The sequence below is a fragment of the Strongylocentrotus purpuratus genome, unplaced genomic scaffold (assembly GCF_000002235.5).
Source record: "Strongylocentrotus purpuratus isolate Spur 01 unplaced genomic scaffold, Spur_5.0 spur5_scaffold_13, whole genome shotgun sequence".
NCBI lineage: Eukaryota > Metazoa > Echinodermata > Echinoidea > Camarodonta > Strongylocentrotidae > Strongylocentrotus > Strongylocentrotus purpuratus.
Genome location: NW_022145598.1, coordinates 14685911 through 14757999, shown reverse-complemented (window position 1 = coordinate 14757999; position 72089 = coordinate 14685911). Strand labels below are relative to the sequence as shown.

Genomic DNA, 72089 nt, shown 5'->3' with positions numbered 1-72089 from the left:
TCAGTCAATATAAAAATGTCTGTCTCTAAAGACAGACCTACCCGTACGATTATAGGAGTATGAATTTCGCCTTGGTTACAGCCATACTTTCACTGCCCTCTACCTAATCGAAGGACTTGTCACGGTTAATACACCGAACTTGGCATTTTTCCCAATTAAAATTAGAGCCTCGTCCAAAAGGGGAAAGTAGGTCACCGACTGGTCTATATTATTATTAAATATTTCCTAATTTAGGGATCCCTGATTTTGTCAGGGGGGTTTGAGGAAAAGGATAGGAAATTGGTTTCCTTGGGATATGTAGATGTAAGCGTGCATCGCGATATATTTTCTGATTGTACGGGATAGTATATATGGGAACGTGCTAACACACGCAATAACTTACTACGTTATTGAAATCGTATGTACTTTGTACACGGTACGTTCATGCAATAGTAAATATATTCGGGGTCGCAAAATGGATATATGTTAACAAAATAAATTGGAAAACATCTTGTACTGTTATAGTAAAAATGGTAAATGTCTAAAGATCTGTGGGATTTTTGAGTTATTTCAAATAGCACTTTTTACAGGCAACAAGGGTTATGTTGCTACTAATGGTCGTGGGGGTAAAATAACTGATTAACTAAGTTATCATTTTAAAACGTTAAACACAACATTAGTGGCCTAAAACACAACATCAAATACTTTTGAAAATCAACTTTAGGCAGGTGCAATAAACCAGTTCGAAGTTGCAGTCCGAGCATGAGCAGGTAAAGGTCATTGCAGACCAAACTGTGAAATACACGGAGACAAAATACTGGATACGTGCTCATGAAATATATGTGATAATTATTCATTTATGCACAAGCAGTGCACTCCATGATACACAGGTGGAGTATGCTTTGAAAAGGGGCAAACATAGCACCGTAGCACCTCCATCGCTGTAGGAGTGATTATTTCAAAATGTACATAGTGGAACCTCTTCATGTTTTGAAGATCTGCGCAAATTCGGGGTCATTTGGGACATGTGCTAACCGTGAACTGGTATATTGATTTGACGTTTGAAAATGAGCTAACATAACTGTGAATTACTTCGAATTCTATGGGATGTACAATAGGGGAATTGAAATTGACCGTGAGTTGATTTCTCGAAAGTCTATGTTATCGAAGAAGATCTAGGCAAAAATCTTACCGATAGCACGAGCAGTAGCTCCGACAATAGTCAGTATTCCAAAGATAAATAAAACCATGATGAAACTTCCTCAGGTGATCTTTTTCCCAACAATCAAGTATAAATTAAATACCAAACTTAGTTGAAGTAGTTCTCATATGTCCCCTGAGAAAGAATCCAACATGATAATCACTTTAATTTAGACTATCAACGAGGCATCACTGAGTCTCTTGTTACCCGTCGACGGCTCGGCCATGGAACACTTGATGATGTATGCTAGCCTCTGAAGAGTGCCTGAAACGACCGTCCAAGAATCCCACCAACTCTCACTTTCAATCAATCTGCGTCATTCCGATCAAAACGGAGCCACATAATCTCCACATAAGTATTACTCCCAAGAGGGACGCACCACGCTCATCCGACACATGAGCTTTAATGTTCTCCAAAAACTTTCGAACTTTTAAACTTGCTTGCGTGTCAAACCAAGAAAGGAAAGGAACGACTTGGAAATCCTCCTCGAAGTGTTTCGGACGCTTATCGGAATTAAGCAGTGGAGTGTTTCCGCCCAACGGCCTTCACCAGGCATTGACTCGGCTGAGTATGGACTAAATCCTTAATACCCTGTGGATCCTATGAGCATCGACAGCAGGATGCTGTTTATATATCTGTGAGTTCTCATACTGAGGAATATATCATTTCTCTTTCATATGTATTGTAATTTGTAGGTTTATTTGTAATTTTTAGTTATATAAATATGTGATTGTTTATCATTGTATTTTTGTATAGCGCTTAAAGACTGCGGTGGTATAGAGTACCGAAGCTGTAACATCATAACAATCTTCTTTTTTTTTTTAGAATTTCTTAATTTTCCGAAAGAGCATGGAAAATAATATCAAAATGTCGAAATCCAATTGAATATGTTAAGTATTGGCTGAGATATGACCATCTGAATAAAAAGATGTCCTATAGGAGCTCAGTGTTATAATGCTCTGGCTCGTAAAGTTATGAACCAGAGCAAAATGAAAAGAAAATGGAGAAATTCTAGGAATAGATTTTTTGATGACGTCACACTTCACCACTCTATATAAGCACTCTATAGGTACCGTTTTTGTAATCATTATCATGTTGTTTATTGTCATGGGTGTCAACCGAAAGGAAACTATAGAAAAAAAAGTCTGCATAATTTGGTTTACATATTTGATAGTTGACGTAAAATGACAATCAATTTATAAATATGTACACTTACATATATCTCTCAGTGATTTGATAAATGATTAAGCGGAATTATAGTACACTACAAATAAAACAAAATTAGAGTATACAAACATATCAAGGGACAGAGCAGATTCTTTGCAATTCTTTGATGACAAATCATCGCAAGACTTGATGGAAGAGAAAGGTTATTTGCATTTTGTCTGAAAGAGAGACACAGTCGTCTGTCCCGTAGGAAATGATCGGAACTTGATACATAATGAGTAAAACCATTGGTGACAGTTACGGGCAAGGTTGAACACCGTCAGGGGTAATAGACTTGACCCTCTTTTCGAAGAGAACATTACAATTACCGCTCGCAAGCTTATGACACAAGCATTCATGTTAAGAAATTTGAGAGCGAGGGAGGGAGGGAGGGAGGAAGAGAGGTAGAGAGAGAGAGAGAGAGAGAGAAATAGAGAGAGAGAGAAAGAGGGAGGGAGATAGAAAAGCAGATAAACAGACAGAGAGAGAGAGAGAGAGAAAGAGAGACAGAGAGAGAGCGAGATGGAGAGAGAGAGAGAGAGAAGCAGAGAAAGGGACAGAGACAGAGAGGAAAATGGAGGAAGGCAGAGAGAGAGAGAGAGAGAGAGAGAGAGGCATATATAGAGAGAGAGAAAGAGAGAGAGAGAGAGAGAGAGAGAGAGAGATAGGGGGGTGAAGATAAAAATAATGAGGGGCGGGAAAGGGAAAAAATGAAGATAGACTATAAACAAAAAGATAAATTTTAGAGATGGAAATCTTAGATTAAACTGAAAGAGAAAGTTTAACGGGCATTTCAGGACTCACACATACCACACACATACACACACGCGCATCCACATGGAAGGAAGGAATGAGGAAAATGTATAAAAGAAAATACTATGAGGAATGGGTTAAAAATAAAGATCACTAGTTTGATAAAATGCATTAAATATTTTATAAATTTAAATAATTTGAAATAAATGAAATCTTTGCTACATACAGTCTATTTTCCTCATTAATGTGGAAATACGTAAAAACTGACCGAATGAAAATGCTACACACATTATAAGTAGTTTTTTTGGCAAATAAGACTTTATTATTTAATATCCTTAATTGATAAATCGAACCAAATTAACATTTAATATGGTGATCACAAAACTGTTTATTTTGACGAATGAAAGCATGAATATAAAACTTATAGAGCAAAATAATGAAATGAAAAGAAGTAAAGAGGTAGCAACAAAATATTTCTTTATACGATCAGTGGAAATGATCATTGGAATTTTTTCTACATATACACATGATTTCGACATTAAACAACGGATAAGTAGTGGTTTTATTGCGTCTTTATACATGATACCAAATTTAAAGATAGATATGAATAAAACATATTTTCAATAATGCCTGTAGATATCCCTTATACGAAACGTGCAGTTGGAAATTGTCCAGGTTTAATACAATGGTATAGTGTATTTTTGTATTAAAACGAAATTTATATAGCATGAATTAAAATTCAAATTATAGAGACTTAAACGAATAATTAGGCACGAAAAGCTCAGAGCTACACGTTTCCGATTTGGTAAACTCAACGTTAAAACATTTTATTTTGCAGTCCTTGCCCTACAGCGTATTTTTATTTTTAAAAAATCACCCCATTTGAAATTGTACAGTTTTCTATAATTCAAGGTTTCAATGTTTCTTTATTTAGAAATATTTATCATAATCAAATTAATATGCAATATATATAAATTAAATAACATAATATTAACCAAAGATACGACAAATTATTATACCATTATGCAAATGAATCATTTAAGATTGGCGCAGTGGTGAAACATAGTGAAGGAGTCTATTAAAAAAGCATGGCTTCTATCTTATAGACCCTTGAGAACTAAAAAGTTACAAGTGCTTTAATCCTCCACCCTCCCTTATAATTAGCGTAATTGTTTGAGCGACTACTACCTTACATTTTGCATTATTTGCTTCGATGCAATATCGTATCAAACACGTAAAATGTGAGAAAAATATTAGTCTCAAAACTCCAAATACAGTATAAATGGACTTATAGAAACTAGAACCATTTAATCAAACCATCATCATCAATACAAACGAGGCTCATGAACATGGATTTTCCGAAAAAGGGAAAAGAAATATACACTGTATATCAGACAATTCTGTACTCGTTTTATGAATACATCATAATTAATTGTCCCCACATAGTAGGTACGTTATAGTTGTCATTATCAAACTTGATATATTTTTTTTGTAAACGTGGCCTTATGAAGGCTAAATATCGTTTGATTATCATATCTAATCATTTCATGTTATATCATACCATATCGTAGCATATTTATTACCATATAAAACAAAATCAATAAACTTTATTTTTAAGATTCACTTACTGCTTAAAATAACAATATGGAATACAAAAATCGTAGTCTAAAACGGATAGCACATATATATTTCTTTTTAAGCTATCAAGAGTTTTAACATTGTATACAACGGTCATACCACAATTCTGACTCCAAACCGATTCCACTGTAATATCAAGATCCGTCTTTTGTCGTTGTGCCTGGGGAAGGTCTTTGTTCGAAACATCTTCGGAATTCTAGGATCAGTCCCGATTAGGCCACTCTCTGTCGCATGCAGGCACATGCCACTGGGACGGCAATATTCTGTTCCTCGTACTTGTACATCCCTCCTGCGCACTGGGTCTTCTTCAACACCTTGATGTTCCTCTTGACAGGGGTGCACTGAAGGTTCGGATTCGGGGTGTGGGTGTAGGGGTCAAGGCACCCGCTGCACTGACACTGCGCCACCTGTAGACCCATCGGGATGCGATCCGCATCGAAGCACTCCACGTAGGTCCAAGGACACAGGCCATTCTCGTTGACTACCAACGTGCTACCAGGAGCTGTACCCGATGGGCAGGTGGCGTTACTTGAGATCCCGCTGAAGGTGGTGTTGGAGCACGTAGAGGTCTGACTCCTACCGATGTCAATGGGTGACAGAGTGAAGGATTGGACGGCAAAAGCAGCTTTGTTAGGATACAGGTCAGCCCGAGCGAGAGATTGGTTAGGGATGCATGTCAGTGGCACGGGATTACAGCTACTTGCAGCAATTAGAGCCAAGAAAAGGACGACCGTCTTGGTGTTCTGGAAGCGAATGTAAAGGAAAGTGAAAATAGATTAATTGTCAAACAAAACACAACCTATGAAGTAATTTTACTTGTAACAATACAAGGTTAGAATATGTAGAACGTGATAGTAATATATACATCAATCGTCTTCAAAAAGGTAAACACAATTGTATTTTTTTTTATCAGTGACTGGAACTGTGCAAGGTACTTGACAAATTTATTACCATTGGGCAAGCAATTCTTAGTTAAGGAATACAACATTTTACCGAACCATTTTATTTAAATTAGTGATACAGTTCATTTAAAAGAGAAATAATTTTGATGCTTTTAACATAACATAGCCGGAATCATAATGAGAAAAACTGTATATCATAAACAAATTCTTTAAAAAAAGTTTAAATCTAACCATCGAAGAACAAAGCACGTGAACCTTTGTAGATATTCTTAAATCAGTCAAACTGTTAAACAGTATCCAACGCATCGCATAGTTACAACTAATATCATTAGAAGGTTGGAGCCCATATGATAATTACCTTTGTACTTTTCATTTTGTAGTTGTATCGTGAGAATCACAGTAAAGGTATTCCTTCTGTTGTAAAGTTTGTTCTGCTAGTAAACTTCGATGTGAGATTACAACTCTGAGTCCAACGAGTGATTGTTGGTTTTTCTGTCCAATTTTGGTCGTTTTATACCCTTTTTTGACGGATCTGGAAATATTAAAAATAATAATTTTTGTTCTCTAAATCCAACCAAAGCATTCATTCTATTTGCGTTCATGAACTTAATAAAAATAAATAGGCTTACGAGTAAGTCTCGGGACATTTTTTCAGAAAAGAAAGAGCATAATTATTTATATTTAGTTTTCAAATCCCTTTTCAATACTAGATTTGCTGTCCCAAAGGTGTGCAAACGTGAATAATTCTTTTAGAAAGACACATCGATGATTGCCAATTCCATTCATGAATTAAAAGCATACCACATTTATTGAAATATATTGTTTCGTTGCAAGAATCGTTTTAATTAGTTTTGTTTCTTTATGTATTTTTTTTTGTAATGAATAGAAGCAATTACGGCCATTCTTTTTGTCATCCCTACCTAATGATAAAACCTCTTTTCAATGAATGAAAACAAAAATAAATCTCTGAATTCCCCTTTAACTCAAACGTGCTCTGCTAGCCCCCTCTATTTAAAATCTGCTCTCCTATTGTGTACATGTTTCCGAAATATCTCATTCAATTTTCCTCATATTTTCCCGATTCTCGTTCTGTCAAAAACCATGGGGTCAATAGGAAACGGCATTGTTAAAAAAACCCACCGCACTAGTTTGGCCAGGAGGGATTACACCTCCCTGCATGCATGGTTACCTCATCAAATCAGCTCTCAAGTAACATAAGAAAAGGGGGATCATGGGGGACCAATAGTCACCAATTAGACATTATTTACTATACAGAGGGCGTAAGTAGCTATAGGTAGTGCAGTAGGGCTTCAATGTGTAGATTACAACCATCATCTCTTTCTCGGATTTAAGACTTGTGTTGCATGTTACTCATGTTAAGGCCAAGTGGCCGGGGTGACGCATTTCTTTGAGCAACGGCTGTTTTTTGGATGACGATAAAGACAGAGAGAGAGAGAGAGAGAGAGAGAGAAATAACTTTTAATAACCTTTTTTATCTTTAAAAATATCCCTTGTGGGAACGGACAGGGATAGATGTGTAATCCTTCCACCACTATTATGTGCGTAGAGAATGTGGCCTATAATGCACTAAAAATGTGACGGAGGAATGAAAATATCATTGAAGGTAGTCCCCCACATTTCATAAATAACGTTTTTTTTTTCTTTTTTATTCATTATTAGTTCGAAAAAAACTTATGATGATATTTTTCAGTTAATAGTTAACACCTTTATTTTTTCTCGGATGGGAGACTCGTGTATCATGTTATTTATGTATAGACCAACTGGCCGGGGTGACGCATTTCTTTGAGCAACGGCTGTTTTTTTGGATGACGATAAAGAGAGAGAGAGAGAGAGAGAGAGAGTAAGAACGATATGAAGAGAAAGAGAGATATGAAGAGAAAGAGAGATATTAAGAGAAAGAGAAAGAGAGAGAGTTCTTTTTATATCGTTTTATACCTTTAAAAAAAAATCCTTGTAGCGAGCGGACAGGGATGGATAACGTGACGTGAAATACTTCCACCGCTATGTGCGTGTATGCGTGTGTGTGTGTGCGCGTGCGTGTGTGTATGACGTCGCGCACTCCGCGCCAATATACGCGCACTATACGTGTAGTGGCCTATACTGCGCTAAAATGTGACGGATAAATGATGATATTATTGAAGTTATCCCCCACATTTCATAAATATTTAGTGTATGACGTCGCGTACTCCGCGCCAATATACGCGCACTCTACGTGTAGTGGCCTATAATGCGCTAAAATGTGACGGAGAAAATGATGATATTATTGAAGTTATCCCCTACATTTCATAAATATTTAGTGTATGACGTCGCGTACTCCACGCCAATAAACGCGCACTCTACGTGTAGTGGCCTATAATGCGCTAACATGTGACGGAGGAATGAATTAATCATTGAAGTTATCCCCCACATTTCATAAACAGTGGAATGTTGTTTTTTCTTGTCGTTATTAGTTCGGACAAAAATTGGTTGTATGATGATATTTTCAGCTTTATAAATAGTTTATACGTTCATTTCTTTAAAAACAAGAAGGATATCGAACAAAAGATACCATGCACTGCGCAACTCAGAAACTAGTGCAAAGCCGGTCACCTCAGAGAGTTCATATAGCCGGAGCCTCTGAATGCATGGTTCATTTAATTACTATATACCGGGATCTTATAAGCCGCTATTGAGCAGCCGTTTATTGATATGATTGCATATAGTCGGACTGTAGATGGCGTTTTGAGCCTTTGTGTGCAACCCTCTTGGAGTATTTTTGGAGCATACCATTTATATGGCTTGGAGTAGCTTGGAACTGATTCAATATAATGTCACTGCTCAATAAGATTTTCGAAAGCGCACTCTAGCAGCTAGATAACACTAAATGCCTCTGACAAAACTTCAGATGGAACATTTTTGTATTATTTTGATTTTTCTGCTGATGCTACTCACGTCTGATTAAGCAACTCCTATGTTGGTATTGTATGGTCTATGGTAAACAGGTGGTCAGCTATGGTGAAGCTACACACCACTGTCTGGTGCATTATGTTAGGGTGGAGGTTTGCGGGTCTGAGAAATTTATTGTGAAAAATATTTAAAAATCTATTATATATATTTAGATGTTTGAATAACCAAATATGAGCCCTGTTCATTAACAGGAATCAACCTATATTTCGATGTCACCCGACCATTAAACCCCCTTTAAAGTTTTGGGATCCCCACAAATTTGATGGCAAAATTTTACTCATTAAAATCGTATCATAATGTGAAAGAGGATGTTATACATGCTAATTTTCAATACGCCCCTGGTCCCCGAACCAGTACCCGTTACGGAGATCGTACTTTTGCCATTGCAGCCCCTAAATTATGGAACAGTTTACCAATTATTATTCGTCAATCCCCATCTGTAGAGTCTTTTAAGACAAGTTTGAAGTATTTTTTGTTTACCAGTAATAGTAATTTATAGGACAGTTTTAATTATCTGTAATGTTATTATTAGAATTATGTATTATTATTGCTGTATGTTTATTTTACGTTGTACTTTACTCGTATGTGTTAGCGCTTAGAAACATTGTATTAAGCGCTTTATAAATGCTTCTGCGTACAACAGAGAGTCCAAATTATGCATTCTTTTTATCAATATTTGTCTTCAAACACATTTTTTGAGCAGAATCTTTGCATAAGTGTGCCTTAAATGACATCCTCTTTCATATTATGATACAATTTAAGTATAATTTTGCGATAAAATTTCAGCAAATTAGGGACTCCCGACACTTTAGAGGGACTCTAACCTTAATAACCCTAGCCAAACATGTGTAAAATCCTATTTAAACAAAATTCATATCAATATGGAAGTGAAAACAAATACCGGTAGTGCAAGCGTGCATGATAGAAACAAGTTAATCTTAAGAATTTTAAACAAAAGAAGCCCAGGTTTATTTGCAAATACGGCTGAATGGTTTGTGTTCTTGTACAAACATGTATCAATAAAACATGTTCATTTACGACTGAGGATACACATTAAACATCACCATACGAACACCTGTCCAAAGACACGACTCAATTTCGAGGGCTGACCTACCTCAAATATCATTAAACACTGACAAAAAGTGTGCTATTGTGACTATTCTGTACTTAAAAGAATGTTTTTAGAGAAGCATTGGGTACGATATGGCATTTCTCCCATTCTCATTACTTTTAATACTCATAAACGCTTTCTCATAAATGTTCTTTAATACAAAATCAGTTGTGTACAAACAACATTTACCAGACATTGGCTCTAATTCTGTTACAAGACTAAATTTTAGGTTCGATTTAAACAAAAATAATAATTTCGATTACACTTAATAATTTGAAGCCAGTATTAAATCTGCACCTCGGGAAATCTATTTGTGCCATATTTACCTGTTCCTAATGGCACGTGCAGCTTTTTGTTATCTTTATTTGTTTACATTAAGGTCATAACTGGGTTTTAGGAAGGATCTACTTGAATCTGAATGGTTCCGAAGATCGTATCCTAATACAGTTAATCATTTCTGTCAGGATGAGTTTAACGTCATATGCTGGGAGATGTACAAGAACAAAAGAAACGTAATGGGAGTCATAACCGGTTGTTGATTAAAAAAGAATACCCACAAATTATTTCGGGGACTTAACGCCACCGTAATATCTATACCTCTTTAGAAGTTATAATGCTCATACAAGTCATGAAACACGCCCAATATAGATAAAGTACTGAGGGAAATCAAAGGGACATACTTTTTGTTTGTATTGTATAGGAAATAGCATTCACCTAAAACATTAAATAATTCCACGAATGACATCAATTTAATCATTAATTAAATCATTATTATTAAAACTCATTTTATTTGTATAATAGGCGGGGGGACCGAGCCGGGGTGTTAAACCCTATCATGAATCTCTGTAGCTGGCTATTTTATTGCCTCTTTTTTTTCGATAATAAACATTTTCGTTTTTCGGGCGGACGAACTGAGTATTTTATCAATACATTTTTGGTGAACTGACTAAAGATGATTTAAAATGATTTAAAGGACATTGCAGGGATTTGCAGAAGAAGAAAAAAATCTCTAAGCTTGTAAAAGGGCAAATTGTTTTCAATGGAATAAATGGAAACTGTCCTAATAGTATGGTTGCAAAATATGTTACCGAAATTGTACTCGTTTTTTTCCTTCAAATTCGAATTTTTGCCACTGGCAGTGTTATATTCACCTCCAAAATGAGGGTTTCAATTGTCCCGTAGTTGAAAATAATACATGTATTTTGAGAATGGGGACTAAGTTGTAACAATAATTACTACATTTTCATTAGATATTCTGTTATAAAACGGTAAACACTATCAAATTGGAATACTAATTTCGAACATCTTAAGAAAGAAAGAAAGAATGAAGAAGGGAATCAAGAAAGAAGGAATGAAAGAAAGAAAGAAATAGATAAATAGGATGACGAAGAAAAAAAAAGAAGAAATATGAATTCTTAAGAAGTTGTAGAACATGAGGAAAAGGTTTATGAAGAACCTTTTTTCGTGAGACTAAAAGCATTTTATTTTCGTCTCCTGAAACATAAATATCCAAATATAATCTGAGCTATTGGTAGATTAACATAGGGAAATTCCCGATGTTTAGTTAAACTTTAAATAGAAACACAAACCATCCAACATTTTGTTTACCTCGGTCCTTTATCAGAAACATCGGTCCGTCGTTTATGACCTGTTTAGGGATGTGTTCCTTTTCAGATTAAAAAGAGACTTAATCGAGTTTTGATAACAAACTGCCTATTGTTAGTTATTCCAAAGTTCACTAAAGCCGGTCATTTTAGAAGTAGTTATCGTATCTTATTTGACGTCATAGTTTTTGATGGAAATGTAAGGGGGACATTTTATACATTTTGATTGATTCACGATGCCTGATCCAGTTTATGAATTATCAGCACATTATATAACAAATACTAGAAATGACTGCTATAACAAATTACCTGATAGGATCTTTTGGTACTTTGCAAAATAAATTGAAAAGAGGAAAAAAAGAAAGGTAAAAAAGAAAGAACTAATGGGGGATCAAAGAAAATAAAAAAGCAAACAAAATAAAAAAGGCCAACAAAAAAAAAAGAAGGAAGAGAAAAACAGAAAAAAGGAAGACTGGGGTCCAGAAACAAAAACCATACCATATACCCTCGTCGATTGCATGCAATATCTTACGAAAAGAAAAGAGAAAAACAAATATCAAAAGGGAAGGAAGCTGTGGTCCTCAGAAAGGCACAGTCCATGTTAAAACTGCACAGTGAAATAACCCTTTATTTAAAATTTCATTTATCCTTGTGTCGGCACAGAAAATACTTTCATAATCGAATATATCTGGAATTTACATTAATTAAAAAAAAAAAATAATGAAAAAGGTTGTCTCCTATGGAAAATAAAAGAATTGTCTGAAGAAAGACTTAATTTAATTTGTTTGAAGGAGATTCCCAAGATATTGGTGCAAGCCTGAACATCTTAACACCTTTTTTGTATTAGTGTAAGTATGGAAAATTTCCCCGTGGTCCAAAAAATTTGACATTATTAACGTCTTACACTGCAACACTTTAGAAGCGGTAAGACGACAAAATTAGCGAACCCGCTCACCAAACGTCTTATGGGGAAGTATAGTTCCGTTAAATTCGGGAAACTGTTCCGAAATCGCCACACATTTTCCGCGGAACAGAACGCTACTTTGGCAAATAAGGATTCTCATAAACGGAAGGAAAACTAGGTCTAAATAGAGTATATAAGGTCCAATTCTAGCACTGGCTGATCATTCCCATTCGACTCGAGCCTTGGAAAAGCTGAGCAAAGAGCAGACATTACAAAAAGAGAGCACTTTGAGGTTGCCAAAAAGACGATTCAATTATTAGGTTTACAACGAAATCTTGACGTTTAGATAAAAATGGAGGTTCGTACAATTATTTATTCATATATTCAGTTATTACAGTGATATTGTTACCATGAAGTACTCATACTCAAGATAAACTAAACACTAACAAATATGGTTGCAAAGAGTGTTAAAGAGAAGGTTGAGTTCTGGGAAGAGGTGAAAAATAATTTGTGAGCGTTACCATTCTTATATAAGTGTGGAAGAACATCAGATAAGACATGTTCCCTAAAAAGCATGGCTCTTCAAAAGCCTTTATATTCTAAATATGTCATGTAACTCGAAAAACTCGGGGGTAGGTTTTTTACGCCACGCGTTCGTGCAGTCCCATATACATCTTTCTGTGTACAGTGTTTGTAACTTTACCAAGACTTGGCCAAATTTCTTATCATTTTGATGATTCCAGAACCTTACAATACACACAAATTCTTATATGCTAGATGATCAACCTTTTCTGGTCGATTTCACACCGTTTCTTTCACAATGCAATCGCATGACCAGAACTCAACTTCATCTTTAAGAGGACGAGAACATAATTCTAAATGGTTATTTAACTCATCAAATTCTATCCATTGATTCAGAAGTAATACTCCTTTTTATGCAAAAGTAAATTCTAATCATTTTCATGACGCGACTTTCATAGTCACTGTTCTCGTGCACGCTGTCACGTGGTCATTTGTTGTTGAAGTCGGTTTTCATGGTACACACCGTAACTCTCAACCATATTCATTTAATTCTTTTAGGTCTACAATATTGCAATTTTGATGATCATCGTCGTCGTTCACGCTGTCACATCTTCGCCGGTAAAGTCATCATCGCAGTATTGCCTTCCCATGAACCAAGCCGACTACGAATCACGAGAGAGGAATGGACATCTTTTCTATCCAAAGCAAGGTGCATTTGCCGTCCAGAGCTTCAACGTTTCAGATGCTGATATGGGTAGAATAGAGACATCAAGCTGCCCATACGATGGTTTCTCCAGCCCCCAGAGCTGCCCGGCCGGTGTCAAGCCAAGTGCCTCTGAACCAGTCAACTCCAACGAGGATGGCATGTGCCCTTGGACCTATGTTGAGTGTTTCGACCCCGACCGTATCCCGATGTCGATCAGCATGGCACAGTGTCAATGTTCAGCGTGTCTGGATCCTTACTCTCACGAAGCTGATCCTAACCTACGATGTCAACCCATCTTTCATAACATGAAGGTCCTGAGAAAAACCCAGTGTGTGGATGGTCTGTACCGATTCGAGGAGGAGACTGTTAAAGTACCGGTAGCATGTGGATGCATGAGACAACGAGTATCATATTAAACATCGTAATCTATCGACAACATTATCCAAAGAAGAAACCCTACATCTTTTATATTCTGGTGTATTACTTTGGTATTGATCTGTAGTCCTGTTTTACAGGAATGTCAACTTATCATCTTCTATCTTATTTATCGAAATTGTACATTTTTGGTTATAATGCTATACGACTTTTTTTTAATGTTTTACTTCTAGACCAAAGTGCTAGTAACGTTAATATTATTGCTGTGCTCCCAATTGTATTCATTGTATTTTAACATGTTTTATATTCTTTATAACTTATTTATATTTAACTTATTGTTATACAAACCGGTACGGTATTCATGAAATTATTCTAAAGCTGAAGACATTGTATAAATTGTATTCACATCGAATGTTTATATAATCCATGTGGTCGTTCGTATAAATTACTGAATTGGACATTGTCTTCATTGTGGCTAAGCAAGTTTTTTCTTAAACGAATGTAAGTAGGTGTAAGTAACTTTGTAAAACGTCTATCAAAAATAGCAATTTTTACCTGCAATTGTAGAAATCAGCGATTTTTGTTGGTTCTAAATTCTGTGTAAGTTATTTTAAATATGTGTATTACTATCATATTATATTTAATATCTATATGTCCAAGTGGTATGTGCGTTTTAGCATTTAGGTTATAATACTATGTCGAGTATTATTTATTATTTCTGACTTTCGGGTCACACTAAAACTATGTCAGGTTTGACAATATACCGTATCCACTGAGTGGATAACATGTTCCTTATATTATAGGACAGTTATGTAACTTATTAGGCTATTGATGTCATGACTCAATGCATTTTATTTAAAAAATAAACAAAGAGATTTGAAATACAAAACAAACAAAAATCGGATTATCCGTCTTTATACAGTAAGAAGAGAGAAAGGATTAGAGAAAAGATAGAAGTGAGTGTTTATACGATGGATAAAACTAGCGAACCCGAGAGTAAAAAGATAAAGTCGATAGCGTGAAATGGCGAAGATATACATGTTAAAAAAGCCAACTTAGACCGAGCGGAAGAGAAAGATAGAGAGAGAGAAAGAGAGAGAGAGAGAGAGAGAGAGAGAAAGAGGAGAAAAAGAAAGATGGAAAACACGCGTACTCAAGAGCAGTTCTAAATGAGTTGGGGTTCAAGCCTCCCTAAAAAAAACTGCCAGACTCATGTATAAAAAAAATACACATACTCACTACCCCCAAATATAAAAAAACACAACAACAATACAAATGAAGAAATACAAGAACAAATGCAAATATCACTCAATCAAGATATATACATTATACTGGATATGCATATTTCATTATCCACCTTAAATAGCTATGTACTAAAAGAAATCTTTATTTTTTTACCCACGGAAAGAAAACCACAGGGTCTTTGGATCCGTTTTCTTGCACATACATGTACTTTCTTAAACTCATCCTGCTTTGAGATAAGTTTTTGAGGGCTTGCAAATCCTTGATAGGGGCTTTAAATGGCATCGAAACAGGACATTTTCTGCTTCAGAGATTTGGTATAGAGACCGACACGGGATCGATATGGAGGAGTAATATATAAATATTACCTAATCCTGGCAGGGAATCTAACAAATTGCAATATTATATGTATTTAAAAATTGTGATATTTTTTTGGTCTGAACTACAGAGTATTAGCAAGTTAACAAGTTTAAGAAATGGTTATCAAAGTCTGTCCCGCAGTTGAAAATAATACATGTATTTTGAGAATGGGGACCAAACTATAAAATTATCAGTACATTTTCACTGGATATTCGGTTATAAAATGGTACCCACTTTGATATGGAATATTAATTGCGAACATCTAAAGAAAGAAAGAAAAAAAGAGGGAATACAGAAATAAGGAAGAAAAGAATGAAAAAGATAATTAGGATGACGAAGGAGAAGAAGACGAAATGTGATTACTTAAGGAGATGCAGAACCTGATAAAAAGGTTAAAGGGATAGTTGAGTTCTTCTTTCAGACCGCAAATGCCTTCCAAGTGCATGGTTATTGCTCTTATTCTTATTTATGACATTTCTAGTGCCCTTATATGACCTAAACAAATCTTATGAAGGTAATTTTAGACCCCAAAATGTGTAAAATTTAGCCAATACGATCATACCAATTCAGCTCCACTTTCAAAAAATATGGTGACCGTTAATTAATTAGTTAATAATAACAATTCACGGGCCGGCTGGTTGGGCGTATTGAAACCAACACGAAAAAGCCAACAAAAAGCCAACATCTGCATTGGCTGGAATAAAATGTATAAGGCGCTATATATTTTTTCCACGTCTGGGACAGATAATCGAATATTTGTGGTGGTACACAAATCTTAGAAATGGTTATAATTATGGATATTCCAGCCGTCTCTGAACCGATTTTGATCAAACAAAGATGATTTTGTTATTTAAATTGTATGTTCTTTCAATTTTGACACTCAGTTTTTCAATATCTCACAAATAAATATTTTGTGTAGCAACCTCTGCCACAGAACTTAATTATAACTTTAAAGAAGAACCCTCTTCGTGAGACTAAAAACATTTGTTTCTTTCATTTTTTCCTTTTCTTCTGAAACAATAATCTGAGCTATAAATAGATTAACATAGGGAAATTCCCGTTAGGAAGTTAAAATTGAATTAGAATCACAAAAAATCCAACATTTTATAAACTTAGTCCTATATCAGAGACATCGGACCGTCTTTTATTACCTGTTTAGGGATGTGATCATATTTAGATTAAATTGATACTTAATTGAGTTTTGATAAGAAACTGCCTATTGTTAGTTGTTCCAAAGTTCATGAAGCCGGTCATTTTGAAGTAGTTGTCAAATCTTAATTGACTTTATAGTTCTTGATGGGAATATTAGAGGGGAGACCTTATATATTTTGATTCATTTAGGATGCCTGATCTGGCTAATGAATAATAACACAGGTCATATCATTATTTGCAAATTACACAACAAATACTAGTAATGACTGCTATTACGAATTACCCAATAAGATCTTTCGGTAATTTTCTGTAAAGTGTGTGTAGAGTTTATCTCAATTAGGTTTGATGTCATTATTGACCTATCGATCCACCAGTTTCGTAGCTACATGGGGAAGGGTTGGGGTAAAAAATAAATGAAGAAAGAACACTAAATAACGAAATAAAGAAACACATTCTTGGGAGAAGAGAAAAGACGGATGCAAACAAAGAAATACAAAGAAAAGAGAAAAAGAAAAAAGGAAGATTAGGATCGGAATTGTAAACAAAATATATCATACCCTTATTTGAGTGCAACCTTTTCTCACAAGTATCTCCTACAAAAATTAATTTTTACCCCGCTCAAAAAAGAAAAGAAAAAAAAAATAACACCTACGCGATAATTTATGAATCTTCGCTACGCCATGGACAATTATGTTTTCATTAATTTTTACTTTAGAAAAATGATATCTTAGGATAAGAATAGAGAAAAAGAATATATCAAAATATGATGGGGTAGGATATTCGGAAACGCACAGTTGATGTTAGTGTGTGTGTGTGCGTGTGTGCGCACACGCGCGCGTGTGTGTGTTTGTCTGTCTGATTGTCTTTGTTCAATGCACTGTTTTATTCCTCACCCAGTAACTTGGCGGAGGCAGTATTGTAAAGATTTTCTCATGTTCAGTCATGCATGCAGATATTCAAAGGGAAATGGTGCCTAAATGTACTGGGAGGATAACTCTAGCAAGACATATCATGAAACCCATGATTAAATAATCATACTTCAAACTATACAACTTTTAAAAAGTTGGACATTTTTTCTGACTCACTCTGTAGTAGAGAGTGGACTAGAACATGTATTTGAATCATCTATTTTTGTGTCAGCGCATAAATTACTATCATAATCCAATATATCTAGCATTTACATCAAAACAATTTACAAACAATAATGACAAAGGTTGTCTCGTATAGAAACATCAAAGAGTTTTAAGAAAGACGTAATTAATTTTGTTTTATTTTCAAGAGGAGACTGTCGATATATTGGGGCTAGCATGAACATCTTCACAACTTTTTTTGTATTACTGCTCAGATGGAAATTCCCCATGGTCCACCAAAACAATGTCTTACACTGCAACACTTTAGAAGCGGTAAGACGACAAAATTAGCGAACCCGCTCATCAACCGGTAATGGGGAAATATAGTTCCGTTAAATTCGGGAAGCCGTTCCGAAATTTCTTACACCTTTTCCGCGCAACAAAATGATACTTGGGCAAATAAGGATGCTCATAAACGGAAGGGAAAATAGGTCCAAATATAGTATATAAGGTTCAATTCTAGCACTGGCTGATCATTCCCATTCGACTCGAGCCTTGGAGGAGCTGAGCAAAGAGCAGAAATTACAAAAAGAGAGCACTTTGAGGTTGCCAAAAAGACGATTCATTTATTAGGTTTACAACGAAATCTTGACGTTAAGATAAAAATGGAGGTTCGTACAATTATTAATTCATTTATTCAGTTATTACATTCATATTGTTACCATGAAGTACTCATACTCAAGATAAACTAAACACTAACAAATATGGTTGTAAAGAGTGTTAAGAGGACGAGAACATAATTCTAAATGGTTATTTGACTCATCAAATTCTATCCATTGATTCAGAAGTAATATTCCTTTTTATGCAAAAGTAAATTCTAATCATGACGCGAATTTCATAGTCATTGTTCTCGTGCTCGCTGTCACGTGGTCATTTGATGTTGAAGTCGGTTTTCATGGTACACACCGTAACTCTCAACTATATTCATTTAATTCTTTTAGGTCTACAATATTGCACTTTTGATGATCATCGTCGTCGTTCACGCTGTCACATCTTCGCCGGTAAAGTCATCATCGCAGTATTGCCTTCCCATGAACCAAGCCGACTACGAATCACGAGAGAGGAATGGACATCTTTTCTATCCAAAGCAAGGTGCATTTGCCGTCCAGAGCTTCAACGTTTCAGATGCTGATATGGGTAGAAAAGAGACATCAAGCTGCCCATACGATGGTTTCTCCAGCCCCCAGAGCTGCCCGGCCGGTGTCAAGCCAAGTGCCTCTGAACCAGTCAACTCCAACCAGGATGGCATGTGCCCTTGGACCTATGTTGAGTGTTTCGACCCCGACCGTATCCCGATGTCGATCAGCATGGCACAGTGTCAATGTTCCGCGTGTCTGGATCCTTACTCTCACGAAGCTGATCCTAACCTACGATGTCAACCCATCTTTCATAACATGAAGGTCCTGAGAAAAACCCAGTGTGTGGATGGTCTGTACCGATTCGAGGAGGAGACTGTCAAAGTACCGGTAGCATGTGGATGCATGAGACAACGAGTATCATATTAAACATCGTAATCTATCGACAACATTATCCAAAGAAGAAACCCTACATCTTTTATATTCTGGTGTATTACTTTGGTACTGATCTGCAGTCCTGTTTTACAGGAATGTCAACTTATCATCTTCTATCTTATTTATCGAAATTGTACATTTTTGGGTTATATGCTATACGATTTTTTAAAATTGTTTTTACTTCTAGACCAAAGTGCTAGTAACGTTAATATTATTGTTGTGCTCCCAATTGTATTCATTGTTTTTGAACATGTTTTATATTATTTATAACTTATTTATATTTAACTTATTGTTATACAAACCGGTACGGTATTCATGAAATTATTCTAAAGCTCAAGACATTGAATAAATTGTATTCACATCGAATGTTTATATAATCCATGTGGCCGTTCGTATAAATTGCTGAATTGGACATTGTCTTCATTGTGGCTAAGCAAGTTTTTTCTTAAACGAATGTAGGTGGGTGTAAGTAACTTCGTTAAACGTCTATCAAAAATAGCAATTTTTACCTGCAATTGTAGAAATCAGCGATTTTTGTTGGTTCTAAATTCTGGGTAAGTTATTTCAAATATGTGTATTACTATCATATTATATTTTATATCTATATGTCCAAGTGGTATGTGCGTTTTAGCATTTAGGTTATAATACTATGTCAAGTATTATCTATTATTTCTGACTTTCGCGTCACACTAAAACCATGTCAGGTTTGACAATATACCGTATCCACTGAGTGGATAACATGTTCCTTATATTATAGGACAGTTATGTAACTTATTAAGCTATTGTTGTCATGACTCAATGCATTTTATTTAAAAAATAAACAAAGAGATTTGAAATACATAACAAACAAAAATCGGGTTATCTGTCTTTATACAGTAGGAAGAGAGAAAGGATTAGAGAAAAGATAGAAGTGAGTGTTTATACGATGGATAAAACTAGCGAACCCGAGAGTAAAAAGATAAAGTCGATAGCGTGAAATGGCGAAGATATACATGTTAAAAAAGCCAACTTAGACCGAGCGGGAGAGATAGATAGAGAGGGAGAAAGAAAGAGAGAGAGAGAGAGAGAGAGAGAGAGAGAAGAGGAGAAAAAGAAAGAGTGAAACCACGCGTACTCAAGAGCAGTTCTAAATGAGTTGGGGTTCAAGCCTCCCTAAAAAAAACTGCCAGACTCATGTATAAAAAAATACACATACTCACTACCCCCAAATATAAAAAACACAACAACAATACAAATGAAGAAATACAAGAACAAATGCAAATATTACGCAATCAATTTATATACATTATACTGGATATGCATATTTCATTATCCACCTTAAATAGCTATGTACTAAAATAAATCTTCATTTTTTTTCCCACGGAAAGAAAACCACAGGGTCTTTGGATCCGTTTTCTTGCACATACATGTACTTTCTTAAGCTCATCCTGCTTTGAGATAAGTTTTTGAGGGCTTGCAAATCCTTGATAGGTGCTTTAAATGGCATTGAAACAGGACATTTCTGCTTCAAAAATTTGGTATAGAGACCGACACGGGATCGATATGGAGGAGTAATATATAAATATTAACTAATCCTGGCAGGGAATCTAACAAATTGCATTATTATATGTGTTTAAAAATTGTGATATTTTTTTTGGTCTGAACTACAAAGTATAAGCAAGTTAAAGAGTTTAAGAAATAGTTATCAAAGTCTGTCCCGCAGTTGAAAATAATACATGTATTTTGAGAATGGGGACCAACTATAAAAATAATCAGTACATTTTCACTGGATATTCGGTTATAAAATGGTACCCACTTTGATATGGAATATTAATTGCGAACATCTAAAGAAAGAAAGAAAAAAAGAGGGAATACAGAAAGAAGGAAGAAAAGAATGAAAGAGATAATTAGGATGACGAAGGAGAAGAAGACGAAATGTGAATACTTAAGGAGATGCAGAACCTGATAAAAAGGTTAAAGGGATAGTTGAGTTCTTCTTTCAGACCGCAAATGCCTTTCAAGTGCATGGTTATTGCTCTTATTCTTTAATTTATGACATTTGCTAGTGCCCTTATAAGACCTAAACAAATCTTATGAAGGTAATTTTAGACCCCAAAATGTGTAAAATTTAGCCAATACGATCATACCAATTCAGCTCTACTTTAAAAAAATATGGTGACCGTTCATAGTTAATAATAACAATTCACGGGCCGGCTGGTTAGGCGTATTGAAACCAACGCAAACAAGCCAACAAAAAGCCAACATCTGCATTGGCTGGAATAAAATGTATAAGGCGCTATATAGTTTTTTCAACGTCTGGTTCAGATAATCGAATATATGTGGTGGTACACAAATCTTAGAAATGGTTATAATTATGGATATTCCAGCCGTCTCTGAACCGATTTTGATCAAACAAAGATGATTTTGTCATTTAAATTGTATGTTCTTTCAATTTTGACACTCAGTTTTTCAATATCTCACAAATAAATATTTTGTGTAGCAACCTCTGCAACAGAGCTTAATTAGAGCTTTAATGAAGAACCCTCTTCGTGAGACTAAAAACATTTGCTTCTTTTGTATTCTTTTCTTCTGAAACAATAATCTTAGTTATAAATAGATTAACATTGGGAAATACCCGATAGGAATTTAAACTTGAATTAGAATCACAAAAAATCCAACATTTCATAAACTTAGTCCTATATCAGAGACATCGGACCGTCTTTTATTACCTGTTAAGAGATGTGATCATATTAAGATTAAATTGATACTTAATTGAGTTTTGATAAGAAACTGCTTATCGTTAGTTGTTCCAAAGTTCATGAAGCCGGTCATTTTGAAGTAGTTGTCAAATCGCAATTGACTTTAAAGTTCTTGATGGGAATATTAGAGGGGAGACCTTATATATTTTGATTAATTTAGGATGCCTGATCTGGCTAAGGAATAATAACATAGGTCATATCATTATTTACAAATTATATAACAAATACTAGTAACTTTGACTGCTATTTCAAATTACCCAATATGATATTTCGGTACTTTGTATGTATGTGTAGAGCTTTTCTTAATAAGTTTTGATGTCATTATTCACCTATCCATCCACCAGTTTTGTAGCTACAGGGGGAAGGGTTGGGGTAAAACAAAAATGAAAACAGAACACTAAATAACGAAATAAAGAAACACATTATTGGGGGAAGAGAAAAGACGGATGCCAAAAAAAAAAAAAAATACAAAGAAAAGATTAAAAAAAAAAAAAGAGTAGGGTCGGAATTGTAAACAAAATATATCATACCCTAATTTGATTGCTACCTTTTCTCACAATTATCTGCTACAAAAATTAATTTTTACCCCGCTCAAAAAAAAATGAAAAAAATAATAACATCTACGCGATATTTTATGAATCTTCGCTACGCCATTAAAAATTATGTTTTCATTAATGTTTACTTTAGAAAAATGATATCTTAGGATAAGAATAGAGAAAAAGAATATATCAAAATATGATGGGGTAGGATATTCGGAAACGCACAGTTTACGTTTGTTTATGTGTGTGTGTGTGTGTGTGTGTGTGGGTGTGTGTGTGTGTCTGATTGTCTTTGTTCAATGCACTGTTCTATTCTCACCCAGTAACTTGCCGCAAGTTAGATCCGGCAGTCTTGTAAAGATTATCTGATGTTCAGTCATGCATGGAGAGATTCAAATGAAAATGGTACCTAAATGTCCTGGGAGGATAACTCTATCAAAACATATCAATAATTCCATGATTACATAATTATACTTCAAACTATACAACTTTTAAAAAGTGGGACATTTTTTCTGACTCACTCTGTAGTAGAGAGTGGACTAGAACATGTATTTGAATCATCTATTCTTGTGTCAGCACATAAATTACTATCATAATCCAATATATCTAGCATTTACATCAAAACAATTTAAAAACAATAATGACAAAGGTTGTCTCGTATAAAAAAACATCAAAGAGTTTTAAGAAAGACGTAATTAATTTTGTTTAATTTTCAAGAGGAGACTGTCGATATATTGGGGCTAGCATGAACATCTTCACAACTTTTTTTGTATTACTGTTCAGATGGAAATTCCCCATGGTCCTTCAAAACAATGTCTTACACTGCAACACTCTAGAAGCGGTAAAACGACAAAATTAGCGAACCCGCTCATCAACCGGTAATGGGGAAGTATAGTTCCGTTAAATTCGGGAAGCCGTTCCGAAATTTCTCACACCTTTTCCGCGGGACAAAATTATACTTGGGCAAATAAGGATGCTCATAAACAGTAGGGAAAACAGCTCCAAATAGAGTATTTAAAGTCAAATTCTAGCATTGGCTGATCATTTCCATTCGACTCGAGCCTTGGAGGAGCTGAGCAAAGAGCAGAAATTACAAAAAGAGAGCATTTTGAGGTTGCCAAAAGACGATTCAATTATTAGGTTTACAACGAAATCTTGACGTTTAGATAAAAATGGAGGTTCGTATAAATATTAATTCATTTATTCAGTTATTACATTGATATTGTTACCATGGAGTACTCATACTCAAGATAAACTAAACATTATTAAATATGGTTGTAAAGAGTGTTTAGAGGATGAGAACATAATTCTAAATGACTATTAGTAACTCATCAAATTCTATTCATTGATTCACAAGTAATACTTTTTATATGCAAAAGTAAATTCTAATCATTTTCATGACGCGACTTTCATAGTCATTGTTCTCGTGCACGTTGTCACGTGGTCTCATCTGTTGTTGAAGTCGGTTTTCATGGTACCCACCGTAAATCTCAACCATATTCATTTAATTCTTTTAGGTCTACAATATTGCAACTTTGATGATCATCGTCGTCGTTCACGCTGTCACATCTTCGCCGGTAAAGTCTTCATCACAGTATTGCCTTCCCATGAACCAAGCCGACTACGAATCACGAGAGAGGAACGGTCATCTTTTCTATCCCAGTCAAGATGCCTTTGCCGTCCAGAGCTTCAACGTTTCAGATGCTGATATGGGTAGAATAGAGACATCAAGCTGCCCATACGATGGTTTCTCCAGCCCCCAGAGCTGCCCGGCCGGTGTCAAGCCAAGTGCCTCTGAACCAGTCAACTCCAACCAGGATGGCATGTGCCCTTGGACCTATGTTGAGTGTTTCGACCCCGACCGTATCCCGATGTCGATCAGCATGGCACAGTGTCAATGTTCCGCGTGTCTAGATCCTTACTCTCACCAAGCTGATCCTAACCTACGATGTCAACCCATCTTTCATAATATGAAGGTCCTGAGAAAAACCCAGTGTGTGGATGGTCTGTACCGATACGAGGAGGAGACTGTCAAAGTACCTGTAGCATGTGGATGCATGAGACAACGAGTAGCATCTTAAACATCGTGACTCTCCGACAACATTAACCAAAGAAGAAACCCGACATCTGTTTATGTTCTATTGTATTACTTCGATATTGATCTGTATTCCTGTTTAATAAGAATGTTAGCTTATCATCTTTTGTATTATTTATCAAAAGTAAATATTTTGTATTATATACTATACATACAACTTCTACTTTCCTTGACTATGTAAACCAAAGAAGAGGGCTGGTAACTTTAATATTATTGCTGTGCTCCCAATTGTATTCATTGTATTTAAACATGTTTAATATAACGTATTTAATGTAAGGTATTGTTATAGAAACCGTTACGGTATTCATGAAATTATTGTAAAGCTCAAGACATCGAGGAGATTTGTATTCACATCAAATGTTTTCAGAATCCATATAGTCATTCGTATCATTTGCTGATTTAGAAGTTGTCTCGATTGTGGCTAAGCAAGTTTCTTTAACGAATGTAGGTGGGTGTGTCTTACATGGTAAAACATGTATCAAATATAACGATTGTTACCCGCAAGTGTAGAAATCAGCGATTCTTTTTGGTTTCGATATTCAGTGTAAGTTTTTTATTTTGAATATGTGTTTTACCAGCATATTGTATTTTATGTCTATATGTCCAAGTGTTATGTGCGTTTTAGCACTTTTAGGTTATAATACTATGTTGATTATTATCTATTATCTCTAACCTTCGAGTCACACAAAAACCATGTCAGTTTGACAATATAACGTATCCACTAAGTGGATAGTATTATTTGTTTTTAACCTGTGTTATACAGTTTCCTTATATTATAGGACAGTTATGTAACTTATTTGCTATGGATGCCATGACTCATTGTATTTAATATACGAAATAAAGTAAAGAGCTTTGAAAGCTATCAAAATGAATCGAATTATCTGTCTATACTGTATAAGAAGAGAGAAAAGATTAGAGAAAAGATAGAAGTAAGTGTTTGTGCGATGGATAAAACTAGAGAACCCGAGAGTAGAAAGATAAAGTCGATAGCGTAAAACGGCGAATATATACACGTTAAAGGAGCCAAATTAGACCGAGCGGGAGAGAGCGAGAGAGAGAGAGAGAGGGGGGGGGGGGGGGGAGAGAGAGAAAAAGAGAGGAGAAAAACAAAGAGAGTAGAAAAGGAAAGAGAGAAGACACGAGTACTCATGAGCAGTTCTAAATGAGTTGGGGTTCAAGCCTCCCTAAAAAAACTGCCAGGCTCGTGTAAAAAATAACACACATGCTCTCTAATGCTCCCTAAGGAAAAACAACAACAACATCAATACAAATGAATAAATAAAAAAACGAATAAAATATCGATCAATCAATGTATATACATTGTATGGATGTGCATAATTCATTACCCACCTTCAATGGCTATATATGTACAAAAGAGGGATTTATTTGTTCACCCACAGAAAGAAAACCACAGGGTCTTTGGATCTGATTTTGTTGCTCATACATGTACTTTCATAAACTCATCCTGCTTTTGATAGGTATTTGAGGACTTTAAAGGTTCTACAACCCATTTGCTGGCCGAACAAATAAAAAGGTGAAATTCCCACTGCATTTAAAAGATAATACTAATTTAGAACTTCCCTCCAAGCATTAGTTGTCAAATCGATTTTAGTGATTGCAATAAAGTAAGTACTAGTTTGATTTTCAGACCCTTGTACCGAATGATCGTACGTTTTGTGCTGCGCAAAGATTCAATCAGCTTAGTTTTGGCCATTACAAGAAGTGGATTATTGATGAAGATAAATGCCCATGTACCGTCACAGCTCATTTTATGTATGTCATTACCAAACAAAAACAAATTCAGTCAGTCACTCAATAGTGTCTGACAGTGAAGTCTAAAAAGTAAACGGGTTTTCTTGCATAAGTTGAATACTAGGACACTGCTAACGTTTAAATTTCACAGATATGACATACGTGCAAGTTTATAATTCCTGCAAAGTTCTACATAATTTGATGTAGGTTGCAAATGAGACGTAGTACCTTTAAATATCATTAAACGAGACGTTTCTGTTTACAATGTTTGATATTAAAAGAGGACAATACGGGAGGGCGACATGGATGAGTAATATATAAATAATATCTAATCCTGGCAGGAATGTAACATCTTGCATTATTATATCTGTTTAAAAAAGGGGGATATTTTGTTTGTCGTCTGAACTACTGAATATTAGCAAGTTAAATATTTAAAGAAATGGTTATCAAATTGTGTCCCGTAGTTGAAAATAACATGTTTTTTGAGAATGGTGACTTAAATGTAAAACAAAATCATTACATTTTGTGTTATAACATTCTGTTCTAAAACGGTACCCACTTTCAAATAAATATTAATTTCGAACAACTTAAGAAAGAAAGAAAGAGAGAAATTAAGAAAGAAAGGAAATAAGAGAAAGATTAAGAAAGACAGACATAAGGAAAGAGAGAAAGAAAAATGAAGAAAAAAGAGAGAAATAGTATGACGAAGAAGAAAAAGAAGAAATATCAATTCTGAAGGAGCTGCAGAACCTGAAGAAAAGGTTAAAGACGAAATCTCTTTATTAGACTAAAAGTATTTGTTTCTTTCATTTTTTCCTTTTCTTCTGAAACAATAATCTGAGCTATAAATAGAGTAACATAGGGAAATTCCCGTTAGGAAGTTAAAATTGAATTAGAATCACAAAAAATCCAACATTTCATAAACTTAGTCCTATATCAGAGACATCGGACCGTCTTTTATTACCTGTTTAGGGATGTGATCATATTTAGATTAAATTGATACTTAATTGAGTTTTGATAAGAAACTGCCTATTGTTAGTTGTTCCAAAGTTCATGAAGCCGGTCATTTTGAAGTAGTTGTCAAATCGCAATTGACTTTATAGTTCTTGATGGGAATATTAGAGGGGAGACCTTATATATTTTGATTCATTTAGGATGCCTGATCTGGCTAATGAATAATAACACAGGTCATATCATTATTTGCAAATTACACAACAAATACTAGTAATGACTGCTATTACGAATTACCCAATAAGATATTTCGGTAATTTTCTGTAAAGTGTGTGTAGAGTTTATCTCAATTAGGTTTGATGCCTTGACCTATCCATCCACCAGTTTCATAGCTACAGGGGGAAGGGTTGGGGTAAAAAAACAAAAATGAAAACAGAACACTAAATAACGAAATAAAGAAACACATGCTTGGGGGAAAAGAAAAGACGGAGGCAAAAAAAGAAATACAAAGAAAAGAGTAAAAGAAAAAAGGAAGATTAGGGTCGGAATTGTAAACAAAATATATCATACCCTCATTTGATTGCAACCTTTTCTCACAATTATTTCCTACAAAAAATAATTTTTACCCCGCTCAAAAAAGAAAAGAAATGAAAAATAACATCTACGCAATAATTTATGAATCTTCGCTACGCCATGGACAATTATGTTTTCATTAATTTTTACTTTAGAAAAATGATATCTTAGGATAATAATAGAGAAAAAGAATATATCAGAAGGGAAGGAGGCTGGGATGGGGTAGGATATTCGGAAACGCACAGTTTACGTTTGTTTGTGTGTGTTTGTGTGTGTGCGTGTGTGGGTGTGCGTGTGTGTGTCTGATTGTCTTTGTTCAATGCACTGTTTTATTCCTCACCCAGTAACTGGGCGGAGGTGAGATCTGGCAGTCTTGTAAAGATTGTCTGATGTTCAGTCATGCATGCAGAGATTCAAAGGGAAATGGTACCTAAATGTCCTGGGAGGATAACTCTATCAAAACATATCATTAAAAAATCCATGATTAAATAATTATACTTCAAACTATACAACTTTTAAAAAGTGGGACATTTTTTCTGACTCACTCTGTAGTAGAGAGTGGACTAGGAACATGTATTTGAATCATCTATTCTTGTGTCAGCACATAAATTACTATCATAATCCAATATATCTAGCATTTACATCAAAACAATTTAAAAACAATAATGACAAAGGTTGTCTCGTTTAGAAACATCAAAGAGTTTTAAGAAAGACGTAATTAATTTTGTTTAATTTTCAAGAGGAGACTGTCGATATATTGGGGCTAGCATGAACATCTTCACAACTTTTTTGTATTACTGTTCAGATGGAAATTCCCCATGGTCCACCAAAACAATGTCTTACACTGCAACACTGTAGAAGCGGTAAGACGACAAAATTAGCGAACCCGCTCATCAACCGGTAATGGGGAAGTATATTTCCGTTAAATTCGGGAAGCCGTTCTGAAATTTCTCACACCTTTTCCGCGGGACAAAATTATACTTGGGCAAATAAGGATGCTCATAAACAGAAGGGAAAACAGCTCCAAATAGAGTATTTAAGGTCAAATTCTAGCATTGGCTGATCATTCCCATTCGACTCGAGCCTTGGAGGAGCTGAGCAAAGAGCAGAAATTACAAAAAGAGAGCATTTTGAGGTTGCCAAAAGACGATTCAATTATAACGTTTACAACGAAATCCTGACGTTTAGATAAAAATGGAGGTTCGTATGAATATTTATTAATTTATTCAGTTATCATATTGATATTGTTACTCAAGATACACTCAAGATAAACTAAACACTAAAAAACATGGTAGTAAAGAGTGTTTAGAGGATGATAATATAATTCTAAACGGTTATTTAACTCATCGAGTTCTATCCATTGATTCAGAAGTAATACACTTTATATACAAAAGTAAATTCTAATTATTTTCATGACACGGCTTTCATAGTCATTGTTCTCGTACACACTGTCACTTGGACATTTTTGGTTGAAGTCCATTTTCATGATACATACCGTAACTCTCCATCAAATTTATGTTATTCTTTCAGGTCTACAAGAATGCGATTTTGATGATCATCGTCATCGTTCACGCTGTCACATCTTTGCCGGTAAAGTCATCATCACAGTATTGCCTTCCAATGAACCAAGCCGACTACGAATCACGAGAGAGGAACGGTCATCTTTTCTATCCCAATCAAGATGCCTTTGCCGTTCAGAGCTTCAACGTTTCAGATGCTGATATGGGTAGGATAGAGACATCAAGCTGCCCATACGATGGTCTCTCCAGCATCCAGGGCTGCCCAGCCGGTGTCAAGCCAAGTGCCTCTGATCCAGTCAACTCGAACCAGGATGGCATGTGCCCTTGGACCTATGTTGAGTGTTTCGACTCCGACCGTATCCCGATGTCGATCAGCATGGCGCAGTGTCAATGTTCAGCGTGTCTGGATCCTTACTCTCACCAAGCTGATCCTAACCTACGATGTCAACCCATCTTTCATAACATGAAGGTCTTAAGAAAAACCCAGTGTGTGGATGGTCTGTACCGATACGAGGAGGAGACTGTCAAAGTACCGGTAGCATGTGGATGCATGAGACAACGAGTTGCATAGTAAACATCGTAATTTATCGACTGCATTAACCAAAGAAGAAACCCGACATAGTTCATGTTTACTGTATTACTCTGGTATTGATATATATTCCTGTTGCAATAGAAATGTCAACTCATCATCTTCTATCTTATTTATCGAAAGTAAATATTTGTTATCATATACTATACAACCAACTTCGATTTTTTTGTTTACTACGTAGGCCAAAGAAGAGGGCTGGTAACTTTAATATTATTGTTGTGCTCCCACAAATGTATTTATTGTATTTAAACATGTTTTACATTTTGTTATAACTTATTTATGTGTAAATTATTTCCATACAAACCGCTATATGTATTCATGAAATGATTGTAAAGCTCAAGACATTGAATAAATTTGTATTCACATCGAATGTTTAAATAATCCATATAGTCATTCGTAGCATTTGCTGTATTACACATTGTCTTGGTCGTGGCTATAAGCAAGTATTTTTAAACGTGGGTAGGTAGGTGTAAGTAACTTGTAAAAGGTCTATCAAAAATAGTAATTTTTACCTGCCAAGTGTACAACATTAGCGGATTTTGTTGGTTCTAAATTCTTGTTAAGTTATTTCATTGCAAATATGTGCATTACTAGCATATTATATTTGTTATCTATATGTCCAAGTGGTATGTGCGTTTTAGCACATTTTGATTATAATACTATGTCGATTATTACCCATTATTTCTGACTTTTGCGTCACACTAAAACCATGTCAAGTTTGACAGTTTACCGTATCCACTGAGTGGACAACATGTATAATTTGTTTAACCTGTGTTTTACAATTTCCTTATATTTCAGGATTATTATGTAACTCATGATATTATTGATGCCATGACTAAATGTATTTAATATGAAGAATAAACCAAATAGCTTTGAAAGCCAACATCAAGAATAGACATATCTGTCTATGTAAGAAAAGAGAAAAGATTAGAAAAAGATAGAAGTGCTTACGCAATGAATAAAACAAAAGCCCAAAGAGTAGAAAGATAAAGTCGATAGATGTACACGTTAAAAGAACTAACTTAGACCGAGCGGAAGAGAGAGAGACAGAGAAGGAGAGAGAAAAAAAGAGAAAAAGAGAGAGAGAGAGAGAGAGGGAGAGAAAGAGAGAGAGAGAGAAAGAGAGAGAGAGAGAGAGAGAGAGAGAGAGGAGAAACACAGGAGAGTAAACGGGAGTACTCCTAAAGGAGTTGAAGGTTCAAACCTTTCCTAAAATACCTACCACGCACATGTAGAAAATAAAACACGCTCCCTTAACCCCTCCGCAAGGAAAAATAACAACAACAACAATACAAATGAATACATACAAAATCAAATACAAATATATATATTCTTTTAGCAGATGTTTTTGGATTTATTGATAAATCAAAGATAAAACATTCAAGTAACAATACCAGTATATACTTTTATTGATTTTACATAGATAGTGACAACTTGAATACACACACATACATATGCATATACATAGCTTTAAAGTATGGAGGTATGTAAAATAATCAAGATAAATGCAGAGGCCAACTATCATAAGCAAGAATGCTTGAGTCGATAGCAACCGGAATGGGGTGGGTACACAGCGCTGTTATAAGAGTATGTAGGAGAATAGAGTGTAACGTATAGAGATTTTGTTCAGAAAGTATCTAAATAAAAAGTGGAAAGAAAGTAAAGACAAAAAATGCAAGTGAGTGCAAATGTGTGCGTGTGCAGATGGAGTTAGTGTTCGATTCGTATTGTTAATGAACTGGTCATCCAAAAATAATTTACATAAACAAGCAATCAAAATCTCTGAGACCCTAATAATGTTTGTGAATATTTAGATATTAAATATTTGTTCATGGAAGCTTTGAATGAATAAAGAGATGCAGAGTGTTTTAAATTATCAGGTAAAGCATTCAAATTATCTTGACCATGGTGTCTTATCGATTTATAGGCCATAACAATTTTGAGGTTGGTTAAATGGAAATCGGATGAGTGTCGTGTAGGATAAAAATGTATATCACTATTGTAAACAAAAATATTTCGAAATGCCAAAGGTATAGTATCTATCCAAGATGTATACATAAAGATTGCAGTTTGAAATCTGAATATCAGCGATTTTTAATGTTTTTAGTTTACAAAATATTGGATCAGTATGGGCTAAATAATGTGAATGTGTACAACGACGTAGTGCTTTCTTTTGGAGACGATACATTAACATAATATCCATCTTACTACTATTATCCCCCGCATTATGTTACAATAAGATATGTAAGACAAATTGAAGGAATTGTAAAGCATAGATGGTGAATTTTATGATAGATAATATTTTAATTTATATAAAACGCCTCTCGAGACTAGCATGCACATTTTGTTAATTTGACTATTTTATGTTAAATTTGAATCAACCATTACACCTAAGAATTTTGTAACTTATTTTTCAATTTTGGGCATGTCATCTACACAAAAATCATAATGAAGTACATGTTTAGAGTTTATGTCTTTGAAATAAATACAATTAGTCTTATTAATATTTAGAGAGAGTTTATTGGATTTGAACCAAGATGATCATTTATTTAATTTTACATTGAGGGTTGCAATAAGAATGCTTAATTCTTTATGTGAATAAAGTACGTTGGTATTGTCTGCAAACAAAACGTATCTTAGGAATGGTGATGCATTAACAATATCATTAATATATACTAAAAACAGTAGGCGATCTAAGAAAGAGCCTTGTGGTACTCCGCATTCTACGGTGGTAATATTAGACGTTGTAGTTTTAAAAATAACATATTTATGTTTATTACGCAAAAAGTCTTCAAACCAAGAAAGTACAATCCCTCTAACTCCATACGCTTTTAATTTACGTATTAATATACGATGGTCCATGACGTATGCCTTTGATAAGTCCCCCAAAACACCTACAGTGTGTTCTTTTTTAGAAAGGGAATCTGTTATTTCGTCACATAGTTGTAGAATAGCATACTCAGTAGAGCGATTCTTTCTATTAAAATCCATATTGATTAGGAATTAATAAGTTATTGATATGTAAGAAACAATATAATTGTTTGTATACTATCATTTCTCTAATAATCTTTGAAATGCTTGATATTAAAGAAATTGGTCGGTAGTTTGAAACTTTATAGTGTTCATCCTTTTTAAATATCGGAAATATTTGCAACTACCTGATACTGATAGGGCCTTTGAATGTCATTAAAACAAGATATTTCTGCTAAAGAGATTTAGTAAAGAGGGCGACACGGTAGGGCGATATGGAGGAGTGATATATAAACAATAATTAATCCTGGCAGGAATCTAACAAATGGCAATATAATGATATTTTGTTGTCGTCTAAACTACAGCATATTTATAGCAAGTTAAATATTTTAAGAAATGGTTATCAAACTTTGTCCCGTAGTTGAAAATTATACATTTATTTTGAGAATGGGGAATAAACTGTTCAAATAATCAGTACATTTTCACTGGATATTCTGTTATAAAACGGTACCCACTTTGAATGGAATATTAATTTCGAGTATCTAAGAAAGAAAAAAAGAAAGAGGGATGTTAGGAAAGACAGATATAAGGAGGGAAAGAAAAAAAGAAAGAAAGAAAGCGAGAATAATAGGATTACGAAGAAGAAGAAAAAGAAATTCAAATTGTGAAGGAGCTGCAGAACCTAAATAACCCTCTTCGTGAGACTAAAAGCAATTGTTTCTTAATTTTGTTCCTTTTCTTCTGAAACATTAATCTGAGTTATAAATAGGTTATTATGGGGACATTCCCGATATAAAGTTAAACTTGAATTAGAATCACAACAAATCCAACATTTCATAAACTTTGTCCTATATCAGAGACATTAGACCGTCATTTATAACCCGTTTAGGGATGTGATCATTTTAGATTAAAACGAGACTTAATTGAGTTTTGATAAGAAACTGTCTATTATTAGTTGTTCCAAAGTTCATGAAGCCGGTCATTTTGAAGTAGTTTCCAAATCTGAATTGAAGTCATAGTTCTTGATGGGAATGTAAAAGGGGAGACCTTATATATTATGATTCATTTAGGATGCCTGATCTGGCTAATGAATAATAACACAGGTCATATCATTATTTGCAAATTATATAAAATATACTAGTAATGACTGCTATTACAAATTACCCAATAAGATCTTTGGGTATTTTTCTGTAAAGTATGTGTAGAGTTTATCTCAATAAGGTTTGATGTCATTATTCACCTATCCATCCAACAGTTTCGTAGCTACAGGGGGAAGGGTTGGGGTAAAAAATAAATGAAGAAAGAACACTAAATAACGAAATAAAGAAACACATTCTTGGGGAAAGAGAAAAGACGGATGCAAAAAAAGAAATACAAAGAAAAGAGTAAAAGAAAAAAAGGAAGTGTAGGGTCGGAATTGTAAACAAAATATATCATACCCTCATTTGATTGCAAACTTTTCTCACAATTATCTCCTATAAAAACTAATTTTTACCCCGCTCAAAAAAGAAAAGAAAGAGAAAAAAACATCTACGCGATAATTTATGAATCTTCGCTACGCCATGGACAATTATGTTTTCATTAATTTTTACTTTAGAAAAATGATATCTTAGGATAAGAATAGAGAAAAAGAATATATCAGAAGGGAAGGAGGTTGGGAAAGGGTAGGATATTCGGAAACGCACAGTTTACGTTTGTTTGTGTGTGTGCGTTCGTGTGTGTGTGTAAAGATTGTCTGATGTTCAGTCATGCATGCAGAGATTCAAAGGGAAATGTTGCCTAAATGTACTGGGAGGATAACTCTAGCAAGACACATCATGAAACCCATGATTAAATAATCATACTTTAAACTATACAACTTTTAAAAAGTTGGACATTTTTCTGACTCACTCTCTAGTACAGAGTGGACTATAACATGTATTTGAATCATCTATCTATATTTAAAGCCCATGTTTATTTGCAAATTTGGCTGAATGGTTTGTGTGTAATTGTGTTCTTGTACAAAGTAACGTGTATCAATGAGATATGTTAATTTACGTTTGAGGATACCGATTACACATCATCATCCGAACACCTGCCCAAAGACACGACTTAATTTCGGGAGCTGACCTACAATGTACCTCAAATATCATTCAACACCGACAAAGAGTGTGATACTGTGACTATTCTATATTAAAAAGAATGTTTCGAGAGCAGCATTGGGTACGATATCTATGGCATTTACCCCATTCCCATTTCTTTACTCATAAACGCCATCTCATAAGTGCTCTTTCTTTTTTTAAAACAAAATCAGAAATGTACAAAAAACATTAACCAGACATTAGCTCTAATTCTGTATTAAAGCCTAAAACTTAGGTTCGATTTAAACAAAGAATTAAATAATCATATAATTTAAAGCCAGTATTAAATCTGCACCTCAAGAAATCTATCTGTGCCATATTTACCTGTTCCCAATGACACGTGCAGCTCGTTGTTATCTTTATTTGTTTACATTAGGGTCCTAACTGGGTTATAGGAAGGACCTACTTGAATCTGAATGGTTCCGAAGATCGTATCCTAATGAAATTATTCATCTTTGTCAGAATGAGTTTAACGTCATAGATCTATGCTGCATGGGACTATGAGAACAAACGAATCGTATTGGGAGTCATTACCGATCGATGATTAAAACAAAATACCCACTAATTATTTCGGGTACTTTAATAACGCCACAAAATATCTATACCTCTTTAGAATTTAGGATGCTCATACAAGTCATGTAACACGCCTTATATAGATAAAGTATTGAGGGAATCAAAGGGCCATATTTTTTGTTTGTATTGAATAGGGAAAAAGCATTACCTAAAACATCAAAATAATTCCACGAATGACATCAATTTAATCGCTATCTCCGCAAAATCCATTTTCTTTGTACTTAACGCCACATATTATCTATACCTCTTTACAGGCGCGTACGCAGGATTTTTTCAAAAGGGGGTGGGGGGGGGGGGGTGTAAGAGGACTTTTTTTTGGTCTCGAAATTTGAAAATTTGACATTTGGCTCCGTTGGGGGGGGGGGGGGTAAGGTCACCTTTTTAGGTCAGCCATGGGAATATTTTTGTTTTATTTTTTTGTAATAATTAAAAAAAAAAAAAAAAAAAAATCCAAAGGGGGGGGGGGGGGGGGGTTCAGGGGGTTACGGGGGGGGGGGGGGGGTCTACACACAAAAAAATACCAAAGGGGGGGGGGGGGTTTACCCCCAAACCCCCCAACCCCCCTGTGTACGCGCATGCCTCTTTAGAAGTTAGGATATACATACAAGTCATGTAACACGCCCAATATAGATAAAGTAATGAGGGAATCAAAGGGTCATATTTTTTGTTTGTATTGAATAAGAAAAAAGCATTCACCTAAAACATTAAAATAATTCCACGAATGATATTAATTTAATCGCTATCTCCGCCAAATCAAGTTTCTTTGTATGATGGGCGAGGTGCCGAGCGGGGCGTTATACCCTATCCTTAACGCTATAGCTGGCTATTTTAGTGCCTCTCTTTTCTCGATAATAAACATATCCGTTCTTCGGGCGGACGAACTGGGAATTTTATCAATACATTTTTTTGTGAACTGACTAAAGATGATTTAAAATACAATTAAGGACATTGCAGGGAATTGCAAAAAGAAAATCTCTAAGCTTGTAAAAGGGCAAATTGTTGTAAAACATCATAAATGGAAACTGTCCTAAAAGTATGGTAGCAAAATATGTTACCGTAATTGTACTCTTTTTTGATGCAAATTTGAATTTTGCCACTAGCAGTGTTATATTCACCTCTAAAATGAGGGCTTTAATTATCCAGTCGCTGAAAATAATACATGTATTTTGAGAATGGGGACCAAACTGTAAAAATAATCACTACATTTTCACTAAATATTCTGTTATAAAACGGTAAACACTATCAAATGGAATACTAATTTCGAACATCTTAAGAGAGAAAGAAATAATAAAGAAGGAAATCAAGAAAGTAGGAATGAAAGAAAGAAATCAAGAGATAAAAGATGAAGAAAAAAGAAAAAGAAATATGAATTCTAAAGAAGTTGTAGAACATGAAGAAAAGGTTTATGAAGAACTTTCTTTCGTGATACTAAAAGCATTTGTTTTCTTTTATTTTATTTTCTTCTAACTAATCTAAATAATTTGAGCTATAAATAGATTGCCATAGGGAAATTCCCGGTGGAAGGTCAAACTTAAATAGAAACACAAAACATCCAACATTTTGTTAACTTTGTGCTATATCAGAACATCGGTCCGTCGTTTATTTCCTGTTTAGGGATGTGATCATTTTTAGATTAAAACGAGGCTTAATCGTCTTTTGATAAGAAACTGCCTATTATTAGTTGTTCCAAAGTTCACTGAGGCCGGTCATTTCAGGAGTAGTTGTCGAATCCTATTTGACGTCATAGTTCTTGATGGAAATGTAAGAGGGGAGATTTTATACATTTTGATTCATTTACGATGCCTGATCTGGCTCATGAATAATATCACAGGTCATATAATCATTAGCGCATTATATGAAACATACTGGTAATGACTACTATTACAGATTACCCGATATGATATTTCGGTACTTAACAAAACATAGAAAAAAGGATCGTTAACAATAACGAATTAACGGGGGAATTAAAGAAAAATAAAATGCAAACAGAGAAAAAAAAAGGCGAAGCAAAAGAAGAAATATAAAAAGAAAATTAAAAACAGAAAAAAAAACATATCGCACCCTCATTAATTTGATCCAATATCATATGATAAGAAAGGAGAAAAAGAAGATATCAGAAGGGAAGGAAGCTGTGATCCTCAGAAATGCACAATACATGTTAAAACTACACAGTGGAATAATCATTTATTTAAATCTCCTTTATCCTTGTGTCGGCACAGACAATGCTATCATAATCCAATATATTTGGAATTTACATGAAACAATTTTTAAAAACAATAATGGCATAGGTTAACTCCTATAGAAAATAAAAGAATTAAATTAAAAAAGACGTAATTTAATTTGTTTGATTTGTTTGAAGGAAACTATCAAGATATTGGTGGTAGCCTGAATATCTTTTTTGTATTAGTGTTAGTATAGAAACTTCCCCGTGGTCCACCAAAACTTTGATATTATTAATGTCTTACACTGCAACACTTTATAAAGTTAAGACGACAAAATTAGCGAACCCGCTCATCAACTGTCTTATGGGGAAGTGTAGTTCCGTTAAATTCGGGAAGCCGTTCCGAAATTTCTTACACCTTTTCCGCGGAACAAAATGATACTTGGGCAAATAAGGATGCTCATAAACGGAAGGGAAATTAGGTCCAAATATAGTATATAAGGTCCAATTCTAGCACTGGCTGATCATTCCCATTCGACTCGAGCCTTGGAGAAGCTGAGCAAAGAGCAGACATTACAAAAAGAGAGCATTTTGAGGTTGCCAAAAGACAATTCAATTATTAGGTTTACAACGAAATCTTGACGTTTAGATAAAAATGGAGGTTCGTATGAATATTTATTCATTTATTCAGTTATTATATTGATATTGTTACCAGGAAGTACTCATACTCAAGATACACTAAACACTAAAAAATATGGTAGTAAAGAGTGTTTAGAGGATGATAATATAATTCTAAATGGTTATTTAACTCATCGAATTCTATCCATTGATTCAGAAGTAATAATCTTTATATACAAAAGTAAATTCTAATCATTTTCATGACACGACTTTCATAGTCATTGTTCTCGTGCACGCTATCACATGGTCATCTGTTGTTGAAGTTGGTTTTCATGGTACACACCGTAACTCTCAACCATATTCATTTAATTTTTTTAGGTCTACAAGAATGCGATTTTGATGATCATCATACTCGTTCACGCTGTCACATCTTCGCCGGTAAAGTCATCATCGCAGTATTGCCTTCCCATGAACCAAGCCGACTACGAATCACGAGAGAGGAACGGTCATCTTTTCTATCCCAATCAAGATGCCTTTGCTGTCCAGAGTTTCAACGTTTCAGATGCTGATATGGGTAGAAAAGAGACATCAAGCTGCCCATACGATGGTTTCTCCAGTCCCCAGAACTGCCCGGCCGGTGTCAAGCCAAGTGCCTCTGAACCAGTCAACTCCAACCAGGATGGCATGTGCCCTTGGACCTACGTTGAGTGTTTCGACCCCGACCGTATCCCGATGTCGATCAGCATGGCACAGTGTCAATGTTCAGCGTGTCTGGATCCTTACTCTCACCAAGCTGATCCTAACCTACGATGTCAACCCATCTTCCATTATATGAAGGTCCTGAGAAAAACCCAGTGTGTGGATGGTCTGTACCGATTCGAGGAGGAGACTGTCAAAGTACCGGTAGCATGTGGATGCATGAGGCAACGAGTTGCATAGTAAACATTGTAATTCATCGACAGCTTTAACCAAAGAAGAAACCCGACAGATTTGATGTTCTATCGTATTCCTCTTGTATAGATACGTATGCCTATTTAATACGAATGGCAACGTTATCTTATTTATCATAAGTAAATATTTATAAAGCATATCATAAGAAGAGGGCCTGTAAACTTTAATATTATCGCTGTGCTCACAATTGTATTTAATGTATTTAAACATTTTCTATTTTTCATATAACTTATCTATATGTAACTTATTTTCATACAAACCGTTACGGTATTCATGCAATCATTGTAAAGCTCACAACATTGAATATATTTGTATTCACATCAAACGTTTAAAGAATCCATATAGTTATCATAGAATTTGCTGAATTAGACATTATCTTGATTGTGGCTAAGCAAGTTTTTTTTTTTCTAAACGAATGTAGGTGGGTGTAAGTAACTTGTAAAATGTCTATTTAAAATAGTAATTTTTACCTGCAAGTGTAGTAATCAGCGATTCTTTTTGGTTCTAAATTTTGCGTAAGTTATATTTTTTCAAAATATGTATATTACCAGCATATTATAATTCCTATATATATATATATATGTCAAAGTGGTATGTGCGTTTTAGCACTTTTGGGTAATAATATTGTGTCGATTATTATTTATTATTTCTGACTTTTGCGTCACACTAAAACCATGTCAAGTTCGACAATGTACCGTATCCACTGAGTGGACAACATGTATAATTTGTTTTAAGCTGTGTTATACAGTTTCTTTATATTATAGGACAGTTATGTAACTTATTAGACTATTGGTGCCATGACTCATTGTATTTTATTTAAAAAATAAAGCAAAGAGCTTTGAAAGCCATCAAAAGGAATCGAATTATCTGTCTTTATAAGAAGAGAGAAATGATTAGAGAAGATATGGAAGTGAGTGTTTGTGCGATGGATAAATCTAGCGAACCCGAGAGTAAAACAATAAAGTCGATAGCGGACAACTGCGAAGATACACGTGAAAAGAGTCAAATTAGACGGGGCGGCGCGAGAGAGAGAGAGAGAGAGAGAGAGAAAGTAGAGAACGAAAGAGGGCAAACACGAGTTCTCAGTAGTAGTTCTAAAGCAGTTGGGGACTCAAGCCCCCCCCCCCCCCCCCCCCAAAAAAAAAAAAATAAAAAAAAATGGCATGCACATGTAGAAAATAACACCCATGCTCCCTAGATCCCCAACATAAACAAATTATAGTACAATGAAAAACAAAACAAAAGAAAGAACATCAATAAATAAACATATAAATGAAAATAAAATCAATCAATTATTTATACATAAATACTGGATACGCATATTTTGATGGATAGCAATAACATTTTCAAACCAAATAACGTTATTACTCGACAAAGCCCTAAGGGCGATAATTTTGTAAAACAATTTCTTCGTCTACGAAGCATATTTTTTAATTGTATTTTTGGATACATATACCCTCCTAGACCCCCTGTAAGGGATATAGAAAGAAATAAAGAGAGAGAGAGAGAGAGAGAGAGAGAGGGGGGGGGGGGGAGGGGAAGGGGGTGGGAGTTAGTGATCAGCAGTTCTGATCATGTTGATAGAAAGCGAAAGATAAAGAGTAAGATAAGCATACTCGACACTTAGTGAGGAGTCAACAAAGGTCAAAAGAACCCCATCATATTTAGTGATCATCTTGAATAATTATACAACTACTAGTACTACAAGAACTACTACTACTACAACTACTACTACTACTACTACTACTATTACTACTACTACTACTACTACTACTCTTACTACTACTACTACTACTACTACTACTACTACTACTAATACTACTAAGACGGCTACTTATACTACCGCCGATGATAACAATAATAGCAATAATAACAAACCGATAACAAATATTAAAAAATATACAAATCAAAATTGTTTCAAATCAAACGTTTATGTCCTGGGGTGGGGAATCATTAGCTTCTAAGCATCTTGAGAGAGTTGATTCCTTTGATATATACACTTTTTCTAATTTATGCCGCTTTTTTAGTTTAAGGTAGACTATAAGAATCTTTAATTGTTCAAAACTGCCTACGTCATTCATTATTTCAATACAACTATAAGACCGTCAGGAAACACATCTTTCCATTGAACTACAGCTCAATTTCAATACAGTAGATCTAAAACATGATCGTGCATTTGTGCAAAGCGCACGTGCTTCTCGATGCATTACTTGACCCAATATCCTATTCGTCACCTTGCATCCCCCTCGTCAAAAAAGCCCAATATGGTCAAACAACACTACTATCATAAAAAAATAACCGGTTTAGAGCTTCCTCGTCACCATTACCACCCCCTTTATTACCCACTCATTAGATATCAAGACAGGATGTATTATTGTGTACAACTGATAATCCTAATATCTTGCCTCTCTCGTTTAATAAGAATACCCTAATTGTTCCCTCCATCACCATCCACTCCCTCATCAAACAAATACAAGATAGTCGAGCGAAACGACTGCTAAAGTGCTAGATTAAACATTTCCAACACAGTTCATCGCAATTGAAGAGATTATTACGACTCGCCCCTGTATTAAAGAAATGCTCCTTTTTTCCCCCGGCATCTCCCATTTAAAATAAAACCACGAGGAAAACTTCCCCATAGGTTTTCAATGTCAGAGTCACTACCTAGTAACATATTAGTTTGACAACACTTCCACATCAAAATTACCGTGAGACACGAATAAAAGGAAACGAAAATGAAAAAAGGGTCCATTGATGGATAATTCAATGCCTTAAATGACTGTGATGGTATGCTCTTCTCGAAGTGAGGTTTTGAAGGCAAACGATCTTTGGTAAACATATCCTTAAATACTGTTGTTACTAGCTCTTGCGTACTGCATAAATGGCAAGATCTAACTAGGGGGAAATGATCATAAAATAGTAATTAGAATAACAATATGTAGATATGCAATGCAAAAAAAAAAAAAAAATCAGTTAAAGACTATTCAAATAAAAAAGTGTTGGTGTCACATCTGATGCATATTGATCCTGGTTATGCCAGTGTTGGCCTTTCTTGCATATATATATATACAACATGTACACATTTGGACTAAGATTCGTTGCCATCTTGTATGTTTACGAATCATAATTGTTAACCGTTATTCGACATAGGTGTATGGAAATGTTGTTATATCTGTATTTAGTTTGACGATTTCAATTTCACTCTCTGAATAAACCCCCTCTTTCTCTTTCTCTATATCTCATTCCCTCTTTCTCACTCTCTTTCTCTTTGTTCTCTTACTATCTCCCCATATTTCATTCTGTTGCTCTGGTTCTTACATATATCTGAACGTATATACAAACTCACCGGATATCCCCCACGCCCCTTCTTTCTTCCTCGTTTCATTGACATTCACTGATTCACCGGTTCATGCCACGGTTAAACAATTGCATAATTATTTATGTATTCATATCATAAACCACAAGAACAGCATGTGTTCGAATTCCATGAATAATCGAGAAATATAGTTTATTTAAATAGATAGATAGATATATAATTAATTCTCTTCTTCCATTAAAAGAAGAAGCTTTCCTTCCAGGTGATCATACATAAAACTACACAACTTATACCAAATGTATAATATAAATACAATCATATAAAAAAAAAATTAAAAATATAAATAACAATCAATGTATTTGCATGTAATACACTTCAAAAATAATTATCACAATGCTATATTCGGCGAACAGCCTTTCGGAAAACATCATTTGTTACAAGCGATCCACTTAGTGGATACGATAATTCGTCAAACTTGACATGGTTTAAGAGTACAGTGTTTGCAAGACAACATTGCTTATGCACCTGTGAGTGCTAAAATGCACAACAAGATTATTATATTATATATACATGTATGAATACGTTGAATATACATTATAAATATATTAAACCAATTCAAAATTAATCTGCGATGAAGCACGAATCGCTATCGTCTAATAACTTTTAGTTTATAAGTAAAACAGATCCAAACTAAACACAAAATGGCTTTGAATCTTAAAGAAACCTATAGTTATGTAAAGCAACAATTATTTGAAAATGCAGAAAATATCTTTCGAGCATGGTAATCAAGTAAATAGAACAATTAGTGGCTCTGAGAGTTTGCTAATAATAGCCTTAAATTTCTTTTCGTATGTATACAGTAGTTATACATTCTATGGTCCATAGACTATGATAGCTTTCCGTAATTTTCAGGAATCTAAACAAAAAATGCTAGAGCCAGTCAACGATAAATTACATACAAATTTGAAATTTAACAGAAAATATCTCTCTGTTTTGATATGCTCATAATTTTGGGTATAACATGACGAGAACAATCATGCTCAATAGTATAGTATATTGATTTGTATATGTATGCACTTCATACATACCTGCATAAATCGATCCCCCATTCTTCTTCAGAACCTTCATATAGTTCATTCAAATAGTAAACATAAACAAATATGTACATTTTTCCTTGAGGGAAATAGTAATATATTCTTTTTTAAAATATAATAAGTTAAAAGGTTATACTGTAAATAAGTTACCATCAATAATATAAATATTAAATAGGAATACAAATCAATACTACAATAATACTGTATTAGTGTACTTTCAACAATGATCATGATGAAAATAACAAGGTGTAGACGTTTCTTCTTTGGTATTTTCGACATATTTTTTGCCGAAGTGGAGGCCGGATTATGCTACTCGTTGCCTCATGCATCCACATGCTACCGGTACTTTGACAGTCTCCTTCTCGTATCGGTACAGACCATCCACACACTGGGTTTTTCTCAGGACCTTCATGTTATGAAAGATGGGTTGACATCGTAGGTCAGGATCAGCTTCGTGAGAGTAAGGATCTAGACACGCTGAACATTGACACTGTGCCATGCTGATCGACATCGGGATACGGTCGGGGTCAAAGCACTCAACATAGGTCCAAGGGCACGTACCATCCTGGTTGGAGTTGACTGGTTCAGAGGCACTTGGCTTGGCACCGGTCGGGCAGTTCTGGGGGCTGGAAACGCCATCGTATGGGCAGCTTGATGTCTCTATCCTACCAATATCAGCATCTGAAAGATTGAAGCTCTGAAGGGCAAAGGCATCTTGATTAGGATAGACAAGATGACCGTTCCTCTCTCGTGATTCGTAGTCGGCTTGGTTCATAGGAAGGCAATACTGTGAAGAAGATGGTACCGGTGAAGATGTGACAGCGTGAACGAGGACGACCATGAAAATGAAAACCTGTTGCGAACAACAAAAAAAGGAAATGACACCGTGAGCTTGGAACTTTATTCAAGTTGACATTTCAAGTTTTATTACTTTAATATAATACAGAAATTTGTTTTGCAAAGGTGTTTCATGTGATGTAGAGATGTCGTGGTCGAGTGAATACGTCACCAGACTGTTGATCTCATGGTCCGCGGTTCGAGTCCCGCTGCGGCACTAATGTCCTTTGGCAAGACATTGATCTACATTTGCTACACTCAACCCAGGTGATGTAAATGGGTACCTGGCACTCTGGCAGGAGTTAATTTCATGACATGCTGGAGCGCCGCAATGGCAGCGATATGCTAAAGCGAGGGGAATTATTTTGGAGCGCCAGGAGTGTTAAGTCTGACAGACATGAACGCTATACAAGAACAAAATACTATTATTATTGTTATTATTATAAAATAGAAACATATTAAATTGAAGAAAAAAACAGTGGCATCGTTTGCTGTAAGCCAAGAGGGCGTTATTTTTTACTATATTGTATTCCTTTTTCTTGTATTATTTTGTATAAACACATTGGTTTTGTAACTTCCCTGAAACATTATTTGTATGTCCTTTTGACAGATGAATCAATAAATTAAATTCAATTAACTTCATATTGTAAACAAATGTACGTACCTTCATTTTTGAAATGTTGACTTTTGCTGAAGTATCTGGGAATCTCGATGTAGCCAGCTTGGTTTGGTATTTTTCAGGTCTCTTCTTTGCTTTTAAACAATTGAATACCGTTTCTTTCAATCAGCTGCTTGTAATTTTATCAGGTGTTAATTCAGGAAAAAACTTCACACCGTGTTCTTCAACTAGCTGCTTCTTTCACTCTCAAGCGTTTCCTAATGCTGATGCTTCCAAATAGCTTCTTTTATACCCTTACCCTGTTATTTTATGCATTTCTTTGCCGGAAACATATTAGATCAAATCTTTTTCTTGGTCAGGGAAAATAGCGGATTTGGGACTAAGTTCCAACGAAGTAAACGGTAACGATTTCCGCTCTCAGGCGTTAGCCAATGTTTTGAAATACCAGCACACCTATTTCTGCTAGGATACACCTGTATAAGTGACTCATTCAATTCAAGGGGAATCCCTGGTAAACACTGTATTTTGGACCTTTGATCATTAGATGTTTGCTGGATTGTTTGGTTTAAAGGTCATTTCAGATTTTACCCGACGCTCGATAGTTTCATTGTTTCCCAAATGAGTCCAAAGTCCATATTCTATATACAGACATTCATACAGGTCAATGTCCAATCTAACTATGTACTATTTTGGTCTAAATAAAGGAAATCGTACCATGGTTACCGAAGATAATATGGGTCTGCAATTTCGTAATTGTTTAATTTGTTTTCTTCTAGACCCAAAGATATACAAACATTAACTTGAATTGAGAACAATTTCTTTGCCACTACGGACTACCTTACTTATACAATCATGATTGTTTTTGCGGTTTGAAACTGTAATAATCGTGCAGACAAAAGTGAATACACAGGATAACAGGTATGTCACAGGTAGCTAGGCTTTTGCGGAATTAATCTATTTGGAGATCTCCCGGTATGAATTCATATCCTGATTAATTTGATGCTTTTCTCTGAAACCATTCATCGAAACCCTGTCGATTAGGCCAGCGTTTGACGTCAAATAAAGTACATTATACTTTTTTTAAGTGGAAAAAAGGAGTAATTTTAAGTGGAAAATTTTGAGAGGAAAATCAGTGCTAAGGGGTCTATTTTTAGCCATATGGCCTGTCCACTTGATCGGGTTTTCAGAAAAGTTCTTGTTTTGCGCAATACCGTAATGTATGATGTTTCCCATAGCATTGTATAATAAGTTATTTTTTCTACTGACAAAAAACTAAAACAATGTATTAGTAACGATTTTCTCAGATTTTAAAATCTTCAAAGGTATAATTTTGAATATATCTTGAGAAAATGGCAATATGGCAAAGTTCATTGGAATTCGTATCAAGCTAACTAGTGCCATCCATTACTTAATTTGTGAAATTTGTTTTCTTCAGTCGAGAAACCTCACAACGTAGGGATAATTTTGAATATATCTTGAGAAAATGGTAATATTCCAATTCATTCCATCAGCTAAAAGGTTTATAAGAATACGTATTGAGCTTACTAGTGCCCTCCCCTTAATTCGTGACTGTTTTCTTCTTAAGACGAGATACGTCACTAAACTGAAGGAATTTCGAACCATTTGATTTTTTAGAACAAAAGTTACAACTTTGGCTAGAATAGCATTAAGTTATGCCAAAATATTAATCAAATCTTAAAGGTAAAGACCAGTATTGGAAACGCCCCAATTTCAAAAAATGAAATGGAAGCTCTCATTACCAATCATGTGAATGAATATGTTTTGACTAATACATGATGATAGAAAATTTGCCGGGAAACCGCCTACTAATTCATATATTTGGTAAATTTGTTTCTCTCATGGTCTGTGAGAGATATAGGGTAGTCCCATATACATCTTTCTGTGTATAGTGCTTGTAACTTTACGAAGAATGGGCCAAATTTCTTATCATTTTGATGATTCGAGAACCTTGCAGATGCTAGATGCTAGATGATCAACCTTTTCTGATCGATTCCACAACGTTTCTTTCACAATGCAATCGCATGACCATAACTGGTCTTTACCTTTAACTATTGATGGCTCTTGATATTTCAAGTAAACCAAGACCTTTCTTTTAGGTGATTGTATCATAACTATAAATAATTTAAAGACCACCTTAACGTGGAAATCAGATTTAGCCGATAAGATTCATTTTAGCATGATACCCGGATCGTCGCTTTCCAGTTTGTCTTAATTATGAGGTTTGATAAAACGTCATACATCATTATGATTCCAACACGTCGAAGAATGCAATACAGCTTCAGGGCGTTGAAATATGGGACAAAGCTGTCCACCTCCCCTTGCCCTCACCTTTTTTGTATTTAGGGCGTAGACCTTCTCCTTCATTTTTTTGTTACGCCCAACACATAATTGTTATAAATATGTATGAATGCCTTCTTTTTCAAATATGATGAGATACTTCCATAATTTCTGTTTAATAGTCGAATGTCCGGAACTATATGAAGATCAGAGCCATAATGTCCATGACTCTAAATATAGCAAGAACATAAAACAATAATAAACCCACCAGATCACTTTGAAGCAAACATGAATTTATCTGAAGAGCACATAGAGTTAACAACTAAATTATCATTACCCTTCCCTTACCAAGTTTTGTATTGAAATTTCTTTTTTGATTTGTCTCAGTTTATATTTCTTGAGCGTGTGAAATATTACAGCTTACATGTAAATGTTAAAGTATTCAACACAAGCTCTAATTCACTCAGTCTACCTTTCATTCTTGAGCTACAAGAAACACACACTAACAAAATCAAATTAACAGGCGGTATCAATAATTTAGTTGTTAGGTCTATTTTCCTTGGCAAGCATTTTGCCTGGTCAAAACATTCTTTTTATAAACATATACTGTATATAAAAATCAAGTCGGAAGATTTACAAACATATTTATGAATAAAATGACCTTTACATTCTAACGCCGGGTATATAAACATTGACACAAGTCATGGTATTGAAAGTGAGAATGCATAATCTGTCATCAAATGTCTCATATTAATTTGTAAGCGAAACCAATATATGGTAGAGCAGTGATAACTGGTCGAAACTATATAGCACACCATTGATGATACAGGCATTAATATGCATAATGACTTTTGACACAGTCGGCAGCAATTATATGATCGACATCAAACTAAATCTGAAAGTATATTGTCATACATCATTTATCGACAGGAACATGAAGTTCGATATGTTTACCCGATGTTTTGTCATAAGTTATAGTATTGTTTCATTCTTTCCATTTGCGTCTTTGTTCAACTGATTGAGTGAACCAAGCGATCCTCGTTGCTCATCAGGTAAAACTTATTTCAATGTGTGTGATGTTTATACCTTGATTAAGTATTTTCTGCAGTGCAATTACAATGTGATTTCTGGAAATGCAAAGTAAAAGAAATGTCTTACAGGTTACAAGTATCAACATTTCCGCAATATGTAAGTTCCTCCTGGTACTGAAGAAGGGTCAAAGGTGACAACATTCTGCATTGACCAAGAGGCCTACATCCCGCGTCATATTCGAAAACGGGCTAGCAATATCCTTGTCTTTTCATTAAAATAATGACATGACTATGTAAGATGTGCTTTTTCGTAGATGAAATGTTTACGGTGTTATTATTATCATCTGAAATCTGCCCATGCTAAATCAGAATCTGATGTCAAAACTGACTAGAGTGTTTCAGACCCAAGGAGATGACGGGAGTCATGCGTAGTCAAGGGTTCAAATAGGTACCTTCACAGAAGAAAAATAGACACAGAATTATAAATACCTTGTTTTCAGAAATTATCCATGTTATACAGCGAGTTTTAATTAATGATTGCACCAATATGGGTTCAAAGATCAGGGCGGAAGGGCGTACCAACTGATACGATCATGACGATATTGATTATTGCAAAAAATAATCTTGTTTGACCTTTCCTCCCATCCGCTACAAACTGCCCAGCCTCTTTCTGTTTTCATATTTGTATTCTCTCTCTCTCTCTCTCTCTCTCTGTTATTCGATTTCTGTTATGTGTTATGTGTGTGAGTTTGTGTATTTTTTTATGGGGGGGGGGGGGGGTGTTTTAGTCATAATCGGAGATTTCGTTCAATGATTTTTTTGTTTTGATTGGTTCTCAGATAATATAATTAAAGTGGATTGTTTATGTAGTTTATGGAGCATTTTCTCAGCTAAGATTAACATGCAATTGTTTTCTTCTGTTTGAACTGTTTCTAGGTTACTGTACTCAAAATGAATTGTTACGTATGATTGATGCATAAACAAATAGATCAATCAAGAATATTGACCAACAAAAATTTGTTTCAGATGCCGAGTTCGTTGGATGCTACCTCCGAGACTGCATACTGCAGGAGTACAGCCATCCCTCCAGCAGGATGGACATGACCTATTGTTTCCACCTATGCAGCGACAGGCATTACATCCTTGCAGGGTTGTTCGATGGCAATACCTGTCTATGTGCCTGTGCCATATCCTGCAATGCGAGTCTATCAGACGCCAAGGATCGGTGTGGTATTCCATGCGCTGGGAACGTCGGCGAGTTCTGCGGCGGTAGAGAGGCCGTGCAGACCTATAGAGGTAAGTAGGTGAGGGGGAAGGGGATGATGCTCATTTAATTTTGTTTAGCTGTTTGTAATTGCATAACGATCAAAGTGAACAATTATTTGCAGTCTTCTACAAGTAATCGTAGTAGTTGTGGTTATTTTACCTGACTGCTAAGAAAGCATAAATGCTTGTTAGTAAGCAACCAGAGGACCGACGGCTTTAGATCCTCTCCGAGGGACCTATCTATCGTGGTTTACTCATGTGTTTACTTGTAAAGGTGGGTCTGTGGTGACATAAAAATGAAATACTGGACGACACCTACCTTTATTATTAAATAAATTTAATTGCTATATAGATGAGCTATAAGATTATCAGAAACTCGGGAATTAGTGGTTTACACATAGAGAAGCCTATCGGGTTAATACCTTTTGTCACTCCTATATATTAATAGTCAAACCAGGATACACAATAATTATATGTTCATTATCTTTGTATTGTTCTCTCTGCCCAGCTAACACCCCTTCTGGAACAGAGGAAACGTGCCAAGGGGTTGTAAAAGGTACGTCACCTCTTTATTTGTGACGATTCTTATGTCTGTCCTCGAAAGTTCAAGTGTTTTAAACCCGTGGTGTGCTAGTTCTCATTTTTCACTAGAGTGCCGTGACCATTTGAGTTCAAGTAAATTCAGTATATTTAAATGTACTATGTTCAATTTGCAGGCCCAACAAAATGAAAAGATTAAATTCCAACGGCATTTGAAGGTAAATACTAATTTAGAACTTCCCTAAAAAAAAAAAAAAAGGGGGGGGGGTTGAAAATGTATTGAAGTGGGGATAATAAAGAAAATTAGTTGTCGAATCGACTTAAGAGCTATAGAGCCAGTAAGTAATAGTCTGATTTTCAGACCATTGTACCCAATGGTCGTACGTTTTATGCTGCGCAAAGATTCAATCAGTTTAATTTTGGCCATTACAAGAAGTGGGTTATTGATGTAGACAAATGCTCATGTACCCTTTACAGCTAATTTTATATATGTTATTACCAAAGAAAAAAAAAGGCCAGTCAGTCACTCAGTAGTGTCTGACAGAGAAGTCTAGCAACTAAATGGGTTTCCTTGCATCATTTGAATATTAGGACACTGCTAATGCAGATATGACATACATGACATATTCATAATTCCTGCAAAGTTCTACAGAATTTGAAGTTGGCTGCAAATGGGACATAGTATCTTTAAATTCTCATATATCATTATTATTTATTAAAAAAGTATTATTATGATTATTACTATTATTATTATTATTATTATTATTATTATTATTGCTATTATTATTATTATTATCATTATCATAATTAGTATTATCATTATTCTTGTTATTATTTATATTGATATTGAATATTTGCTCACAGTAAAATGACAAATGTCAGCTCTTAATTAAATAATATTATTTTTTTAAAGCAATCAAAGTGGTATTATATACGGGAAATAATTTGCACAAATATTCTATGTAAAATTATGACATTGAAACCGCATACATTTCCACAACTACAGCCCACGAGACAAATATTACAGGGGACCGACAACTCGCTAGATCGACAGTCTGTGAGACCAACAAACACGAAAATGTCATTTTCCTAGACTCCTGGCCATTTTGCAGAGTTTTCACCAGACCGACGGCCATCTGTTATGTATTTCTATTTTCTGTCGGTTTAGTGGGCTGCCGGTCTCGTGGGCTGTCAATCCTGCTGGCCTACTGGAATGACACAATATTCTAAATTGTCTACATCGTTATCAACATCATCGATCATCATCATCATCATCATCCTCAAATGCCAGATCTGTTACAAATATCGGCGATAAAGGCCCGCCCTGTATATTATCTGCTATTCTCAAAAAGCTGGTATTGCTGATTTCATACTTGTTGCCCACTTGTTCAGGGTTTGCGAAGATTTAAGGCGTTGCCGTCTCTTGCTCAACTTTCCTGCAATCTTCCCTGTCTCTTGCATTTCTCTCTTTCTTATTGTGTTTATGAGTGATGATTTTACTCTTGCTTGTCTACATACTTTCATTTTGTTTATCCTTAAAACAAATTCAATAATAGGTCAATAAAAAGTATATTACTAGATTGAATAATCAGCGTAAAGTTTCTATGAGTGAATATTTGAGTATTACTTATTGCACTATACGTATTGTTCACTGAATTCCACTGATTTAATCCAAATCCGAAATTTTGTTTCAACATATTCCCTCTCACAGTAACAGCGCCCTCGTCATCGTTGCCATCTCAACCCGACAGCACCAGTTCCATCTTGACTGAACCTGCTAAAGTTGCCAACCACACTGGCCTGCCCAGTACGCCAGCACCAGTGGTGCTTGTTCCAATACTTGCATCTGTTCTTGGTGTGATAATGGTTATCGTAGTAGGAATTATAATCGTTATCATAATTATGCTGCAGGAAAATGCCATCGAGAGGGTTTTCAGGAAAAGGTGCCATAGGGAAAGAAAGAAAAGGATCAACGACGGATCGGCTCGAAAAACTCGATCAATCAGAGGGCTACCAACCTCTAAACGCCGCTCCTCCTTTACCCTTGGCATTGGTGGCTCCTATCAGCGCAGGTGCTTCTCAGATCATCCGAGCTGATCGTCTAGGAGGTGGGAAACCAGAGGGTGGGCAACATGGGGTCCTTCCTTGCAAAGTACATCCTGGCGAAGCCTCAAGGTCTTCTCAAGACCCCCATCGTCCGCCCTGCATACCCGAATACAACATGAATCTCAAGAATGATGACGAATTGATGGGACATCTCTACTGTGACATAGATAATGTTCAAGGTCCTTCTCCCATGCTTACTGCTACTAGCTCCCCCTTAGGCGATTATGTAGAACCCGGCGGATTCGGCGGTAACTCAGAGGCTGCCACTCTTTGTCCTGGTGAACCAGGGACACAAGGTGTAAAACCTCCTGTTGCTGGTAGCTTGTCCCCAGTAACAGAAGACGAATGCCTACATCCAACTTATGACACTAAAATGCATGTTTGTAAGATGCATCGTTCCTCTTCTGTTTACAATGAGTACGAGACGAAGGTACACAAATCAGTCCCATCACAAGACTGATTATTCCCAGACACTTTCAATCTATTTTCTTTCAAATGCAACTCGTAACAGTATGTGACAATAATATATCATTTTATTCATGAAGACGCCGATAATAATGTTTTCGTTCGTTGAGAAGACAAGATCAAAATGTTATTATGTAAAATTGTGTTTTCCTCAACTCACTAAACTGTGAATGAATGTAAATAATGTGAGAATAGAGACATGTCTATATATTTGTTTTCAGAATATATCATGCTTTCCCAAATAAAATCTCGGTATTTGTACGCTATGTATGATAACAGAAAAACAGTAAATGTATGTTAAGATTTCTAATCAGTCCAGTTGAGATATCAATTAAGACCTACATTAGAAAAACAGATTTTTTTTTAGGGGTAAAGATTAAAACTTTGTTTTATAGTCAAAGATATTGCTTTTTATAAAACGTAATTGCTGTACAATACAAAACAAAATTCTTCTTTTAAAAATTCATGTGTGAATGGCGTGATGCTTCCAGCAAGTAAAACACATAATATCAATTGTATAATAATTGCACTTGTCAAAACTGGGGGGGGGGGGGGAGGCATATATCATCAATTTTCCCTTTATGACTTTCGGTTAGAGAGGCATAATAACAGAGGCAATTATCATTATATACCATACTTTATCAGGTACTGGCATGTTATTTCATTAAGAGTCAATATGCTCTTGTACAGCTGCTCTGCATGATGGTAATGCTTTTGTTGAAGAATAATCAGAATTGTGTCTGAGTCTGTCTCTTAAAAAGTTTTTTTGAGAATTACAAAGTTATGGCTTACACTGAAACTATACCCTATTCATGACAATTTCCGTGAATTGAAAACCACGCAGTGCAAACATGGCACAATTAATATGCTGTAGATCTAGATGTAAATATTTATCCTTCATTCATTCTCTTCATTACAATAAACGCCAGGTGAAATACAAAAAGAAGTGTTTTACTAGTGTTCTTTGAAGTTTAAAGGGTGCAAACGGACAAAGTATGTCAACGAAATATCCAGCTTGTAAATTAAACTTTGTTTAGAAGGACTTACATTGACCCCTCCCCTTATATAATTAATTGATACGCCAAAAGCTTAATAGTATTGTTTCAGTGATGTCTAGTGCATGTAGTAGAACTGAACCATCAAATCCAATTTCAATTTTTCAAATATTCAGTGTCTTGAGATCAAAATAATCTGCCAAATATATCTATCTATAAAAGTCGATATGTAAAGATATCTATATTTTCTCCCAGCTCCATCTCTTATTGCAACATTTTCCCACACAACTCTGTGTTATGGCATTGTAGTACACTTTTGCAATGTCATTCCGCACTATGTCTTAATATGTGTCCCTCCCATTGAGTTCTTCGTTTCCTTGTTGGTCTGTTGGTCTTCAAAATATAGACAATATAATTATCGATCATGACTCTACTAGATTGCGGGAAATGTAAGGCTATTGCTTCCATCAGTTAATTGCTTGATTAGGCTACAGTGATGGCATTAAAAAAGGTGTCACATTACTCAATGTAATTTCCGAAGTTAGTTGAGAGATAAGATGATAATAAATTATTCACAATATTCTTTCGTGAAGTAAATAGTGAGGGTCACAATCATAGAGCTGTAGCTCTTTGGTCACAATACATCTACATCCTGTGATTTCCTTTATGGGGAGGGGGCGGTGGCGGTGCTCACAAATTCAACGCAGACCGGGAGCCAAATGTTTGGGAAAAAAGCGGCTCCCGGTTCTTACATTTTTGAAAGAACCGGGAGCCATTTTCCAATAATAGGAGCCATTTCCAAAATTAATGAAAACACATATTCTTTAAAAAATTATTTGTCAACCGTTATCTTGTATTCATTCATTAGTCTACAATGCACAGCAGTGGTAGCACAGTACTATCGGCCAAGGCATCCTCATACATACTAATGAGTTAGAAGTTATATACAAGCCTTTAGATAATAATTCCATGTCCATTATAACATAAGCGACTATTAAATGCGGTACCTTTACTTTATTTTGAAGCTCACGGGGCTACTTTTTCCATGTAGGCAGCTACTCTTTTCAGGGGCTACTTTTTTCTTTGTGATCTAATCCCATCATGAATGCCGCAATCGTCATATGTTTTTCATGAATAGAGGTGTAAAATCAAAGCTTGTGAAAGTTTCTCGAACAAGAAAAAATAATTCTTCCAGACCGGGCGCCCGAAATGAAAAAAGACCGGCGCCCGGTACTCATTTGTCCCGTCTTACAGGCCGCCAAAAGTCAGGGACCGTTGGGTAAAAATCCCGGTTAAAAATCGCCCGGCTCCCTGTTAATGAGTCACAATACACCATCACGAAAATCTACAGATCTGAACATTTTAGCCAAGTAAGCTATAGTAATGGAATACTTGTATAATACTATAAGGATACTTCTTCTGCGAATACAGTTTAGCACACTGTACTCTGTCTGCAGGCAGAGAATCTAATCTGACACTTTACCACACTGTTATGAAACCGTGATCAGAGCCTAGATCTGTCAGTTTCCGGCCGTGTCATATCACGTGAGCAGCTAAAGTACATTGGCTATTGTAGTCTCACAATGCAGACACTGCTACGCTCAACAATGGGTGAGAGTTTTTGCCTTCAGACTACTCAATACTTGAGTCGTTCGTGCGTAAATGAATAATGACATCACTCAAGAGCATGACAATTAAATCATTTTACTTTCGATTTACTAATTGAATCTTGACCTCAGTATGTTATACATCTATCTGGCTTGAAAACAAAATGGAGTTACTGCAAAGCTGTCTCCTATATTGTATTTGTATTCCCTTAGGCTTTTGTCAAGGCGATAATTCTACAAGTGGAGAAGGTGAATCAAATTGCGATGGTCGATGCTCATTGAGTAAGTATTACTTTACAACTTTATATCATCATGCTTGTAGTAAGGTTATCTGTATGCTCGGGCTTGCGAATCTTTGTCTGAAGCAAAGGATCGTTATAGAGTATCATGTGTGGTGTTCGTGCACATGCATGTATGATTATATATCACAATCACAGACATGTAAACATGTCACTGTCACATTTGCAAAACAAAAGGGAGATAATACTTTGGACAACTTTCTATAGTATTTGTACAGCTTCCAAAGAAATCACATCATGATTTATGAACGGGTTGTTCAATACTAAATACATTTCAATGTCCATGATGTAAGAGTTTTACTAGACATTTCTTGACGTTTCCCAATTTCGATTCTTTTGTCTTTGTTGATAGAATGCACTGTTCAAGATTTGCACTTGTCATCTATTATGCTCGCCAAATGAAAAAAACAATGGGTCACCACGATCCACTTTTCTGAAATGATGTGACTGTCTACGATTTCAAATTTCCAAACAGGGAGTCGACTGATGTGGACCAGCTCAATTAAGGTTATTATTATTAGAGCATGTGTAATACTTAGTCTATGGTGTAAAAAATATTATGCTATCATTATTGTTATAGTTGGTGAATACGTCGGGTGTTACGGCATAGGCTGCCTGCAACGAGATCACAATGTAACCTTCAGAAACGGGCGCATGAATTCTCCCAATAATTGTATCACGGCCTGCGAAGAGAGAGGCTTCGCCTTCGCCGCCACCGTCTCCGGGATGGAGTGCTCTTGTTCGTGCCCCAATGGAGAGCAGGGGTGCTTGGGGAGGTCCCTGGAGGACAGTAGGTGTGGTTTTCCCTGTGTTGCAGATCGTGACAGCTTCTGCGGAGGTTACATGACCATATCTTTATACAAAGGTGAGACAAGTGGTCCCTAAACTCAGGCAATACATTTTGACAACATGATCCTAGCCAAATAATGCTTCTCATAAGAGCGATGTGGTACTAATCTGCTTTATGTATAAAGTTCATAATGTATCACCTTTAGCAAACTTTAGCAAATGACTCTATCTTACACATTGAAGGGACATTCGTCAGTACTCAAATACTATAATAGCTATTAATTCAATTGCACCTATACAACTGGATGGCAACAATATTTTGGGATAGTTGGTCCGCCAATGTCACATAATTATTGTCTTGTCAGCGGCGCATGATGTAGACAATTCGTACATCATCCGCCCTCCCCGACAACATGGGAAAACGAAGCCTAGTATAATATGAACAAAAGTCGATGAAGAGATTTCTGGACTTAAGGCACATCGTTTTCCAATTCGGAAGGTACACAACAATGAATTAATCCCCCAAAATAGTCACCTGTACTTTTATGTATTAATTAACGTTTCAATTCAAGGTTTATAACTCGTTCTATTTTATTTCACTTTGCAGTGAATTCTTCAGGTTCACCAAACGTGGTTTGCAAGAACAAGATTTCAGATCAAGATGCTAATCAAGATGAAGGATCCATTGCAACGTCCAGTGGTGAGTGATAATTAGTCATTTGCATACCAGGACTTCATATTATAATCTTAAGTACCACTTATTGATATAAATATTGACATGAACTTACTGCATGCAATTTGCTGTGATCAGAGTAGTTTAAAGATGACCAAGATAGCATGGCCTCATGCAACGAAAACTAAATAAATGCAAGATAAATAGAATGTTCTTAGAGGTGTTAACAAGAAATAAAATGAATCATGCACTTTGGCAAGCATTATTTTGGTGCTTTTGTCCACAAACAATGGATATTAACTGGTTTTCGTATATTTTTTCTGAACTATAGTACATGACGATAATATTTTCCTCAAAGCCCGTCTAATATCTTGATAACATAAGATCCATGTTACTTTAAATAATTTCTGACTGATAATTATCACACTTCATCATAATACATGTACATCCTTTTTTGCTGTCTCCAGAAGTGTGAAATGTTTGTTTTCTATATCACCTCTTCTTCCTTACACTTCCTTCTCTCTTTACAGAGGCTCCATCAAATCCATTGGTTCTTATTGTCGTCCCAATCTCCGTTGTGGTAGCCATTGTCATGATCTCAGTTGTTGCAGGCGTATTGGTACGTCGGCGGCTAAGGCATCCTGCGGAGGAGCCTGTAACAACTGTGAAAATAACTAAAAAAGACAGTGAAACTAGCGACAAAGAACGTTACCGAATGAACATTAAGGATAAACATGTTCAAGACAGAGATTCTCGAGTGGCAACTGGAACACAATATCAGCCGCTGAATGCGATGCCAAAGCTTCCAGATATTCCTCAAGCAGATGTTACAACAACGGCGTCACCAGGTACAGAAGTGAGTGATGGCCTCTACGAAGACCCTGACCATAGGGAATGCTCTGTACCTACAGCAGATATCGTATTGGCCCACGAGTATCTGGTCTCGGGCCAGGAGGCTCCATCAAGGAGCAGATCATCTGACGAGTACCACGAGTACAACTACCCTGAGATAATCCAAAGTAAACTCAAGGATCCAGTTAGTGCTAGCATAGAAGGTGACGATGGGTACATGATTGCAGAACCTGGTATTCAAGACTCGCCAAATCCTGGATCGAAGGTGTATTATTCTTCGCGCTTACCGATATCACAATCCAAAGGTGATACTGAGACTTCACCAACCCATAAGAGTAAAGTTTATTATTCTTCCCGTATACCTGTCTCAGCCCACAAGGGTAGAAGTGGCTCTTCAAGTTGATCTGGCACCAAAGCTTTCTCTGCACACATATCCAGAACTGTTCATCAAGAAAACCTGTTTTTTTTTATAAACGGACCCTGCGGCCCCAAAATTGTAAGAATCAACGAGATTACGCCGTTCGGTAAATCAGAGTTCAGAACTGTCCTCTAAAAAGGATAAGTGGGAAAATTGAGGGGCACATGAATGTGGAAAAGAAATGTTGAATTGAATATCATACATAGCTGCGTTTCTCATTAAGATTTGTTTTTATGTTTGGCAATTATGTTGACTCATGTTGCTTGAATATTTAATCTCATATACTAAGTGTTGATACACTCTGAAGAACGATTGAAACGGATTTTAAATTGTAAAATATGGACTCCTCGAGCTCATCTGCAAAAAACATACATAATTTACGTCGAAAGATGAGTGTTCTTTTAACAAATATGTTTCCCATGTATAACAAAAATATAGAAATGTCCTACAATACGTAACAAAAATGCCAGGCAGTATTATTTTTATACCAAGTTTAAGTCAATGAACTTTATCCTCAAAGGATCAGACATAAAACATTATCCACTTCATCATAGACATCATTAGCATGCAATGTCTGCAAAATATTAATAAAACAGTAATGCACCCCTCCTAAACAGAGGGCCATTTCCCCTCTAAAAATACTTTATTAAAATACGTGACACCACTGAAGCTACATGTATATACATTGTGTTTTCTTGTCGTACTTGTTGATTGTCTTACTGTTGTGTACGTCACTGTGACTTTGCTACCTGACGTGATAATGTAAAATAATGTAGAATGTATATTGATGGATTGTTATAATAAATTATGCTTCCAAAGTCACACCAAGTATTACTGATATTGTTGTTTATTTATGTCATTGCTATCATGTATACAAGGAAGCATGGAAGCATTATATATGAAAATATAGAAAGTGTAATGTAAGATCGACGGTGAGAAGTATGATGTCTAGGCATCATGCGAAAAATGCAGAATAAATGGAAATGTGAACAAGAAATATACCGGAAGGTCGTCAACTTCAACCAAAATGACAGATCGGAAATACGAAACCCAAAGACAAAGCAATTTTTCAACGAGTTAATTAGTATGCTGATAAATGTCACGTAGCTTGATTATGGACCTCGAGCATGTCGAGTTTGTGGAAGTAATTTAGAATAATAATTTTCATTGTCAGGGCCCTCTCGTCAAGTAAAACAAATTGCATGTATAAGTATCACTTTCACTGCCCTTTTTCTCTCCATGCCAGCCACTTTATATGTTTTTAAGAAACATACATATTTGGCCAGCCATGATTTGCTGTTGTCTAGAACGTTTAATGTTAAAAATGTTATTATATCTTATACAGATAACAAAAATATGTTAAGGCCTTTGTTTTGTGTGTGTTTATAGTTTTCTTTTCTTTTACACCATAACCCGTATAATCATAATAGACTCAATTTATTTCAGTTCAATTTTACATTAAATTCACATGGAGTATAGCATATAATTATGAAATTGGATTCTGACAAGTAATACGATGATCGTAATCATGTTTAAAATGATAACAACATTTGAAAAATAAGTATTCTCCTTGTACAAAAGTGAACATGGCGAAAGAGAATTCAGGTTAAAAAAAACACATAAAAGCCATGCGATTGGATGAACGGAAGATGTAGCTCGGTTGAAAAGAAAAAAGAAAAACTTATTTCATTTTCGTGACGTAAATAGGCTCATTGTTTTCCGCCATTTTCTGCCAGTCACTCTGCCACGTGATATCGAAGCAATTAATTATGATTCGAAACCTCACTATAGACACTTGAATGACACTCGTACTACACTATTTATTTTAACTTTAATTTCACTCACGTTGACAAAGACACCCACAGTTTATTAAGTCTTTTAATGCCTATGGCTACTCGGCCATTACTAATTGCAACGTCAATTTCAAATATCGCTAAAGGCAGGATGAAACAAATGCAGAACTACTTTTGCATCCAGCATAATGGAGATTAATGTCTGCAATTAAAGTTTGCCGTCCTTCGTGATATATTTTGACTTGAACGTGTGTTAGCTCCTGCTTATTGTCTACGAGCTTTGGCAGTTCTCCTATCCTTTTCGCATACTCCCTTTTCGTTGGAGTAACATGAAAATGATACATGTTATTGTCATCGCTTTGCTGAGTCAGATTGTTTGTTTAAAGGCCAGCGGGAATTCGAAAAATAGCGCAAAACGTAAGTTTAACGAAAATTTCCGACGTCTTTTATAAAGGTATTAAGTTTTTGTCCAGTCCAATATTCTGTGACGTGCCACGTGATATCGAAGCAATTAATTATGATTCGAAACCTCACTATAGACACTCGAATGACACTCGTACTACACTATTTATTTTAACTTTAATTTCACTCACATTGACAAAGACACCCACAGTTTATTAAGTCTTTTAATGCCTATGGCTACTCGGCCATTACTAATTGCAACGTCAATTTCAAATATCGCTAAAGGCAGGATGAAACAAATGCGGAACTACTTTTGCATCCAGCATAATGGAGATTAATGTCTGCAATTAAAGTTTGCCGTCCTTCGTGATATATTTTGAATTGAACGTGTGTTAGCTCCTGCTTATTGTCTACGAGCTTTGGCAGTTCTCCTCTCCTTTTCGCATACTCCCTTTTCGTCGGAGTAACATGAAAATGATACATGTTATTGTCATCGCTTTGCTGAGTCAGATTGTTTGTTTACAGGCCAGCGGGAATTCGAAAAATAGCGCAAAACGTAAGTTTAACGAAAATTTCCGACGTCTTTTATAAAGGTATTAAGTTTTTGTCCAGTCCAATATTTTGTGAGCGGTGAAAAGAAGTTGAATATTCGCACAATGTTTGCAGTATAATCAATCTGTCATTTGTTGTAACGTGTACGCTTTCCACATGTGATCTTTATATTTGAAAAGGCTCTAATTTGAATGCCGTTTTACACTGTTCATTGCAATTATTTCCTGAACGCTTTTATGTCACATAACTTTACTTTATCGTTACATCCGGGTATTTTTGTTTATGGATGACTGACTTTGAATTGCTTTTGACCTCTCGAAGACAATGTCTGCAGCATGAAAACCAAAGTGTTTTCTTTCTGATATCAAACCGTACAATGCTTTTTATTAGTTATTAGACAATTATAAACCAATGTAAACACTCCAAAATATATGCTGACCAAGACTTATGTTCTAGTAGGAGATATTATATTCTGGTTTTGACCTTTATACACCTTATTAAACAATGGAGGAAACTTTGCTTTTACAGATGGAGATTACATCGGTTGCTATGATCGTGGATGCTTACGACTCCATTACGATGTCAATTCCGCTCCTGACGTCATCGTAACACCCAGTACCTGCACAGAGGCATGCCAAGACAATGGATTTCCATTGGCAGGCGTGTACAATCGTTCGAAATGCTCTTGCTTATGTCAACAAACTTGCCGGACCAAACCACTGCCGGACAGGAACTGCGGCGTGCCTTGCCAAGGTGACTCCGGCATGTTTTGTGGGAGTTTTATTTCGGTGTCTCTTTTCACAGGTGAGAATCCAGAAGTGCTGCTACGAGCTCCCATCGAAAGGCGGTAAAACAAAAGAAATTGAGATAAAGAAAGTAAATAAGGGGAAGGGAGAAGGAGAAAATTACGATAAAAGAAGATGCCTGAATCACTTTCCTCACCTCCTATAATAAGCTATTAAACTTCACATTTTACTTTTCGCTTAAAAGCGGCGCTCATCCTCTCTAATCACTAAAGTGCCGAAGCAATGGGCGTGTCCATGCTACGCCTTTATTCATATATATTATGTTTCATCAAGCCTTTGTTTAATTGTTTTTACTACATAGATACAAGGCCAATTGTCCCATTCCGGATTCAGAACAGATCATATTATTTTATTGCACAATAAGAAAAAAACATAATTTACAAAAATATATGTTTTACAGAATTTACGCAACAGTTACAGTTGTGCTGTTGCTCATATATATATATATATATATATATATATATATACGGGCTATACATCATACAAGAACAAATTATCTGGGTTTACATGTTTGTCACTTTGAATGACGTTTTGAGGAATCGCGTTTATCCAACTTCGAATGTGATAATGTGACGAATTTAAAATAATTTTGACCTCTCCTTTTCACATAATGATCCGTGATTTGAAAGACATTTCTTTAAATATATCATGATATCTTTATTCATAAGCGTGTCAGCTCCCTTGTATCGGCCTGTACTGTCTTCAAAGAAGTCAAACAAATTAAAGAACAATATTCAATAAATAGATTGAATACACATTTTCTTTCTTATTCTGTTATCATTGTTGCACAGATTGAACTTAACCTTTCGACATGTTATATTTTTCTACAGTTTTTACTAATTCTTCCAATGAAGTTTGCAGCATTCTAGAGCAATTTCCTACTACCGCCTTAGAAGGTAAGCGGAAAAAATAATAGTGTGGTTCTAAGTTAGGGAGGCGACGGGAAGGGGGAGGGGGGGGGGGGAGGTTCCAGTTGAAATTAAGCATTTATAAATCTGATAGAGTTGAAGCATCGAAGTTTATATAGTATTTTTAAATTTCGTTGGTTACTATTTATTTCTTATTTACATATATTTAAAATCGTATGAAGATGCATTATAGTCAGTGAATTTACAGAAAGGGACGTTTAAATTGAACCTCTACAGAAATACAGAGTTATTCCGCTCATTCGTAAGAAAATTATTCTAGATGGACGAATATCGAATGGCTAAAGTGCAGGTTACTTTAGTGCTTATATCATTATCCAGTAAACTGATGTTCTTAATATCCAATTCTTTTTTAGCAATGTTTTCTGAGGAAACCAAAAGCGGCTTGAATCTTGCCATTCCTATATCCATACCTGTTGCCTGTATCTGCTTCTTTGCAATCATTGCTGTCATACTGATTCGTCTGCGACTACGGAGTGTTCGCAGAGACTCTACAGCAGTCCCTCAGCCCACAACCCTTCAGAACAAGGACCAAGACGCAAGGCCACTCAAACACTATCAAGGTTTGAATCAGCCTCCCACTACTGCTGACCTTCCGATCCCTCCAGATGCCTACGTCCCAAACCCAACGCCACAAGACGCCGCAGGGAGTCAGCTTGACCACGAATACGCTGAAGCAGATGCAGATCACCCTCGTCCGGTTCCGAAGACACCCGATGTCCACAAACCGCATTCGGACACATCCTACTCAAGCATCTCGGACGAGTACCACGAGTACACATATGCGAAGCCAATCAAATCAGAATCCAAAATGGCGAACAGGGGTTGTTCGACGGATGAATCGGATGAGTACCACGAGTACACATATACGAAGCCAATCAAATCAAAATCCAAAATGGAGGACAGGGGTGGTTCAACGGATGGCGATGGGTACATAACCCCTGATATGCCTTCACCAGCCCCTCCTCCTCCTCAAAGGGTATATTATTCTTCAAGGGTACCTAAACAAGAACGCGTTACCCCGGAAAAGACCTTAACAGCCCCTTCGGCTCAAGGGGTTTATTACTCATCCAGGGTCCCCAGAGATTGTAAGAAGAATGAGGGTCAGTCTACACAAGATGCTTCCAAGGTTATTTATTATTCATCTCGCCTCCCTAAACCAGGTGGCAGTTAGGGTTTACCTATCTAAAATAATGGACTCTATTGGTGTACACCACGATAGCATGTAGGTTTGAAAGTGTTTACTGCTTGCTTACAAGTGTGGCGAGGACAAGCATATCGTTAACTGAGTAAAGTGATTACAAAAAACAAATGTCCCCTGCTTGTAATATAAAACGAAATGATCTACATAAGTCATACTACTGACTCTTAATTTTCTACCACTTTGCAATCTTACTTATTTTGATGACCTCACTTGCCCTAGTCTTATTAGACTTTAATGACTTCAAGTGCAAAATACAGACTCTCCCAACAATATTGGCATTTATGTGTATTTTACAACGCACAGGCTTATAAATGGTTCATATCGAAATCATCCTACAATACTTCCGAATCATAACATTCAGTGGATAAGGAAGTATCAACATATATGTGGGTATACGAGATAAAATTAAACAAACTAATTAAATTTCCCCAATTTAAAAACATGTTTTCTTGTGTCGTCTAAAATGGATTGAGAAAGGTAAACGTAAACAAATTACAAAAAAGTACAGTGGTCGTGCTAGCTACTATGAAAGCTACAAATATCCCTTAATACATTTAAAACGAAAGTCAATCGACAGGTCGTCGACCTTGTGCACACTTCTGCAATAAGGAAGCTTATACATTCTTGACGTATTAAGCTCTATATGAGCAAAAATAATATTATTAATGTTGCTCATTAAACAATTATTCTACCAGTAGTTCGACCAGTATAAAACAAAATAAAGAACACAATTATGTACGGACTTGCTGGTGAAGAAATGTGACTATTTTGTTTAATAAAATACTAGTGTCAGTGTGTGCTGATGTGTTGGAAGGCGTAAATGCGAAAGTGAGAGTTTGTATCATGCGTGTTTTTGTTTTAATCATGTGCGGTAGAAGGCATGGGAGTGGGTGAGTTGTGCGTTTGAAGAATTAATACGAGTTAGCGCGTCTTGAATTAGAGGGTGGTGAAAACAGAGAGACCTTACCATCGTGGGGGTAAATACACATACTTAAAACGTATACATTGTCTAACTTAAACTACGTGTCTTCCTCATTAGCAGAAATTCGCAAAATTTACTTTGATTTTATTTTGAAGGAAAAGGATCGAAATAAAAGAGTAGTAGTGTTCCATGACTATGGAGACGGTCGATTAAGGATGATTAATTTGAACTGTTCGTTAAAACGCAACGTGTTATGTGGTTAAAACGACTTTTGTGTTGGGAAAGAAAACTGGTCTGGAAGATGTATTTTGACTACAGCTATGAGTCGGCAGGTGAAATATTAATTTTCCTTTGTAATTACGATACAAAGAAGTTGCCCTGTATTTCACAGTGAGATATTTCGAGCTCGGCAAGAGTTCGAAACATGTAGACATTTTGAGGTAGGAAAAAAAAATCAATCTGATTATATTTAACAATACATACTTTTATTCAAAGGGAAATTGATATTTAATATTGATTTTTATAACCGGAATATTTGTCAATTAGATCTATTTTTTGATGGAGAAGATATTTGATCGATTTCTCACTTTCAGAGTTTTGGGTTTACGAAGATATTTGGAATATTTGTCAAGCAGTGGTGGAGAGTGGAAAATATGTTGGGGTAACTATTAACAATGGTAGTTAACTGGAACATACTATATATAAAGGAATACAATGTTTAATTGAATATTTCTAGAAAAATAATGATTTATCTTCGAGGAAGATTTTCGAATAATTTGTAACAATTCTACAACATTTATATAGGTTACATAAACGAGATGGCCACAATTATTTTGACTTCACAAAAAAATAATTATAAGATATATTTCGGTAAGGCCTAGAGTCACGACACTTATTAGGGAACTAAGAGCATTTCAATACAAATAACTTCATGGGGCGATGTGCGCAAGGAACATTTATTTAAGTTAGATTTTGTTGGTGATGACAGCAGGTACATTCATAATTTCGAAAGATAAAGGACAAGCAGAAATGGAATGAATTTCAAGCCTGTTATCGCCAATGTAAAACTGTCACAGACAAAGTTGCCTCATTGTCGTATGATGGCGACATTGCGTTTTAAGTTCTTAAAACTTATAAGCCAATGTATAAATATTACTATTTCTTGATTCATACCCAGAATCCATAAAGAAAATTAATTTTGGTCGCTGGGCTAAGGTTACACATGCAAAGTTATCACAGACCAAAAAAGAGACCACCCCCCCCCCCCGACACAAAAAAGGGCGGAGCTGGAAACACGCTACGTGCTATGGAATCTCCGCTTTTCTTATTACTTTTACATTACATAAACTACATCGACAAGGTTGTATACCTCATGATATCATGTTGTGTGTTCATTGGTTTATTTGGGCGATCGACCCAAACACACATGACCTTATTGAGATTAGATTGTGTCTCTTGTGTGTTAACTGCTTCCCTCTTTTGCTCATTACGTCCATGAGTTGTATTATCATAATACTGGATAGACACCATTACCGTGCGTAGATTAATGCAAACGTTAGGTTTATGATTAAACAAGTTCGAATCTTATTGATACTTTTTATCCAAATATTGTTATTGACACCCCCGAAGGCTTGCCCAAGGCTTAGCCGACATAGAACCAAATAATAAATGCAGCTGTATTCCAATATTGTAGTTCACCCATTAGTACCCGGTTCATGGAATAAATTGTCCCTAGGTTCCCAGGAAAGAAACATCAATTAAAGGCACACTGTCCTACTTGTAGCTACTTGTTCCCTCGATATAGAAAACTTCCCTGATCGGTGCCTGTTGGTCCCCCATGATCCTCTTTTTCTTATGTTAGTTGAGAGCTGAGTTAATGAGATAGCCACCTGTCACAGTGACCTCACTGGTTCGCTGGGCGGTCTAATCCCTTCTTGCTGAAGTAGTAAAGCCTGCCTTTAAGCTAAATGTGCCAGTAATTGTTAATTATACAATGATCGGAGACGTTTCTTCAAAAATGTTAAACATAAATTTACGGAAGGTGATTATGCTCATAGCACTTCTGAATACTTAAATCGAAATCTACGTAACAATAAAATCTAAGCTATAATCAAATCAGTTGGTATAATAACATTTAAAAAATGGCTCATGTTCATATCATGAAAAATAAATAGTGTATGCTATATTGGACAACTGAACAAGAAATGGTAATACATTGATTACGATCTACCATACTTTCTATGCATAGAATGGTCATAAAACGTGGCGTTATTATTTTTTAAAAGACCTCTACTCCTTAATGATTATATGACCTTCGAACCTTTATCCTAGTCTCGTACATAATTATCATTCTACTTTTGACTCATAAACAGTCTCAATTACAACACCGTCCTTTATCTTACAATTCCGCAAGGTCTCAAGTTTATGTCAAGTGTTCACGTGACATGCAACACGATGTTATCTATAGTTTCGTCACAGTTTGTAAAATCAATCAAAGTTCCCTCATGTGGCAATCTTACTGTGTTGTGGTGAAAGCATGCTAAACGTCGTCACGACCTCCTTGTTCAGACCATGATAACTTCCGCTAGCAGTTGGACCTTATCTCGTTACAATCTGCTCAACCACAGTAAAACTGTTTGAAATTTCCCCTCATTACAATGGATGCAATGATACTGTTATTTTACTTATTTCTGCAAATCTCATCTTTTCCTCGAGGCTTTGCACTCGACAACTGCACCGATTTACAGAGGCATAAGACACTGGCAAAAAGTACGTACCTATATCATTTATTTTTTCCTTGGAGGGGGGGGGGGGGTGGAGGCCATTGGGTTGAAAGAACACAGGAGCACTTTTATCAAACTAATACCAGATAATATCATAGAACCGTTTTCATCATTTATTCCTGTAAAATTATTATTCATTCATTATTTTATTGATTGATGTTTTTCTTTAATCTTCTTACTTATTTATTAAAGTATCTGTGTATTTTTTTAAATATTTTTTACCTGTTACCTCTTTATCGAAGTTATTTATTTAGTTTTACTACAGTAAACAGGCATCGTATAATCTGAATTCTTCATTTTTTAAATTCTTTTGTCAATTCTCCTTACTTTAAGATGGGGATTACATTGGTTGCTATGATCTTGGATGCCTGAACCTAGAGCACAATATTAGCTTTCCAGAAAACATGGGGACCACGCCCAAATCCTGTGCAGCGAGATGCGATGACAAAGGATTTGTTCTCGCATATGTATACCAGGGATCTGGGTGTTCCTGTTCGTGCGATGTAGAGTGCCTGGAAACCCCCGTGGAAGATTATAGATGCGGATTGCCATGCCGACAGGACTTTAACCAATTTTGTGGTGGACTGAATACAAGTGCTGTGTATAAAGGTGACATATTATGTTCTTAAAAGTTTCCCTGATTAAAGATCACTAATGCATTACCTAAAACAAGAGAAAAAGCCCCAAACATACCAACCCCCCCTCCTCCAAGTAAATATTTAGAAGAGGAAAGATACAAATCTGAAATAAATTACACTGTAGCTGACGTGCATTAGTTTTATAGGGATGTTTTTTTTAATCATGTTTTGTGAAAAAAATAAATTATGAGACCAATATAATAATTTGATTGTCATTTCCAGAAATACTTCTATTTCTTTTTGTTTTTACATTTTTGTTATAAATATCGCCTGATCGCATAATTTGGGGAAAATATCTAGTGTTTGAAATCAGAATGATCGGGGATTATTTTTGTAATAAATTTTACAAGTAATGATCGATATAGTTCCATAATAATGATACATATTTGACTCCCTATCTGCTTTACATTGGTCATGTAGGGTGGGACAAGACATATTTAGTCCTACATGTCGTATGACCGATGCCCTCGTGGTTAACAAGTTCTTATATATCGTACATCCTAAGAAGTGTATAGTGCATTTTTTGTCTTGCAGTAAGGTCTCTAAACACCTCTCGGCCAAACAGTACAGATGGAACAAATCAGAGCGATGACGGTGAGTGAGATTTATTTTCAGCAAGCCACATGCAAGTGGTTTATAGGCTAAGATCTATGCAGAAACGACTTATTTCTGTTGAAAAGTCATGTATGACTCCTCTGATTCTTTTCATGTCATTTGCGATAATATCATATAAGATTGTTCCCCTGAAAACCCTGCCTTATCTTTTAGAAAATTAATTATTAGGAACAATTTGTACAACCAAACACTTGGCAGTTCACCATGTTTAACGTGTATTGCATATAACACGCGCATCGCGCGCCACATCAATTCTCCTAGCGATACGTCACAATCCGGAAAATTTGAACGGTAATTTCGGCGAAATGGCAGCTTCCTTTGGAAGCAGACGACGTCGTAAATATGGCGAAGTAGGGTCTCTTTATAATACTTGCAAGACGATATTATTTGGCCTATAAGAATGCTTTTTATATTAAATGAAACATTGTTTTACCCTCTCTGCATGATAAGGCTTCATAGTCGAGAGGTGAATTCTCCTTCAATTTTAACAAACTGGGTGCGTGCGCGTACACAAATCTGTGAGAGCACAATGATAAGTTTCTATTACGTGCACTGTCATATTTTAGAGACAATTAACATACATTTTTTAAAACTATTTTAATAGAACGCATAGTTTTGAGAAAACGGCCCCTTGAGGTAAAATATAATCTTTTTCTTGTGTATCAATCGTCAACTCATTGCGTCCTAGAAACGAACAGAAAATGTATTCCGGGTCTTTGGGAATGATGGTTTTTAGTAGTCATGGAAGTCACCACGTTAGCTCAATAGTCTGTAACTTTTTAACCCACTCCCAGGATCCGACTGCGAGCCTCAGCATTATACCACACTTGTGTCATTTCTTGTTATCTCCTGCATCATCATCTGCGCCTTGGTAATCACGGTGGTTGTATTTTATCGACGGTTGAGAAAGGTTACGTCGTCCAGAAACCTAAGGATGTACAGCAAGAAAAGCAGTATTCGGCAGATAAATCGGCATGCAACACACAGGCCGCATGCCGTGGAGGACGGTGGTGAGCATGATCATCAAGTTGATGCGGGGATGGTTTCACCTACGAATCGAGGACAAGCCCCAAATAGAGCACTGCATGGTAGCCTGAGCAACGATCCCCAGTCCCCTGCAGTTGACGATGAACAGATCTCACCTTACGAAATGTCGTTTGATCAAGGTGTAGATCAAGGGGCAATCTATTCACCTCACTATTCGACCCTGGAACGTACCGATGTCGTCGCTTCAAACTTCGAGGGCTATAATGACGAGTACACACAGCCTGGTGTGGGTCTAGATATGAGAAAAACAACAGGATTTGCGTGCGACAGAGACGGCTATCTCTTACCAGGGTCAAGTTTGAAAGAATCTACACCTAGGCATATCATTCCTTAAACTGCAAGCTTCACGCATCCCCCCAAAAAAAGTTATCTTTAAGTTATTCAAAACCTAAATTTGTAAAATGCCGTAGCGACTTTGAATATGACGATAAAAAGATTGTCTCGTTGGGTAATTGTGGAATCTATCAATTTGTGTTTAAGATCATACATATGCACGTCCAGACCGTTAAAAGCGGGGCAAGACATAGTTTCTGCCAGATGGAGCAAGTGGCCAGTAATTGGAAAGTATTTTATTAGCATATATTGGGGAGAGGAAAAATGTATTTGGATCCTTATTCTTAAAAAATGTCACAAAGGAACTATTGATTTGTGATATTATTTTTAGCAAGGTTAGGACCGATACTTGAGAAAATACTATTCATTAAAAGTAAAAGTCAAGTAATCAGTGGAATAAATGAAAATTATAAAAGCGAGAAAAAAAAATAGAGTTGAGAAAAATGATCGCACTTTACAAGATCGATATTAGAATCCCCCATCCTAAAACAGTGTTTATTTTGAAATATAGGGTTGGAGAGTAATTGTTGTATTTCAAGTAGAAATGTATTATAATCCGAAGATGGTGGCAGAAAAATCGTGCCTACAACCAACATATTTTCTTGGGCAATTTAATCTAAATATAAACTGTTTTCATGGTTTGATTGATTATATTCAATTCATTTAGTACACTGTAATAAAGGTAGGCTGGCACGTAACAATGGAAATACTTCTCCTCTCCGATTTACTCTATTGTTAAAAATTGTATTATGTTTAGACACGTAGTACATAGTTTGAGGTTTATCTGTAAACCAGGTTTATGTCAGACCAACCTTAACAAAAAATCTACTTTGATGTTATACAATAAATCGAATTGCTCGATTTTTTGGTTTACACTGTGAATATTAAGATGTACAACATTCACGTCACTCTTTGAAGCACATTGTGAATCGCTTATAAATTGCCTTTCAGTAAAATATCGTTACTTGACAAATGATATGTTTATTAATGTTCGAAAGTATAATCGATTAAATTTTAATTGTTATTTTAGGTGTTTTAAATATTTTTTTCATATTGCTCACCAGATACGGAATTGCTGTCAACATTTTGCTATAACTGTATAAGTAAATATAAATTAATTTCGTTTACATCGTTAAATTGAAAAGTAATACAATGTGACATACATGTATCAAATGTAACATATCGGAGTGAAAAAAACACCAAGTAAATTTGTTAAAGTAGCGCAATACTGATACTGTCAACTTTGCATAGACTAGTGCAGTATACCACAATAGAGATATTAGCTGCAGAAGACAAAACAAAACAAAAATAAACGAGAGGACGACTGTGACAGACACGGATATAAAGACATAATCAAATCATAAACATATATTGTCGAGCGTAGATGGCAGTATGCAATTTTGTTTAGCTCTCAGGATAAAAATAATTTGTCAAAAAAGCTTTGTCCATG

At 35.6% G+C, this 72089-nt stretch overlaps 7 protein-coding genes across 7 annotated transcripts in view; 4 read left to right on the top strand and 3 right to left on the bottom strand.

Moving 5' to 3' along the window:
* Positions 1-1229, bottom strand: part of LOC105444980 (deleted in malignant brain tumors 1 protein-like) — a 12751-nt gene extending 11522 nt beyond the window's left edge. The window contains exon 1 of the mRNA XM_030983552.1: positions 1172-1229. Coding sequence (XP_030839412.1) covers positions 1172-1229 — 58 coding nt within the window. The remainder of the gene's footprint in view (positions 1-1171) is intronic.
* A 3760-nt stretch (positions 1230-4989) lies between these two features.
* Positions 4990-6326, bottom strand: LOC105444996 (interleukin-17D-like). The gene is made up of 2 exons (XM_030983551.1): positions 6309-6326; positions 4990-5520 (listed from the first exon to the last, which is right to left on the bottom strand). Exons 1-2 carry the CDS (start codon positions 6324-6326, stop codon positions 4990-4992), a joined length of 549 nt encoding a protein of 182 aa, XP_030839411.1.
* Positions 6327-29105: 22779 nt separating this feature from the next.
* On the top strand, positions 29106-30002 carry LOC105443135 (interleukin 17-like protein). The gene is made up of 2 exons (XM_011675981.1): positions 29106-29111; positions 29442-30002. Exons 1-2 carry the CDS (start codon positions 29106-29108, stop codon positions 30000-30002), a joined length of 567 nt encoding a protein of 188 aa, XP_011674283.1.
* Positions 30003-38499: 8497 nt separating this feature from the next.
* On the top strand, positions 38500-39401 carry LOC105444970 (interleukin-17D-like). The gene is made up of 2 exons (XM_011679930.2): positions 38500-38505; positions 38841-39401. Exons 1-2 carry the CDS (start codon positions 38500-38502, stop codon positions 39399-39401), a joined length of 567 nt encoding a protein of 188 aa, XP_011678232.2.
* A 4675-nt stretch (positions 39402-44076) lies between these two features.
* On the bottom strand, positions 44077-45330 carry LOC105444986 (interleukin 17-like protein). Its single transcript, XM_011679968.2, has 2 exons — positions 45325-45330; positions 44077-44676 (listed from the first exon to the last, which is right to left on the bottom strand). Exons 1-2 carry the CDS (start codon positions 45328-45330, stop codon positions 44128-44130), a joined length of 555 nt encoding a protein of 184 aa, XP_011678270.2. The 3' UTR covers positions 44077-44127.
* Positions 45331-50380: 5050 nt separating this feature from the next.
* LOC105441655 lies at positions 50381-53474 on the top strand. Its single transcript, XM_030983764.1, has 2 exons — positions 50381-50430; positions 52126-53474. The coding sequence occupies exon 2, from the start codon at positions 52330-52332 to the stop codon at positions 52978-52980; it is 651 nt and encodes a 216-aa protein (XP_030839624.1). The 5' UTR covers positions 50381-50430; positions 52126-52329; the 3' UTR covers positions 52981-53474.
* A 14876-nt stretch (positions 53475-68350) lies between these two features.
* LOC105441081 lies at positions 68351-70668 on the top strand. Its single transcript, XM_030983763.1, has 3 exons — positions 68351-68615; positions 69179-69238; positions 70054-70668. The coding sequence occupies exons 1-3, from the start codon at positions 68411-68413 to the stop codon at positions 70638-70640; spliced, it is 852 nt and encodes a 283-aa protein (XP_030839623.1). The 5' UTR covers positions 68351-68410; the 3' UTR covers positions 70641-70668.
* The last annotated feature ends 1421 nt before the right edge of the window (positions 70669-72089 follow it).

Coding starts and splice junctions, on each gene's coding strand:
- LOC105441655 (XM_030983764.1), top strand. CDS start 52,330: ATGCCATCGAGAGGGTTTTCAGGAAAAGGTGCCATAGGGAAAGAAAGA.
- LOC105441081 (XM_030983763.1), top strand. CDS start 68,411: ATGGGGACCACGCCCAAATCCTGTGCAGCGAGATGCGATGACAAAGGA. Junction 68,616..69,178: donor TACAAGTGCTGTGTATAAAG/GTGACATATTAT, acceptor TTTGTCTTGCAG/TAAGGTCTCTAAACACCTCT. Junction 69,239..70,053: donor AACAAATCAGAGCGATGACG/GTGAGTGAGATT, acceptor ACCCACTCCCAG/GATCCGACTGCGAGCCTCAG.